The following is a 72089-nucleotide window of genomic DNA, read 5'->3' on the forward strand; positions in this document are numbered from 1 at the left end:
TTCATCCTAGATCAATGACCTGTTGGACTCAAAGAAGCCACCCCCAAAAAAATTGTATAAAAAGATTTATTGAAATTTATCAATGACAAACAGACATAAAACTCAAAGTTTGGCTCTTCTGAGGGGGAGGAAAACCGGTGCAGATGTTCTTTTATACAGATGAAACACGGGCTAAGGAATCACACGTCACTTCAAAAGCAATCCAGAAGAGGGACAGGAAAGCAAACCTGTACATTCGCTAGGAATTTGCAGTCATTTCAGATTTCCACTAGGTAAGAAAATACAATTTTGCGTTAGTTTTTCCGTGCTCGGGTGTATGAAAAAAAAACCCAGCCGACATGCAGCAGCGTCTCCTGTGCTTAGGTTTGTAAAAATGGTCTAAGCACAGAAGGACACGTAGAAGAATTCTCTTGTCATTTTGTAAAACAAAGCGTTCTAATATTTTACAGAACAAGATAGGACAGTTTTGTTTTTAATCGTTGAAAGAGGGGGTTGAAGTTTGAGGGTTTGCGTCTTCTCTTTTAATTAGAATTACCAGATCCATTTTACTCCTAACAAACAACTCAGAAGCCTGCTGTTCTCAGCTCTCTGGCTCATCACAAGAGTGACATCAGTCTTCTTCGGACAGCGAAGCCCACCACCATCTGTGAAGAGGGAAAGGGGACGGGGGACGGGGAAGATCCCCCGACCAGTGCCAAAATACGCCTTTAGGTTGCTATTTACAAACCAGGGCGCTGGCTGCCTCTAGCAGGTCCAAGAAATGCGGAAATCACGGGAACCAGAACAAGAGGTAAGATGCGGCTGGTGCTCAGCCCCTCCTGGGCTCTGAGAAACCAAACTGAGGCCAGCCATGGCCTTCCAACCAACTCAAGAGAGAGACTCGGGAAATACCAGGAAACGTCAGAGATCTCCAAACCGTCCTCTTCGAGGGTAAGGAACAAACGTTCACTTGTGTGTACTCAGCTATCGCAAATTTATCAGGGACAAAACAGACACAAAGAAAAAGTAGGGGAAAAAAATAAAGAGTGGCAGTAAAAATAGTATTTTATTCCACCCCCTCCCCCCTCCCTCCCCCCACAACCCCCAGTACACTTTTCCCCTCTCGTTCCCACAGCAACGTTACAATCAGAAAAAAATAAGTTTCGGGGAGCGGGATTTGGGGGGGTACGGGTAAAAACAGTCAAATCACAATAGGAATTTTTCAAAATAGGTTATTCCACTTAGTCATCGTCTTCTCCCTCATCTTCAGGTTCTCGTTTTCGCTTCTGACCCCTTTCTTCTTCTGGAAGAGTAAGGAAAAGGCATTCAGATTAAACATGGATCTCGCCTCCTATTCAACCCCCCCCCCCCCGCTGGGAAAGCAGGGGACCGTACGTCTAGGACGCTTTACCAACCCTGGCAAACCGAGGCCAGGTCCTCAGGACCCAGGCCATCTACTGTCAACTGAGGGGGCCAGCCTGCTACCCGCGGAGAGTAAAAACGCTGCCGTACCACCAAGCTCCTCTTCATCTTCCTCATCGTCTACTTCCCCGTCGTTATAACCCTCCTCATCCTCCTAGGAGAGAAGATGGACACCGGACATTAGGAACGCCCCGACCGTGGGACACGCGGAGGATGCCACTTGCCCTGACACCGAGCACAGAAAGGTGGGGGCCGCCCCCAGCCCCTCAGCGCTCCCACGGACCTGCTTCGCTCCGGTGAACCTAAAGCAGAGGTTGTTTTGTATCAAGGACCCCCTTTAAGAATCTGTAGAAAGTTTTGAACCCCTTCCCTAGAAAATACCCACATTACACACAATATCTGCAAACAATGTCGGCAGAGGGGGGTGAATTCTACCCCCCCGTTAAGAATTCCTGACCTGAAGTCCCTATAACTCAGGCAGCTCCGCAGTGTGCCCTCCTAGGGGAACAAGTTTCCCAGCCGACTCTCCATCGTGTGAAGTAGGCCGAGCTTTCATCTGTCCTCACTCTAGTTTTGGCTTCAAGAGAAGACCCCAGTCCAGACCCCCGTCTGTGGGTGAGTGCAGCCCCTTCACCGTCTTGCAAACTTGGGTCACTTGGAGGGAGGAAAAATACAATTCTCACCCCCTGCCCAGGACATCACTCCCAGCTCCGTGAGATTCAGCAAGGGGTGTGAATTCACCCTCAACACAGGACCACGCTTCATGCTGCTCCTGTAGATCCAGGCTAGTTGAATCTCTGCAGGAACACTGTTCCTAAAGCACCAGGCAGCCCATTGTTTAATAAGAACTCGGCAATAGACTTCTTTTTGTCAAGGGAAATATCCTTTTATAATGTCACCAAATAGTTCCTTAATCAGTCTGTTTGTTAAGAGTGTGTGTATGTGTGTGTGTGTGTGTGTGTGTGTGTGTGTGTGTGCGTGCGCTCTCCTTTACTGGAAGCTGGAAATTTGCAGATAGTCAATGAGATTACCAACAACAACAACAACAACAACAAAACAACCCCAAACCGAAAACAATCTCTACATGTTGGCGGCTCCTGACAGGAAGAGCAAGATGAAAAATCCATTAGCCAACATGACTTATTGCCCTGTCCTAGGGGGGCCTATTTTGCTAGGTCTCTATTTTTAAAATATACAATATTCTTCAGAGGTGAGCCTAGCAGCCTACACCTGGGGAGAAGAGACACCCAGCAGCACAACTTGACGGGAACCAAGACTATCTCACCAGCTTTCTCACTAACCCCGACCTGCCTCTCCCCAGCTTGTGGGGGGCTGGCTGGGAGATCCCGCCTGAGCAGGTCTGTGTGGCAGACAGGTATCTGTGACCTTGATGGAGACAGACAGGAAACTTGGGGGAGAAGGCAGGCACCTTGTCCATGCTGTCATCATTTTAAACCTCTCTTGGTCTAAGTTTTGCAATCAGCAAGAGTTGATTTAGAAATCTGAAAAGCTAGGGAAAATGACTCTGCTATAGAAAGACTCAGAACATCCAAACACAAAACCCAGCACACAGAGCCAGGACCTTGGAGAAGGGTGTGAAAGCCTAAAATAGTAAGTGGTCAAACAAACACTCCCTGTCCTTAAACATTTTACTTACAAATTATTTTATCCTCTTAAGCCAGTGAGTTGATCCCTATTTACAACCCAGCTGTAAAATGACACCTATTGTACAGATGAAGAAATAGGCTCAAAAGGCCAAGGAACTTGTCCAGGGACACACAGCTAGCAAGTGGTAGAAGCTGGGATCCACCCCGTCACAGACACATCCCAGACCTTGTTAAAAAATGATGCCAGCCAGTGTGTTGGATAATGGCACTATCCGCTGTGTACAGGGGACACCTGTCACCCTCTGATGTGGAATCCAGACGTGTCTTATCCTATTACCCACCAGTTCAAGGCAGTCTTTGATTTTTCCCTAGCACACTGTAAGTGCTCACTGAATATCTGAATTAACATACTAATGCAAAAAGGTAGAAAAAGGGGATGTGGATTCTACAAGAACTAAATTTTCATGTGGAAACAAGTGCCAGGCTTGCCCCAGCAGATGAATCCCCTCCCTCTTTCTTTTCCAGGGCCAGCTGCAAGGCTTGCCTCTCCCAAACCAACCCAGTAACAGGCCCTGAAGTGGATTCAATTCCCAATCAGGGCTCCCGGCTGCCGAGGCGGATCACTGAGGCAGTTAGCGGGACTGACTCAGAGGCAGCAGAGCAAGTAAGGGGGGCTCCGAGAGACAGTTCCCTGCCCAGCCCAACCTCTTACCTCTTCCTCTCCACTCACATCCTCCTCTTCACCTTCCTCCTCCTCCTCCTCGTCCTCCTCATCTTCCACTACCTGAGCATCTTCATCGTACTCTTCCTCTGTGCAGTGGGAATGGGGACAAGAACAAACTGGTGGTGAGCTGGCCCTTCCCTCCCACAGCACAGGCCCAGGGCCTGGCACCAGAGGTGCGGTCCTGTGTGGGGCCCACGACTCTCCCACGCCCATCCAGGCCCACAGCCTGGATGCTCTAATGTGACTGAACGCATCCTAAAGTAACCCAAAAGATAAGCATCTTAAAAATGATCCCAAAGGTAAGCCCTCCTCCCAAGTATGAAAACAAAAGACCTCTCGTGGAGGCTGAGATGGGAGAGAAAATGCCAGATTAGAGAACCAAGTTACAGGGCCTGGGACAGCTGAGAAGTCAATTCATTCACAAAGAGCATCTAGCCAAACTCACTGCTCTAAAGGTGAGTTGTTCAAGGTCACACCTGGAGTTAGCTGCAGATCTGGGCCTAGAAGCCTGGTCTCAGGGCTCCAGTCCTGGGACCTTTCTGTCCCATCAGAAGATGGAACAAACTAAGGCAAACAGGGTGTCTGAATCCCTTGTAAAATACTCCCACCTAACAAGGGAAAAGCACTCTTAACGTCTGAATTATTCAGGCAAGGTCTCAACCCTCAACTTTACTCTGGCCACAAAGACCTGCAGGGAAGCCGCACTGAGCTGGCAGCGTGGGAAGGAAATACGAGGCTCTCCTTCCTTTTCCTTCTTTCCTTCCTGTGGTCCCTGACTCCTCACCGCACCACCAGGGAGCCCAACATGCTGCCTGCAGCCTCCTCTGCTTCCTGGGCCCCTGGGGCTCCTGAGTCCTCACCCCCCCAGGTCCTACCATGTGGTCCTGTGGGCGGCAGTCACCTGGGGGCCCCACGACCTCTCCAGCCGTGACCTCATCTCCAATACCAGACCCTAGATGGAGATAGGGGACCCTCAGGCCACACCCCACCTTCCTCCATCCGCTCATCCCCTCCCTGGAAGAGTATCTGAGTCCAGCACCACACTATAGAGAGACACTGTAGGATCTCATTTTCAGGGGGACTTTGGAAAAGGTTAAAAAATTGAAGGAAGACTCAGATGGTTTTTAAGAAGTTATTATGCAGTTGGAGAACCTCAGGATGTTTCTCTGGGGCTCAGGCCCTGTTATTTTAGGGGTGTCAATCAATGAGACAGACCAGGGACAACAGTAAACAGAGCAGACAGCCCACTCCCCTCCACAGCTCTAGAAAGAGGTTGATAGCCCTCGGGGGCCGGTGGGGGCCCCCTGACACCCAGCCCGCCCCCCATAAAGCCTGGCCTGGCCTCTCCCTGGCGCCACCCACCATCCTCATCCTCCTCGTCATCCTCCAGGCCCTCCACGTAGCCCTCGGCGTCCGAGTCGGGGGCCTCCTTGTCGTCCCGATCGTAGCCATCGAGATACGTGAGCTGAGGAAGGAGCTTGAACACGTTTTCTCGGTAGTCGTTCAGGTTGGTCACCTCGCAATTGAAAAGGTCTAAGCTCTTGAGGTTTTCTAACTTTTTCTGCAAGCAAACAACAAAGTTGACAGTGAGTGGCGTGGGAGGCGGGGTGGGGAGACAGATGGGGGTGACATGAGACGGTGTGCAGAGCTCCAGGCTCACAGGTGAGGAGCGCACTCTGGTTTGGCTCTGTTCGGCCGCGTCAGCCCTGGCTGGGGGGCCTCGTGTTCATTCACGTGGAAGATGGGAAGTTGGACTTGAGGATCTTCGAAGCCTCATCCGATGCCAACACTTTTATTCTGCAATTACAGCTCTTGCCGTAACAGTGACGCACCTGAAATTAACCCGGGGCTCTCTTGGTGCGTGAGCCAAGAGCTTTGCTGCCTGCCCCTGTGACTAAGGAGCCAGAGAGGAACTGAAAAGGCCTCAGGAAGTAACAAACTACCTCCTTCTATGAATAATAATAATAATGGCAATTAATATAGCACTTTATGGATTAACTCAATTTATCCTCATGACCCCGATAGGGCGGAAATAATTATTAGTTCATTTCACAGACAAGGAAGTAGAGGGCAGAGAATTGGGATTTGATCAGGCAGCCCAACTTCAGACCTGTGCTCTTACTCTTTGCCTGTCAAAAAGGACAAGAGAAAAACCAATGAAGCATCCAGATTTTGTCCACAATTTGCTTTATCAAAGCTTTATATATCGATGGGTTCTAGGCCCATATTATACCCACTTGGTGGCTGGAATCTGAGGCCCAGGAAGCAAAAGGGTCATACATCTAGCAAGAAACAGCTGCCTCCTGACTTCCTACCTCACGTGTCTCCAAGGCGCAGGTACCCCGCCCCGGGCCAAGTCCCTGTTCCAGTGGGGCCAGGCGTAACTGGTGATTAAAGCTACTGTCCCTCAGGGTCAATGTCAGGAACGAGGCTGCTCTCTTGAGATTTCGTGACTGAGACCCGGTCATTCTCAGCAGAGGGTCAAGGGCAGGGAAGGAGTCCGAGCTGCGGACCGGGTGGGTGAGGCCAGCATCCCCCAACCAAAGGCAGTTTCCCCACCCTCAGAAGTGAGTAAAACACATTAATCACACTGATAATCAGGGAAGAAGCTACAAAACCATGTGTGGTCTGGGCAAGGGAATAGGGTGTGTGTGTGTGTGTCTGATCTATAATGGTACGCATATCACAACCAAAACACACATATACAGAACTTCAAAGATTTTTTCCTTTTATAATGAAATTATGAAATCAAGGCTTCCAGGTAGATCAAAATAGTTTTGCTTTCCCCAAGGAAATTGGTGGAAGACCTGAAAGAAAGTTCTATGGGAAGCATAGTCTAGTAGTTGACCCCATGCCACAGATGAGCAGGTAAAGTCTGAGTTGGGAGGAGAAATGCCAGCTTCCCGTTCTGCCACGCTGGCCCATCAACCTGCCCTTCAAGCATCCACGAAGGGCAAGGAATGCTTTTTGGACAAGAACACAAACTGAGAGATGCCCCAACTGCCACTCTATATACCCAGAAAAGGGGAATGTGGCAAACTTGGCCAAATATCCTCATGGCCTTTCCCTGATTCTAAGGTGCATGGCTTATGAAGTAATTCTTATGTATATATTTACAGTAAGTGTTAATGCGGTAGTTATTTCTACATTTCAAAAAAGCTATCATTAATCAGTGATACATCTTACAGTTGACTTCCCTGAAGTCAAGGGAATACAGTCATTCAGATCTGGGTAATGTAGAAACTGTTATTCTAACCATGACCTGCCCCTTTCTGGCTAGTGAATTGTGAAGTTTGGGGTGTGCTCAGCTCTATGTGGACCAGCAGAGGAGGAAATGCGGCCCAGATCTCTGAGTCCCTGGTCACCATCACACCCAGGACTGGTGACCAGGGTCCCTCTTCTCTACGCCCCACAGAGGAAGGCCTGCATGGGGTTCCCATGCCACACAGCTCTCTGTCATCCCAGGGGGCCTGTGTCAGGACCGACCCACCTCCCATGGTTCAGAGGTGCTAGCCTCTGGCCAGTGACCCAAGGAGAAAGCAGGTGACCACCTCCAGGGTCAGCTTAATTCCTGGATGGCTCCTCTCTCCCCAGTGAAGGGCACAAACCATGCTCTAAGCCTAAAGAAATGACAGCTCAGGTTTCCAAAGCTGAGCAGAAACTGTAAGAGGAAAAGCACTAGACCAGAAATTGAGACCTGGGTCCTACAGCATCCTTCACCCTGATGCCCATTCTAACTGTGCGACCCTGGTCAAGCTCTTTAACTTCTCTAGGCCTCAGTTTCTCTACGGACGAAGCAGAAGTAGGAGCCCCGACTCTATCTCATGGCACACAATTAGAGTAAAACCAAAAAAGCATGTTATACCAATGCAAAAGTAGTAATCCCTCCCACCCCAGTGGAGAGGGGAGGACCCCAGTGACTCACCAGTGGCTCTATTGTGCTGAGGTCTTTAATTTTGTTGCCACTTAAATTTAGATGCGTGAGGTTCGGACACTTTTCTGCCAATACTTCCAGGCCCCCTGAGATTCTGTTATCGCTTAGTTCAAGCTAAACAGGCAGGGAGAGAAAAAGCAGAAACGGCTTTTAAAATGAAGGCTCAGGGCTCAGGCGGCCGGCTCCCCTTCGACAGGCCAGGAAGGGAGTTGGCTCAGGAACTGGCAGGCGTGCTGGGGCTCGCACCTGGCCTCCCCTTCAGTTATGCTCCCTCAATGTGGAAAAATGACCCCTTCCTCCTCCCCAGCCCGGCCTCCCAAGCACACACGCTCCTCCGCTCTATTTACCTTCTTAAGTTTGTTTAACTTTGGTAAGTTTGCGACTGAGGTGAGGCCTACGTTGATTGTACTCAAGAACTCCAGTTCTTCAAATTCATCTGTGAGGCCTTCGATTTTGCCTTCATTTGACCGACAGTTGTCCAGGACAAGCTCTTTCACCTGGAAAGGGAAGGAGGGCGTGAACCAACTGGGCGAGGAATCGGGGCTGAGGCCGGGGTAGGGGGAGGACAGGAGGCAGGCCAGGAAGCATCGCAGCACCAGCGCCCACCCTGACCTTTCTGCCTTTACCAATGCTGGGGGGATCGAGGGGAGCGCTGCGGTGAGGGGAGCGCTGCGGTGAACGGAGCTGCAGAACCAGGGGGCCCCTCTGGACAGGAGCCTCGGCTGGACCGGAGAAGACAAACCCAATAAGCCCTGCTGCTGTCAGCAAGGTTGGGGGCGGTGTCTCGTTCCAACCCTACCGCCACACCTCAGCCCCCAGCTCTCCACTGTACCAGCCGTTAACACTGTTGGCAACCTCTGGGCCTTGCCATTCCATCAGAGCCCCTCTCCCAGCGCCCACCACGGCCCCAGCCTGACCGTCTTACTGAGGCCAGCCACCTACGACTTCGCCTCCTCAGCCCCCACGGGCCTTTCACCTCCATGTGTCTGTGGACGGGTCCCAGGACGTACCCGTCTGCTTGCATTCGTACCTGCCCCTGCCACCAGTCAGAGCCTGCCCATCCGGCCTAGCATTCACCACTTGGCCCCACTGTAAGGGTCACAGACCAGGGACCCCTCCAACTCTCCATCCTCTAGACCAGTGCTGTCCACCAGAACCAAAAGAACTTCCTGTGATGATGGAAACCCATCTAAGAGAAGAGCCACTAGCCACATGTGGCCGCTGAGGTGAGACTGAGGAACTAAGTTTTAAATTTTATTTAGTATTTTTTTTTTTTTTGGCCACACCACACAGCATGTGGGACCTTAGTTCCCCAACCAGGGGTCAAACCAGTGGAAGCGCAGAGTCTTAACCACTGGACCGCCAGGGAAGTCCCAAATTTTATTTAGTTTTAATCAATGTAAATGTAAAGAGACACATGTAAATTACCATATGGAATATCATGGCTCTAGACTTTGCTCTTCAGGGTCCTGGGAGTAGATGTGGAAGGAGAGAATGGATATCTACAAACCCAGGATGGACCCATATAGAAGTGCTGAGGTTGGCAAGGTCCAAAAGTTAGTCTTTGGAGGCACCTCTGTGGTCCTGCCTGCCCCCCCAACTCCCTGGAGGTGGTTTCGCCCTATTAGAGTTCTTAGATTCCCCTCTCTTCTCTTCTTACTGAAAATTTGGGCCCTAAATCCTCATTTCAAATGAGATAGAAAGAACTGATAAAGAGCTACCGTCTCATTGTGTTGTTAAAAGGCAGACCTGGCTGCAGGTTCCAGCGCAGATGGTAGGGAGACAGGCTGAGGAAGAGTCCTCAGGTCTCAGGCCTGAAATGACCCAGGGGAGTCAGCAAGGGATGCCAGGGTGCCTGGCCCTCCAGACAGATGCCCAGAGTTATCCACGCCTGTCCTGAGCTGATAGGGGACTGCTCCCTGGCCTTCCAGGGCTGGCAGGCACCTTAAAGGTGATCCCTCCTGGCTGCACCTGGTGCTTGACACAGCATCTCCACGTGCCCCCTCCCTGCAGCCTCCAGGAAACATGTACTGACGTCACCTGGATATGATGCCTCCCTGGGACTTCCACCCACAGGTTCGGATTTCTCACCCATGGGTCACTTGGTACAGGCCCGTCTTTCTCCATAGCAGCCCTGCATTGTCATTCCCTGCTGAGAGGCAGGGAGCAGCCTTTCCTCCTCCTAGATAAGCAGACAGGCCTATTCTAAGCAGTCCTTGTCCAGGGCTGCTCCCTGCCTCTCCGTAGGCCCATTTGCCCAGCTTCTTCCTGCAGGGCCCAGGATGACTGTCTGTCTCAGTGGTCCTCTACTCGGGCATCACTGGGCCAACATGGGGGAACAGAGTCCACAGCAGGCTGCTGTGCCCCTCCTCAGTCCACCCTTGCCAGTGGTCAGACCAGGAGAGCTCGGGGCATGTCTGGGCCACAGCACCCTGTAGTTGCCCTGCCTTCTTCTTCCCTGGTGGAGAGAGAGAGCCTGCTCAGTCTAGGACAGCAGCAATTTGCCAGGAGGGGCAAAGCCAGGCGAGGCAGCTCTCACCCAGAGCTAGCAAGCTCTCGGCTCAAGCACCAGCGTCAGGGCCCACCTTTCCCTTGGATCTGGGATGGGGGAAGTTAAGTTCTTTCCCACTCTCTCAGTCCCCAGGGGAGGGGATGTCCAGGTCAAGCCACCTTTCTCAAGGTCACTGCAAGTGTGCCTGGGAATAAATCCCATGAGGCCTTCTGCCCTAGGGCAGGAAATCAGTGTAGAGCCAGGAAACCAGGCCTTAGGGGAGCAGTGGAGGGAGATCAACTTTCCTGGGGGAGGGAGAGTCACCTCCCCTTCGTTTGCAGTTACTGCTGGGGTCACAGAGCCACTGGAGTGGCTCCTCCAGTCACTCCTTTCCTTGGAAGGCCCTGGGAATTCTTTAAGCTCCACCAAAGAAAGACAAATATGAGAAGGGTTTCCAGTCCACCCTCAAAGGTTTCAGACATGTGGTTTTTCTAGATGGGTCAAGGGCTTCTCCTCATACGGCCATCAGCCAAGGAGGAGGCCTCAGTAACAGGGGGAGGCGGCGCTGTGGAGTCAAGGGAATTCGTCCTGGAAGTCGGCCTCTGTCCCGGAGAGGCACAATGCTGCCTGGGAATCCTACAGACAGACCCAAGGTTCCAGCCCCAGCTCCCAGCACCATGCCCAGACCGGTGGCCATTCCTCTCGGGGACAATATGCAAGCCACCACTACTAGTGCTTTTATTAACAACAATCATGGGCTCTTTCCAGAGCCCTTAGCAGGCACACTCTTCACAGGCACTGTCTCATTTAATCCTCACAATCGCTCCACGGGGTGTTCGTGGGGTATTCTCCCATTTTACAGCCACATCTGAACCACAGATCCTAAAGCCCCAGGAATGGGCACAGGAGGGTATTTAATGGACCCCGATGGTCAGTGTTGCCGCAAGATAAGGAGGGTTTCCCTGCTATTCCCAAGTGCAGGGCACAGGCTCTTGCAGACCCCCAAATGATCCTACAAGCTACCCTGATGGCAACTAAACCCCCTTTGGCCCCTCTTCTAACTTGTCCACCAGCCGGGTGGGGGCCACTCCCAGTGGTCCCCACCCTGGTTACATTTCCTCGGTAACCAAAGCACAAAACTTAACCCAGCTCCCGTTCCAATGACACTGCAGTCAGTGGGGGAGGATCTGGAGAGGGGCCCGGGGGCCTGAGACCCCGCTCTTCCCCAAGGAGAAAGAGGCTGCTTCCCATCACTCGGGAGGGAAAGCCTGTGGTGTCTGGAAGGCCAGGTGGCTGCTCCAGGTCTGTGGGGCCTCCGGGATCCCCATGGTTTCTGCATTTCCTTCCTGGCGGGGTTTCAGCACAGTTTGGGGAGAGATCAAAGAGGGGAGGGGTGGGCTGAGGCTTACACCAGAGAGGCCAAACCACATGGGGGAAACCCAGTGCCTCTCTGTGGGGAGATGAATCACATCGGGGATGGCAAGTAAGCAGCCTGTGAAGTGTCTGTAATGCACCAAACAGGAAAAAACAAAAACTCCAGCCCAAGAGCTGCCCTGTGGAAGGTATTCCGTCCACCCCCTGTTCCACCTGCTTCCACACAGGGCCACGCTTTCTTACAGCTCCAGGGCAGGCTAACGTGTTTCAAAACGTCCAACCCACCCCAACCTTCCTTAAACTGACTTTGAAATCCTGCTGCAATTACAGCCCACTTCCTCCCATCTCTGCTCGCTGCTGCTGCCGCTGCAAACCCTTCCATGTGAAGAGAACATCCCTTTTACATCCAGGGTGTATTCTGCTTAAAAAAGAAAAAAAAAAAAGTGAGGCCCATTCTCCCCGCCAAACCATGGGTGTGAGCTAAGTGCAAAGTTAAAATTAAACTGAAAATTTGTACTTTGGGTTTAGACTCTCTCCCAACTCCACTGGCCGTTTAAAAATATCCGAATGCGGTTACTCTCTCCAGAACCCAAAACTGGAATTACTCTGCTTGTATTGGGAACTTTTCAATCACCCCAAAAACCCTCCACAGGATCCTTTGCTTCATTCCTCCAGTGTTAACACCCAAGAAGTGTCTGCATATTCATACTCAGCGCCCACCTCCCCATCCCCCCCGGAGATATTAGTGGGAAGGCACTGAAGGTTCCCAAGAAATCAGACTGCGCGGCTCCGGCATTTCCTGAAAAACTTGTCTCCAGAGCAAGGACGCAGCAGTCATTTCTCACCAAGGGGAGCTGAACCGTCCGTGATAAACACGAACACGTTATTACTCTAAGGAACAACCCGTTGCTTGTTTCAAAACTGTGAAGTCTTGTCTTTACAGATCTCTCACATTTGACCATTCCTCTCTACTGCCGGCACTGCAGTCCTGGTCACGGTCATCTAAGTCACTCTAAGTCTGCTTCTGCTTCCAAATGGGGTCCATGTAACAGTGGGAATGCTGGACTACTGGGAATAGGCCCCCACCCAGAGGCCAAGGCCTGGCTGGCTGAATGACTCTGCCTCGAAGAAAGGGGAGGAGGATATCTGTTTAACCTATAAAGTGCAAACTCTGGCCTAGAAAACATTCCTGGCTTCCCGCCGCCTCTGGGAAAAAATTCAAGGTCCTAAACTGACCCAAGGAGGCCCTCCACTCTCCATCTCTCCCCACTCCCTCCAACCTCATCGCCCCCTGCCCACCTCTCACACTCGCCTGCAGATCTAGTTAAGCCCGCCTCCCCAGGAAGCCTTCTGCACCCAGCTCTGAGCATCCCGGGGCACCGAGGGCAGCTGCCGCATGAATCATTTAATCGTGTATTAAGCATCCGATCCTCCTAGAGGTCAGGAACTGTCCTTCTCCGTAATCAGCCTAGCAGGGAGCGGACACCAGAGCAACTGCTTAACAAATGTTCCTGTTTATCGTGCCAGCCACAGCACTAGGCGCTGGGGCATACAGAGGGAGACAAAGCATCGTGACACGGTGCAACCAGTCCGATACATGTTGAACAAGCCCTCCCTTATTATAAACAATAACAACAACGTGTTCTCGTGTGTTTTGTGTCCCCCCAGGTAAGCATAAGCCCCAAGAGGAGGTAGGTCAATGGTGCACCCTCCTCTTGACCCGACCCAGTGGTCTGCACTCAGGTCTCTTGCCCGTAAGAAACCCCTCTCTCCACCCAGCAAGCTCCTGTGACACTGTCCATCTGAGCAGCTGAGGGGACACGGAGGTGACGGAGAGCCACAGCTGGGGTCCCTGACAGCAAGAGGTGTGGTGGCGGGCTAGGAGGAGACAGACCCTGGTAAACAACTATAGTCCACTGTGTGCCAGGTAGCAGGCCCGAGGCTGGGAACAGGGTGCGTGCTTCACATGGCTCCACCCTGAGAGGATGGGCACACTAAGGACAGGCAGGAGGGACCCAGAAAGACCAAGAAAGGGGATGCACTACAGCAAAGCCAGGGCTGGCCAGATAATTTGCAGGGCCCAGTGCAAAATGAAAATGGGAGACCCCTTACTCAAAAGTTGTTAAGAATTCCCAGACAGTGACAGGAGCGCATTAAACCCAAGAGCAGGGAGGGACCTTCTAAGCCTGGAGCCTGTGTGACCACACAGGTCACATGCCCATGAAGTTGGCCCTGATTTAAATGGACAGCTTGGGCCTAAAGCAGAGCCCTCTGAAGGCCAGAAGCAGAGAGAAGGAAGCTCGAGAGGGCACTGCTCTTTATTTTTCCAGCACTTCCTGAGGCAATGTGGAGAGGTGGACAGAAGGCAGGCTCTGGAGTCGGACGCACCTGGCTCAAGTTCAAATTCCCCACTGCAAGCTCATCATCTCACCTCTCCTGAGCTTGCTTCCTCCAATGACAATAGTGCCCACCACTTAGGGTTGGATTAGATGAAATAATGCACTTAGAGCATCCCCAGCTTGGAAAAAGTCACCTGCCGATTCCTCAATCCACGGCCTGTGGATTGAGTCAAGGCACAAGAATGGGAATCAAGGCAGGTCCACAGCTCTGACTCACCCCTGCTGCCCGCAGGGCTTCTTCATGGAACAGAAGCCTCTCCACGCTCTGGAGAGCTAAGATGGTGTGCCCAGAAGACACCCCCTGCTGGATTTTATACCTACACCTTGTTTTGTTTAGTTTTTCCCACTGAACTCGAAGCCTGATCTTCTTTTCTTTCACCAAACAAGAATGTAATAAATATTTGTAGCTTTGGTTTCAACCTTGTCAGTCCCTGACCAATTTAGTTTTCAGGTCCCAGCCTTCCAACAGAAGACTTAAATCAGATTGACCCCGTGTTTTTTTGGTGCTCATGGGTTTTAAATAGGTCAGCTTTTAAATGGGCCATCCCCTGTTGCAGATCCCATTTCTAGCTCGAAGACCAACTGCTTGAGACACCGAGGCTGAGGGGAAATGGGCTTCTTCTCAGAGGTGCTCGATAGGAGTGATAGACACTTGTGGTTCTGTCCCTAAAATCTCTAGTGCTGCTTAACAGTCAGTGTGGCAAAACCTGCAAAAATCAGTCGGGTTCCACGAGGGAAAAGTCAGGCTCTGGGGGAAAAGCTGGACATTTAGAAAGCTTTTCTAGAAAGGCCTTCAGGATCATCTAGGTCAGTGGCTTTCTGACCACAACCCACAGTAAAAAATACATTAACACCTTGGCTCAGCACACATATGTTTTTGTGTGTGTATAGGCATACACACTGAAACAAAACTTACACTGTTACAATTACTCTTTTCTATTACGTTAAACAATAATTTTTTAAAAAAATGTGACCCACAGTTTGCAAAATGCTGGTCTAGTTTAGCTCTCTTTTTCTAGAGGAAGAAGCAAGGTCCAGAGTTGGCCAAGAGCCCAGGAACCCCAAGCTGGGTGATTCTCCCACCACACCACACACCACGCCGCTGATCTGAAATCACAGTCCCCAGTGGAAGACCGGGGAATCAACCACGTAGCTTTCGTGTTTCTGCTAACAGAAGGCTGTTCTGCAGCCTCAGTGGTAGCTAAGACTCAGGTCTCCATATCTCTTAAAGATCTTTTAAAATCTTAACTAAGGGGCAGGGTCCCACCTTACTTTAAAACAAACAAACAAAAAATCTAAGAAAAAAGCATCTGGGTCTCTGGATTTTGTTTGTTTCCTACAATAGAGCTCTGAAGGCACGGGTGGGAGCACATGGCGCGGGAAGTCGGTGACGCCATCCTTATTATTTTAGGGAACCATGGAAGGCAGGCCGAGGCTCGCTGCGGCGGTAATTAAGCTGTCGGCAGGGCCTGGGTAATAGGCTAAGCGCCGGCTGGGGGAGGGCCCGCATTAACATAAACCCTGTGACTGGCTCCCTCGCGGCCTGGAACCGGCTTCCTACCTCCTGCCCCAAGCATGGGGAGGACTTAGTTTCTGCCTCGCCAAAGACAGAGGAGCTGGTGCCACTGCAGATGCTTCTCCGGCCAGAAGAACAGACTCAGGGCAGTAACCCCAGGACTGGCGCAATTGGTATAGGACCTGGGCTTTGGGCTTATCAGATGGACCTGTTTAGCTAGTGAAGCCTGGCAGAGCTGGAAAGCAAATGTTATGCCTTTGCTTTCCTCCCCTTGAACCTCACTCCTCCCTTCCAGACAGTCTAGATTCTACTCCACTTCAAGGACTTGTCAGTTCCATCTCCTGCAGGAAGCCTTCCCTGATTGCTCAGCCCTGTCCTAGCCCTGCCTGACTTAACAGCAGGTGAACAATTCCCAGAGCCGGAGAAAATAGGCCCGGAAGGCTGTCTGCGGTCTGTGGGAAAGGAAATGGGGAGGAGTCAAGCTGGGTCTGACTTTACCGTGTGTGTGTGGTGGGGGTGACAGTGCAGTAGGGACAGGGAGAGATGAGGGTTTTGGAACTGGTGAATGACATGATCAAGCAAAAATCTAGCAGGCTGCATCTTCTAAGTGGCTGTCCCTTGCTACCTTCAGCGGGTACTGGAAGGTGTGAGAAGCAGGAGTTGGAAGCAGAGCCCAGTGAAGGCGTAGTCCCAGCAGGCAGTGTTTGAATGGTGACCAGAAGGAAGAGGGACAAGAAGCACGGAGGTTTGGTGCAAAGGATGCTCGTCAGGCAGTCTGATGACCTGGACTCTGGGCCCACTTTGCCACTAACTTGCGATGTGCCCCGGGGGGAGTCACATCCACACCCTCTGGGCTTCTACAGTCCCCGAATCCACACACTGGACAGACAGACACGAGATTCCTTCTAGTTTCAAAATTCTGTGGGTCCACCCACTTTTAGTCCTCCCCACATCCAAACTCAATCATTGTTCCCCAAAAGGAGGTGGGAGATTTTATGGGCCAGAGGAGCCCAGGATTCATCGTGTTGAGGGATGCCAAAAAGTAAATCTGGGCCGCCGGGCAATTATCCCGGATAATTACTGAAATGCGAAAATCAACCATGTAGTCTCTTAAAACACACTGGGATCATAAAAACAGCCCCCAGGGCTCAAGGTTTTGGGTTCCAAATGTGGGAGTCTGGCATCGCCCCATCTGATGCCTGCCACCTTACAGGACAGCTTGGAGCAGGTATCTCAACACATGGGGTCCTACTGCCTGCTGTGCAATCCTGTGGTTCATAAAAACACCACACCATCCATGATGATCCAAGAGCCACAGCACTGGCCCCATGCAACAGAAGAGCCCTGAGGAGAGTGAAGAGGAAGGCCCAGAGAGCAGAGGGGGTACACCCTGGGCAACCTTCCCAAAATGCTGTTTTGATCATGTCACGTCATGGCCCATCACTCCTTGTCCAAAAGCCTGTAATGGCCACGGGATTCTAGTGCCAAATCCAGGGGAGAATTCCCAGCCCCCCGACCATCAATGTCCCCTGACTAAAACCCTGTGCCTCTTTTCAAGTTTGTCCCTGCCTCACCCCTCTGCCAGCCTCCCTGATTGGCAGCAAACACAATGACACCACCTGGCATTTCTTCCTCACGTTACAGTTTACGAAGTGCTTCCCCAGGCATCACCTCATCGAATCCACAGACAACTGGATCCCACCCCCTGGAAACCGTCCCTGTCCACCTACCAGGGCCCTCAGAGAACCGTGGCTTGGTCACAGGATGCCTGCCAGTCTTTCGTCCTGTGGTCTCCCCTCCAAACACAGCCTTGCTATGGTCTGAGGTCTTGGTGTCCCTTGCTGGTGCCCTGCCCAGAGGGGCTAGCTAAGTGGTCAAACTGGACCAGGTCACTCAAGAGGAAAGGATGGAGTGGGGGAGGGCAATGGCTCTGACCCCTTACTCACTTTTGGAAGCAAAGCACTCCACTAACTCCACTCTTGGGCAAATCAACAAAACGATACAAAAATGGCTTCCTGGGCCCCCTGTCCCAGCTGCCCTGATATGGCTGATTTGGGTCCCTGAAATCAATTTCAGGGATTTGAGCCCAGCTGGGCTGGGACCACTTGTGGAAATCCCACCAGAGTCCTCGAGTCAGCAGGGTCTGAAAAGAGGACACAGCCCAGGGTCTCTGCCGTGGGTCTGGTGTGGATGGTGACAGCTACCCACTCACCAGGGACCAAGTGGAAGAATGGTCTGCAAAACAGAAGTTAATTCATTTCCTCAGCTTCACCACACAGAGATCCATAGGCCAGCAGTTCATAGCCCCTACCCAGCCCAGGCGAACAGCACAGCCCATCTAAGAAGACACCATGCCTTCAGACTCGGGCTGAGACACTTCCCACAGCCCTTGTATGGGCCCCTGCCAAATTTCCAGTCGGCTTTAGAAAAGCGCTTCAGAGAACTAAAGAATCCCTCATCGCACCTCTAGGGAACCACTGGATCCAGTCCAGCTCCTCAGGCAACTAACAAAGCCAGATGGAAACCAACACCGTGACTCACCCAAGGTCACACAGTTAGCCCTTTATGGAACCAAACCTTGGGCCATTTCTTAATCCTCTTAACTTAGGGCCCACACCCCAAAGTCACAGGCCTCTCCATGGTGAACTCCTTGAAGCAAGAGGAAATGGAGTAGGAGAAAGAAAACAGCTGTTAGGAAAAGAGCCCCAGGCCTGAACCCAACCCTCCCCCCCACACCCCTGCCTGCCTCTCCTCTCCATGCATGCCTGGAGGGCTGGCAGGGCAGAAGAGGCCAGGGAGGGCTAAGTGGCCTCAGAGAAGAAACCCTCGACCTTGGCCTCCTTCCCTGCCACCTCTACCAAAATGACAGCCACATTGGCAATGACAGAAGCCGAGCAAACACCGTGGCACTGAAGCCCTCGTGTCCAACCACCAATCGGAAACCGCTGATTTGGGCAGAAAAGGGAACCAATCATGCAAAAGAACCTAAAGCTGGGGACTGAAAGTTTTTTCTATCCAAGACCGCAAAACAAATTAGCCAAGGGTCACACATAAGAAGGAATTTAATCTCTTTCTCCCTTAGAGAAATGTGACATGTGCAGCTTGCCTTAGTCTGGAAATTAAGTGCTTATGGTAAAAGTATTGGTGATGGAAGTGCAGGAAATCCTAAGGAGTAATGTTAGTTCCATATGCTACTAGCTAGAAGGGGGAAAACAGGAGGCAATGGAATGAGAGCAAGGAAGGAAGGGGAGGCGAGGGGCTGCTGGAAGGAGGGGAGAGGGGTGGAACATGGAGGGCGGGGGGGGGGACAGATGGACACTGGGAAAAGGACACAGGCAGTCAAAAAGAGGGCAGAAAGGAGAAAATTAAAGGCTCTGTGGGTTTTTCTTTACTTCCATAGTTCCACCCTCTTCACCTAGATCTTGGTGATAGAACTTTACCTATGTTTACTGTTTTTTAAAATATAGTACAGGTTGAATTCATTGCTGTTCACAGATTTACAGCTGCTTTAATCTTAAAATGCTAAAAAAGAAGACAAAACAAAAACCTTCATGATTCTTGAAGAGTCAGGGAGGGGCTAGACAAATAGAGACGATGTAAAAAAAAGAGCCTAGAGATTTTAGTCTTCATCAGAAGCTCATAAAGGAGGTCCCCGCCAAGGTGGCCAACACAGACAAGGCCGTCCCAGAACACTGCTGTGACGGGACCAAACCAGAAACTCCAACACCTGAAGCAGAACAAACTTGAAGAAGGTGACAAGGGTGGGAAGGCTTCTGAAAACAGTGCCACTAGAAGAACAATGGAAGGAACTAGTAATGTTTAGGCCAGAGGCGGTGGAGACTCATGATAGCTCTCTCTCTCTCCAACTATTTGAAGGAGAGTCGTATGCAAATAGAAGTACATTTATTCTGTGTTCTCCGGCAGCTCAAGGGCTAAGATCAGTGTGCAGGAATTACAAATAGGTAGTTTTCGGCCCAACGTAAAACATAAGAGGGTGTTTAAATCTTTACAGCTGTCCCACGAAAGAATGGGCCGTTCTAAGAAAATCAGTGATCCCGCTGTCCCAGTAAGCATACACATTGGAGACTGCTCAGTGACTGTCTGCAAAGAACCGTACACATAAACAGCACTGAACAATTATTAAATGAATTAATAATATTGTATGATGAAGTCCTGCATAAGAGATGAGCCTCGGGTCTTTTCACCTCTTAAAATGCTATGATTGATTCTTTCCTCTTTAAAGAAGCATTATGTGTTTAGGCCACAGGCCCGATGTACTCATTCAACAATATCAACAGAGTATCTGTCAGATGCTGGGCACCTGTGCTAGGCAGTGACCAAGCAGCAGAGACCAAAACTGGCTGCCTAGCCCACGGGTTTACAATCTAGTGGAGGAGTGAGATAATAAGCCAATAAGTGTATATGTCTATATACAACATATATAAATGCTACAAAGGGAAAAAGGGGAAAGAACAGAGATCATGACGAGAGAGGAATTTACAAAGCGTACCACGGAAGGCCGATCCAAGCTGAGCTTTCAGTGGGGACTTGAAGCCAAGTGAAGAGGGCAGAGGGAACAGCCAGGGCAAAGACCCTGAGCAGGGAGCATGCTTGGTCCTTCTGGGGAACAGCTAGGATGACAGGTGGTGGTAAAGGAATTTGTGGAAGGGAAGGAAAGGAAGTGGTGGAGTGAGAAAGGGGTGGGGAGAAGGCGCTGTCTGTCAAATGCACTCGTGCACACCCATGGGACATTCTGCACCTAACTGGTGGCAGGGTGATGGGTTTCACAAGCAGTGGAAGTCAGAATTGTTTGGACCACAGCAAAGGGGGTAAGACCCAAGACCTGACCATAAGCCTGAGATTTCTCTTGCCTTTCCTTAGAGGAAAAAAGGAGCTTTACTCAGGACAGTGCTCACCCAATGTTTCCCAGTAGAAACGGGCCTTGGCTACACCCCTGGGGAATATCCTATGGCAGAAGGTTTTGCTTATGAGTGTTTGGGTGCATGAGAAGTAGTCAGAAAATGTGGTTTGGTTCCAGGCTTTACCACTTAGGAACTGTGTGGCTTTGGGCAAGACTTCACTGAGACTTAATTTCCTCATCTGTAAAATGGAGAGAAGAATCCCTACCAATCCCACAAATCTCTGTGGGACCAGACGAGGTAAACCGTGCTGTCCTGGACAGTACAGGGAGGAATTTTACGAGCAAGTTTCGTACCCAAAACTTGGCACCCCAGAGAGCAGAGCGGAGGTGTTATGTAGCTGATTCCCCCATACTGCCTTGCACTTAGCTCACAATAAATGTTTGCTGAACTGAAAAGCATTAAAAATAACCTGGGAAAACATGCTGCCATTTTTCCTTCTTCCTATTAAACTGGAGCACTTTGCCAGAATGCTCCAGAACAGTCTCTCTTCTCTGTAATCCTTCATTTAGGGGAAGAACCAACTGAGTCACATCAGGGCAGGGTGTTCAGAGGATAAAGTCCCACGAATGGGGACAGGAACTAGGCCCGACCCCTCTGCAGAAGGCTCCTGGCTCTCTGCATCACCCCAGTCTTTCTCCAACAGCCTGAGCTGATCCAAGTCCAGGCCACCAACGGAAGAAGGGACCGCAGACCATCCTAGGGTCAGCAGCTCCTGGAAAAGCCCATGAAAGCCAGAGATACACAATATATACACCATGCCATCCACATGAAGCCTTGATCTAATCCAATCACCTCTCCCCTACAGATGCGGAGACTGAAGCCCAGATACATAGACTAGCTAGTCCAAAGCCACTTCCGTTATTTTCTTCTTTTTAATTTTTTGAATAAGTAACACAATCATTCTCAACATATACAGTTAATTCTCCTTCTCGTCCTGTCCAGTAACTATTCCACCCATTAAAAATCCTTCCACAGTTTGTTTATACATACACAAGCAAATTCAGAATCTTATTTTTCAGGCTTCCCTGGTGGCGCAGTGGTTAAGAATCCGCCTGCCAATGCAGGGCACATGGGTTCGAGCCCTGGTCCGGGAAGATCCCACATGCCGCGGAGCAACTAAGGCCGTGCGCCACAACTACTGAGCCTGTGCTCTAGAGCCCGCGAGCCACAACTACTGAAGCCCACATGCCTTAGAGCCCCTGCTCTGCAACAAGAGAAGCCACCGCAATGAGAAGCCTGCGCACTGCAAGGAAGAGTAGCCCCCGCACAGCAACAAAGACCCAACACACAGCCCCCAAAAAAAAAAAAGAAGAATCTTATTTTTCTCTTTTATACCAAATTAACATATTATATATTGATCTTTGCCTTGCCTTTTTTCATGAAGTTTGTGTAATATACAGTACGCAAAAACCGTCCTTGTTTCTTACTTGCATTGTGTTCCATTGTGTGGATGTGCCATCATTTTTCTTAACCAGTCCCTTATTTGATGAGTATTTGGGTTACTTCCAATCTTTTGCTATAATGTTGCAATATAGATAAGCTGGCACATATGTCATTTTGCATTCACCCAGCTTATTAATAATCAAAGAGCTGGAATCAGACCCCACTTCTGACCTGCAGGGCAGCAGTCATAGAGACTGGGAGTTCTAGAATCTAATGGGCTCACCACTGTACCTGTGTGAACAAGTTACCTCGTCTCCATCCGTTCAATACTACTACTTAGAACCTACCAAATGCTAGGCACTGCACCAGGCTCCAACGATAAAGGTATCCTTGCCTTCTGCCCCCAAGGTGTTCAGTCTGGGATAGACAAGCAGAAGGGACTGCTACAGCACAAGGGCAAGTTCAGTGTGCCTTGAAGGCCACCTGACCTCTGTGGGCTTGTTTCCCTGTCTGGTAACAGGGTGGCCAGACCTGGACTGTAGGGGGCGTTCTAAAGGATCAAAACGTAATGCTTGCTAAGTACCTAACACGAAGCAAGGCTTGGAGCAGGTGCTCAACAAGGGATAAGCCTAACTCCTGTCCCAGAAGGGGTCTTACTGATGGCAAGGGCAGCAAGGTGTTCTAGGCAAAACACATGGCACTCACTGCCATGCCCGTTCACAACACTTTCCTTACAGAAGGTTGGAATGCACTATTAGTTTTTGAGGCAGCACCCAAGCCCCCAATTATGTCTTAGCCCACTTTTATTGGAGAATGATTTGGCCTTCTCCCACCTTCCAAACCCTCTTTCGTACTTTGAGGTATCCTGGGTATATTTCTCATTTGTGTGCACAAGCCCTAATGTTTGAAGTACATCAGAGCTGTCAGTGGAAACCCAGACACATATTTATTAAGACCCTGGCACACAAAGGCAAGGATAGGCACATGGAAAGTTGATTTTGTTAGGATTTCCCTGACAGTGTAAAATAATCATTTAAAGGAAAAAAAAATCTAAAGGAGAAAAATCACTGAACCTCACATTTGTTTTGTTTACTTTTAAATGTGTTCTATTTCACAATAATACACTTTTAAAAATCTGAAATTCTGGCATCATCTGTTTTGCTTTCCTGGGGGAACAAATGCAGCAGAGAAAAGAAAGAAATGGAAGTCAGGAGTGTAGAGTATTTCCATATTAGCAGCAGCCCCAAAAGTGGCTGAGAGGAGGCAAGAGGTCAAAGTTAAGACGCAAGGTTCCATGAATTGCTCTGAAGCCAATGACCTGGCTTTGCACCCAGCTCAGCTCCTCAGTACTATGTGACCTTGAGCTAGTTCACTAGCTTTCTGAGCCCCACTTCCCTCATCTGCTAAAGTGGGAATAATCCCATTCATTTTGTAGTGTTTCTGTATAGATTAAATAAGAACAAATGAGTACCTATGTGCCAGACACCACAACAGTTAAAAACAAACAAAACACACACAAAAGATACTACTTTCTCTCAATACTGAGCAAAAAGATGAAAATCTAGTGCCTTTCCTTTAGCAGCTCAAAGCAGAACAGGAGGCATCAAATTACCCAGCCCCCATAATACTGGGAAGCCAGGCTCCTAGCAGGCTGATTAATGAAGTCTTACTTCACCAGAAGCTCCTTTCATATTCATGCAAGACGCCTGCTTCTAGATGAAAACTATCAGCCAATTAAGGCTCATCCCGGTCCTTGGGAGAGGGTGGGTCATGGCTGGATTTGTGATCTGACTTAACTGTGGGTTTCTCTCCCTAAAATAAGCTCCGGGGCCTCTGAGTTCTGTCTTACTATCCTTCATCAGAGGCTCTGGCAGGGTCTCCCTTGCCCACTCAAAGGCACTTGGCCCCCCAAACCAGGTGGGGAGGGCCTGAAAGATCCAGATGGAATCCGAAGAGTACCAGTAGGGGTCCTTCAGGAAACCGCTATTTCAGAAGGATGGATAGAAATCCCACCGTGAAAGGAAGCGAGAGCCCGTGGTTACCCAAACCGGGCCGCATCTCTGCCGAGACAGGAGCCTAAGCAGCTCCCGGTGGTGAGCCCGTGCCTGGCGGGCTGACTGGCAGTTACAGATGCGTTCCTGCTCCCCACCCCCCAACACACCAGCCACAAATGAGAAAATAAATCTACCATTGTTAACGAATGCAATTTGGAAGTACCAATCTTTCAAAGTGCGAGCCTCAAGAGGATGATAAAAGACATTATGGGATGAAAAGGCAGAGGGTCAGCTGGCCTGGGGAAAGGCATAAGGTTGAGAGCAGAGAGTACTGGCCGGTTATAGTTTGTCACTCTTTTGTGTCATGTCATTAGCTCATGAATTCTCATCGTAACCTCGCTGGGCCTCAGCTTGCTCCTCAGCAAGATGATTCGTAGGTACTTCCAAATCAGACATCCTAAGTTGCTGGCTCAGGGGGGCCAGAAGTCCAGTGTAGGTTACTTGAGCCTCTGCTCAAATGCCACTGTGTCAGAGAAGCCTTCCTGGATCATCTATCCCCTTTAACACAGCTTTATCTGTCTTCATGGGACCTATCACACCAGCAGTCATGCCTTTGCTTGACTTATTGATGGTCTCCCTCAACGGAATGGAAGCCCCACATGGGCAGCCCAGATAATGTCCTTGGTCCTGTTCACTGCTGTATCCGGAATGTTCAGGAAAGAACCTGGCACAGGGCGGGCATTCAATCAATACTGGAAACGAATGACCCTCCACAGTATTTTCTATCTTCAGAAATCACCCTCACAACTCTGGCTAACATCAGGCACCAGCCGGCCAGCGCTGCTCATCATCAGGGACGTCTATGGCCGTAATAAGCCTCCTGGGGCTGGCAAGCCATGCGCCCAATACAAGTCTGGTTTCCAGCACAGTGGGCACCTCAAACTGGGATTCAGACCTCGCTGGAGTCTAAGCCCACAGGTCAAGTTCGGAGGTGCTTTTTCACTCTCACATCTGACCCTCTTGGGTGACCACTCCTGACAATGACCACACTGGCCACGGGATCTGAGGGAAGATTCCTGAGTGTCTACAGACGCCAACTGTCTGCCCTGAACCAAGTTCCCCTCGCTTTTAAGAAGCCAGCATTCCATTTCTCCTCCCAGATTGGCTGCTCTACCTCACCCCACACAGCAGCCCCCGGAGGGCCCTACCCTAGATGTCTCCCCAGACTCCCAGACCACACCTCAACGTACAGACACACCAGCTCTCTTAACCGAGACTCACAAAGGCATGACTGCAACAGAGCCGCAAACGAGATGGGGGCTCAGAGGAGAACCACTCATTATGGCAGCAGGCCAACCTCTGCAGAGGCTTCTTCAGGCCTCCCAGACAGCTGGGGAGCTTTACTCAAGTCCACGCCTGCCCACTCTCCCTGGGCTGCACCGGGGTACACCCGAATCTCCAGGGGTAAAGGGAGACGTGCAGCATTGCAAGGAACGCCCCGAGTGACTGCAATGGCCTGTTCCTGGCCCTCCATATGGAACAGGCCCCTGTGCCAGAACAGACAGATCCTTCCCACTGGCAGCCAGGCGGGAGGCTGGAGGCCACATGACATCATCACAGCGCCTTCCTGATGCACCCAGCTACAGGGGAGCTGTGCTGGGCTCTGCAAACCGTCAGCGCTGCCCTCCGGCAGGGGGGAATAAAGGGACCCTGACTAATCCAAGGAGAGAGGGGCCACCATGCACACCCTAAGGAGGTGATCCCAGAATCAGTAGAGAGAACACTGCTGCATGACCTAGAAATCCTGGGGACGTCTACATCTCGACATCACCTGGGATGGACATAATTTGCTCCCCCTTCCTCCAGTGAGTCAAGGAAGACTTTCTGGAGGAGACCTCTCAGGAGCCGTTTGGATGAAAGATAAAGGCCTGAGCAGGGCAGACCCAGAATTCTGTAGCCAGCAGGGGAGCTGAGAGGCAGGAGGGGCTGCTGGCACAGAGCATGCCAGGTAGAGAGCCTCGAACCCCTACCCCACAATAGGAAGGGAGGCCCTGGGGCAGGGGATGTCTGCAGCTTGGCTGATGTAGCTCCAGCCCCACCTCAACAAGAAACTGGGGGCTCTGTCCCTTGCTTGGGACCCCTCCTGCCCTCGCCCACCTGCTTGAGCAGCTCCAAGTGAGGCCTCCTTCTGAGGCAGGCAAAGACAGCTCTCCCAAGAAGTATTCCCACCACACACAAGCTCAGACACCAAGCAAGGGCCTTCTTTAGCCGGGCTGGCTCCCCCTCATTCCAACAGCTCAATCAAGCCCAGGCTGGTTAGAATCTACTAATCTTCAGGGGCTGTCCACAACACACACCTGGCATGAACCTTATTTCTTTCAGTCCTGACAACAGCCCCTGGGAAGCAGGTGTTAGCATTAGTCACCATTTTACAGATGAGGCAACTGAGGCTTAAAAACGTAACCTACTAGATATCCTCAAGCCACAGGGCTCAGCAGTCCCTGGCACAGCCCAGTACATCTGACTGCTTGGCCCTTTGGTCCCCTCCTTTTCACAAGATGCCCACTTGCCTCAGTCCCCTGGAGATCAAGGATGGGCCAAGTCCAGCCTTGCTCAATAAATCCCACTTAGCACTCGGCAGCCTCATGAGATACAAGTAAATGAAAACTCACAAGTGTGATGAGCAGGAATCTGGGCACGTGTGAAATGTGTGTGGCCATGGCGGGTGGGGATACAGTGAGCAGGCCAAGGACCGGGTCCCAGCACCTCAGCAGCTTAAATCCTGCATCCTTTCCAATCTCCTGTTTTCCTTGCTCCATTTTCCTCTCTCTTACATCCGCTTAGCTTACTTCTTCCTACCCACTGTGAAGTTCTGCACCCCGCCTCAATGTGGCGGCTTCCAACCTTGCTTTAGAGAACCCCTTTAGAGCATTCTAAAAATACACAGACTGGGCACCACCCTCGGAGACTGACTCGGGAGTTGGGTAGAGCCTGGGAATTTCTCAAAATGCTCCCCTGGTGGTTCTGATACACAGCTGGGGTTGAAATCTGCCTTACCAACCACACACCTTTCCTCCTGCCTATGTGCTGTGTTTTTATACACACACACACACACACACGCCTCCCCAGCTCCACCACAGACACGGGCAGTACGTACCAGCTTTCTGTAACCCGCTCTCCCATGTTCATATCCCTTGCCCCCCAGCCCAGGACATAAGTAACTAGATTCAATGAACTCTACCTGCTACACGGATATTTACGCAGCGTTCCTAAAGCCCCGTGCATCATCCTGGAGGCTGCGCACACAGCCCATGTCAGTGAATGTGGGCTCCCCTCACCCTCCCCTCCACAGCCACACCGTTTGGGCCCGTTGGTGAGGCCAAAAGCTCAGGGGAAAGCTGGTTACATTACGTGGGATGGGGCTCTCCTCGGGATGCATGCCCCTCTAGAAATCTACAATTAATCCCTTAAAATTTACTATAAGGGCTGTGCTCCCCCCCAGCCCCCACTCACTCAGGACTCTCACTCACTCACGCCTTCTGCAAGAGGCAGCAGAATCCACCGATCCAGACCTTCTGGGCACTTCTGACTGCAGAGTCCTGGCACAACCTTGCTGATGGTGCCCCACAAAAACACACAGGAACACCAGCAGGCTTCTCTCCTCCAGGTTTCCCTCTGGCCCGCACAGATCCTGCCTTTGACTTATTTCCAGCCTGACGGATAAGCAGGAGAAAGCCTCCTCCCCCCGCTGCAATGACCAGCTGAAGTCTATGGCTGATGGAATCCTCTCATCTCAGGTGCTTCTGGGCCATTCCAAGCATCTTCAGAAGCAGCCCAGGAGTTGGCTTCACTGGACCCCAAGGGACGACCTGAGGGAAACTGGGAGGGTCTGTGCACACAGCCTGACCAGGCAGCACCCAGCTGACGTGGGGCAATGGACGCTTGATTTGCTAGGGAGCTCAGGCAGACCACTGGATCTTCCCTGCTTATCAAAGAAGGGCTAAGAATGCTCTCCACTCCTACCCATCAACACCAGGGCGGGGAAGATCTTAATAAGGAAAGGGCACTTAATAAGGCACAGGCATTTCTTGTATGCCGTGAACTTTCGTAACCAAATTAAAAATAAAATAAGCAACTGACTGGCTCAATATTAAAAAAACAACCCAATCAAAAAAATGGGCATAAGACCTAAAGAGACATTTCTCCAAAGAAGACATATAGATGGCCAAGAAGCACATGAAAAGCTGCTCAACATCACTAATTATTAGAGAAATGCAAATCAAAACTACAATGAGGTATCACCTCACACCAGTTAGAATGGGCATCATCAGAAAATCTACAAACAACAAATGCTGGAGAGGGTGTAGAGAAAAGGGAACCCTCTTGCACTGTTGGTGGGAATGTAAACTGACACAGCCACTATGGAGAACATTATGGAGGTTCCTTAAAAAACTAAAAACAGAATTACCATATGACCCAGCAATCCCACTATTGGGCATATACCCAGAGAAAACCATAATTCAAAAAGACACATGCACCCCAATGTTCACTGCAGCACTATTTACAATAGCCAGGTCACGGAAGCAACCTAAATGCCCATCGACAGACGAATGGATAAAGAAGAGGTGGTACATATATACAATGGAATATTACTCAGCCATAAAAAGGAATGAAATTGGGTCATTTGTTGAGACGTGGATGGATCTAGAGACTGTCATACAGAGTGAGGTCAGAAAGAGAAAAACAAATATCCTATATTAACGCATATATGTGGAACCTAGAAAAATGGTACAGACGAGCCAGTTTGCAGGGCAGAAATAGAGACACAGATGTAGAGAACAAATGTATGGACACCAATGGGGGGAAGTGGTGGCAGGGGTGGTGGTGGTGGGAGACTGGGATTCACATGTATACACTAATATGTATAAAATAGATAACTAATAAGGACTTGCTGTATAAAAAAATAAGTAAAATAAAATTAAAAAAAAAAAAGCAAATGACTGGAGGAGTGGTCTCCTAAGTGGATCAACCCCAGACAATCCATGGGGCTGCCGGAAGAAAACCCTCGGACTTTTAATATTTTTTAACTTAACCTCTTAAATTTTAATTGTTTGGTGTAGTTTTACAATGTACATATTTATAGGCAGTGTATGTGAATAATTCCTAACTAAAGGGAGACATACCGGGGCCAGGGCTCAGGTTCAAATTTTTTACCGACACGGGATATGAAACCCAGAAAAACGTGAAGACCACTAGGCTGAGAAAGTGTGAATCAGCCACCCAGAGGCAGGAGCTCACACTGACCCTGGGAAAGCTGAGGACACCAAACCACAGTTGTGTTTCGGATGCTTTGTTTCAGTGGCTTCGTGCTTGGCTCACCAGACCGTGGGTGATGAAAATGACAAGAACGTGCAAGGACCATGGCTCCTTCACTCAACCAATACTTCTACAATGCCTGGCACGTGCCAAGTGCACTGCTGAGCCCAAACAGGCCCCATCAATCATGCAGCCTATCGGCTACATGGGGACAGAGATGCCATTTCAAACACACGCAGGAATGTCTAATTACAAACTGAAGCTCTTTGAAGGAAATTTCTATAAGAGTTTTAGAACAAAAGAAGACCTAGAGCTGAGGAGGGATGGAGGATGAAGGAGATCGTAAAGATGATTAGATGCGAGGGAAGTAATGGTGGCAGTTCCAGAGTGGAGTAGATTTGAGAGCGTAAACGGTAGTGAGTGAGGCCAGCGCAGTGGGAAAGGGGGGTGAGGAAAAAGAAGAGAGTAAGAGGCAGACCATGCAGGACCCTTGTTGGTCTTATTAAGGCTTTTGGGCTTTATCCTAAGGACAATGGTGTATTTTAAGTACAGGGTGACACGATTACACTTGCATTTTGGTAAGATCATTCTGAGAAGTTTGAAGCATGGCTTCAAGGGGGCTTTGTGCAGGGGAAATCGGCTGGATGATATTTTGAACTGACAGGATTTGTGATGGAAAGATCACATGTGTACATGTGGGGAGGATGGAGGAGGTTGCAGAGGCCATGGGTTCCCATTGGACATGCTGAATGTGGGGCGCTCTGGGGACACTCAGGGGGAGACACTAGGCGCGTCCTGAGCTCCAGTCAAGAAGTCAGGCCGGAGATGTTAACAGTAAACGTCAGACCCCAGGCACCACAAAGTACCTGCATCTGTCAGTGAGGAAGAACAAGATTTTGTGGGGAGGGAATACAGAACAAGAGAGAGCTCAGGGCCTGGGCTTGACTGAGTCTGATACTTCATGGCTGCAGAGAGGAGGGCCAAAGAACCGCAGAAACTGAGGAATGGCCACAGTCGTAGGAGAAATACCGGAGAAAGGGGGAGGTAATGGGGAACGTATCTCATGAAGGTCAAGGGTGGGAAAACAGTACTGCTGCTGAGGAGTCATGTAAAAGAAGACAGTGACGGCTGCTGGGATCTGGGGAGCTGTTTAGGAAGCTGAGGAGGCTGAGGTGTGAGAGAAGTGAGGGAAGGGAGAAGGTGGTTAAAGACAACTCAGGAAGTTTGAATGTAAAAGGGGAGAGACGGCCAGTTGCTAGAGTGAGATAGGAGATCAAGGGATGTTTCCTGTCTGCTTTAAGATGGGAGAAACACCCCAAGCTTGAGAAGGATCCAAAGGAGAGTAGCTAGGTGCCCAGGAGGAAAAAGGTAACTGAAAGGCAGGCGCAGGTAAGACCCAAAGGACAGCTGAGCAGGGCACAGGTTTGGTCTAGGAATTTCTTAGGAAACCAGGAAGTTTCCATTTTCTCTGTGAGGGGAAGGTCGTTGGCTGGGAGGGAGGGGGTGGAGGGTTGGTGGGCAGTTTGAGGAGTAGAGTCTGAATTACTCGCTTTAGGTGGTGACCAGGTGTTGCCCAGGAAAAGGGAGAGTCATGTTATTACCCTCAGCAGAAACTACCTACTTAGAATCCAGTGCTGGGGCTATTCCATGATGTTTAGATGCTAGAGCTACACTCAGGTGGAGAAACAACACATTTACTGTTGAATTGCTTGTGGGGAAAAACAACTGGCAAGTTTGAATCTCTAGCTTCTAACCTCCTTCCCCACTGAAACAAATGTTACTTTTTGATATAACGTGTCTGTTGATAATGTAAACTTTTTTTTTTAAGTGAATGCCAACTGTGGTGTTCTAACGGAACAGACCGTAATAACAATGACATCTAACGTTTATCGAGCCCTTACTTTGTGCCAGACTGTGTGGTAGGCACTATTACATTGTCATTTTACAAAGACAAAAAGGGGGGGGGGGCGGTGAGGGTAGAGAGAAGGGGGTGGGGGAACATGCTTGGCGGAGGGCTGCTGGCACAACCAGGAGACTTGGAAGGCATCCATCCGGGCAGGAATTTAGGATAATGATTCCATAATGCCGTGAGAAGGTCTGGGTTGGGAAAGGGCTAAGGAGAGCAGCTTGAGAACATAGGACCCAAGATGAGAAGGTTTCAAAGCAGGAGGAATCACTACTGACCCTCGGTGGAGAGATTTCACAAAGCTGCAAATGGCATTCCCGCATTCCTCCAAATCAAACCACAAAACATTTGAGTGTGAAGGAACGAACCTTAATATTCATCTTTTAATGTCTTTTAAACATTAACAAGTAATGAAATCAATTTATGGGTCAAAGCCAGCATTTTTTTAAATGAATATAAAAGTGTTTTATTCACAGTAAGGGAGCGTATTGTCAGTTTTTCAGATAACCTGTGTATGTATCAATATATACACACTGGGTAATGGTGTAAAACATATTTCTTAGTATAGGAACAAAAAGTTTGAAAGTCACTGATCTCACTCAACACTCCCATTTTAGAGTGGAGAAAACAGAGGCCCAAAGAGGCCAAACAACTGTCCAAGTTAGTTAATAGCAAGGCTGAGAAGAGCACCCAAGTCTCTAATAGTTCTCTGTTAATTTCCTCACCAAACCGGAATCTCCAAACGCAAATCCCTCTGGGAAAGACAGCCCAGACTTTAATCCACATTAGAGTAAGTGATAGTGGGGTAAGTAAACTCATCTTCTAGATTTGCCACCTGGAGCAAGTTTTGGTAAAAGAAGGCAACAGATGTGTGCACCAGGGCATCTGTGAAGCTGAAACAAAATAAATTTGAGTGAAAACACAGGGGTTTCAGGGTGTGGCCCAGGAGGCACTCGATGGGGCCCAGTGCCAGTGAACAAAGACATCTTATCTTGTTTTACAGGCTTCGTGTTAACAAATGTCATCAGGACAACTGGTTCTATGCAGGGAGGCTGCTTCCATGTCTGGGAAGGGGGCCCAGGCCAACGGGGGCTTTGTTCATCTAGCTTCAACCCATTTTATTAAATGAGAAGTTCGGAATAACAGATGCCTTCACAAGTCTCCATCCCTGCCAGACTCCATCTCTTTAATGAAAACATCATTGCTGGGTATTTATCATTTGTCATATAATTATATTTCAAAGTAATATAAGATTCAGACTCAGGTCACTATTTCTCTCCTTTGCTTGTGGGAGGAAGGCAGTGGTGATGGGGGACTGGGGGAGGGTACCTCCTAGGAGACTAGAGCACTAGCTAGAATAGGGGGTGGATAGGTCAAAACGTGTGTGTTGCAGGGGAGGGCATGGTAGCGAACATCTGTAAGGGAATAGCCCCTCTGGACAACAGAGTAATGAGCCTCCTCTTCACCAAGTCATAATTCAGGCTCAACAACGGGGCCAAGCTCATTTGACCAGGGCTCATGACCACTCAGCAACAAGCTCTCTGCTCCTTTCCTAAGTGATACACCAGAGTAGAGGGCAGGCACCGTGGTAACGAGACATCTGATGAGCATCCTACACAATCTCCATAAAAGATCCCCAACAGCCCTGAGGTTTATTTCAATGTGGTAAAATTAATATAAAATGAAGCTCTGGATGACCAGCCCCCAAAGCTCAATCAAGGTGCCTGTATTACCTTGAGAGGCTGGTGGTGCAGCAGCGGCCCAGAGAGGGAACTGGGTCTGCAGTTTGCTGTCCTTAAAGTACAGGCCACAGTTACGGGGACTGGGATTCACCCTCTTGGATTTATCGCCTCCTCCCGTGGCCTGGCCAATTTTCTATCCATTCCTTCCGCTCATTAGCTCAGGCACAAGAGGCTAGAGAGGTAGAAAGAAGGGCTCTGGAACTCAAAGCCACTTTGCTGCTAGTACGTTCCCCAGGCAACATGCCCGGTGGAAGAGCAGCAGGCCCAAACTAGAGATTCTAGGATTATCTGTGCTTTTCAGTGATCTGTGCTCTTAAGTTCTGATGTCAGCCACCAGGTACACAGCTGCTGCACCTTCCAGGCCTCAAAGCTCCAACCGTTGCAGTTCAAAGCTCCTTTTCTCTAGCTCTGAGAAGACATCTAAAACTTAAGGGTAACCATTTAACTATAAGGTATGCAAAAACCTTTTGAAATATCCTGAATATGCAAGATGAAGAATTTCGGTTGGTTACACAGAATAACTTCTGGATAGAAGGGATGCTCAATTTTACACCAGCAACAAGTACGATTTCTCTTCTTATGGATGTTCATGGATTGAGGCTGATTTCCACCAGACATCAACTAGATAAAAGGCACATGTAAAAGGACTTGGAAAGACCCCTAAGGCACCACCCAGAAGAAAGGCTTCTTACACGCTTAATAAAAAATTTAATAATCAAAAAAATTAAAAAACTGAGATCCCAAGGTCCTTCCCCACAATCTATTAAACTAGGGATTACTAAACTTTTTCTGTAAGGGGCCAGATAGTAAACCTTACCTAAAGGTAAAACTGACAATACTACATAGGCACTTTTATAATGAAAGAAAACAAATTTCCACAATTCTTTTATTGATAAAATTCAAAACATATAATGAGCACAATTTTTTTCCTAATAAAGGTCCAAGGAGACAAGTATAATTCTTTGCAGGGGGGAAAGGGAGACAACATTTCACTTAACTGGGATTCAGTGTTCCACATCATCAAACTGATTGCAATGTTTACATGTACAAATTATTCTTAGCTCGTGATACAAACACAAGCAGTTCACCCAAAATTTGGCAATGCCTGTGCTAAACCAATGTCCAGGGGTGGAGCCAGGAATCTGCATTCTACATGCACCCGGATGATTCTGGTGATGGGCCACGTTTGGGACCCAACAGACTATACAATTTTCCAAGTCCTTACTGTCTAACTAAGGACCTCCGGTTTTACAGTGGGAGCAGAACCCAACTCTGCTGCTTACCAGCTGTTTGACCTACTCTCCCAGCCTGGATGATTCACCCTCACAACAGAGGATGTCACCCTGCTTGGCCTATCCTTAAGGAGTTGTTGGAGGATTCAGTGAGATGATCCATGAAGTGTTATTAGTAAATTAGATCCTGGAAACCAAGGACATGCCAATTCTGTTCAGCTTTTTGTCTGATCATAAAAGTGGGAAATGCATTACATGCACGATCCCACACACACCACTGCCTGAGTGGCTCCTGCTTATCTTCTCATTCCTCAAAATGTGTCCCCCAACACCTAAAAGGCCAGATTCTAACCAGATGTGATGTGCTAACCCAAACTAGGGAAGTGTATGTATGGCCTCCTCAAAACCGACAAGCCAGAGAGCCTCTGATCCTGACCACCCACCTCAGTATCTTCAACCAGGAGGCTGTCCAGTCTTCTAACTCTCTCATAAGGTGGCAATATTTCAAAGCCAAGGAAGAAGCAGCTCTTCCCCACAGTCTCTTACAAGTAAGGGTACTTCAGGGGAGGCAGTATAGGGGTTGAGTATGCAGATTGGCTGTGATAACATCTTTATGCCTCGATTTCCTGTGTTAATATAAGGATTATAATAGTACCTGCCTCCTAGTGCTGCTGTGGGGACTAAATTAACTGATACGTGTAATCCACTTAAAACTGTACCAGGCATAGCATGGGTGCTATACAAGCATCAGCTATTATTATTGTTGTTCTCTAAACCCTAGAGACGCCTAAAGTTGTGCTGCATCACACCCCCCCATCCCTCTGAGAATAACACTATCACATACTGAGCACCTGAGGGCCAGATCAAGCCAGTTTTGTCACTGACTCATTAAATAGGATTATTCCCATTTTACAGGTGAGGAAACCAAGGATCAAAGAGGTAGGTTAAGTTAACCGGCTTGAGATCACAGGGGCAGGTTAACTTATCTTACCTCTGTGACACGAGGAATTTACACTTAGGCCTGCGTGGTTCTACTACCCAGCTCCCCCGTGAAGCCCTCAGGCTCAAAACTACCATCATCAGCAGCAATCCAGTACCAAAACATAACTGACCATGTCCATACAGAACTCATGCTCAATTTTCTGCCTCTGGATCCCTGGTAGGCTTGCATAAACTGGAGTTAATATCAGGCTACTTGAACCCAATTAGGCAGTAAGTCAGTCTGGAAAACATGATGTGACGTATTCCAAAGGTCAAAGTTAAACCTGGCTTCCTGGGCAGCCTTGGCCGGGCACTGCCATGAAAGCTAAGTCTCCATGCAGACGTCTACCAGAGTTTAACCAGTGAGGTGCTTAACCAGCATGGATATCAGCTTTTAAAAAGTCTCAGAGAGATGCCGGCGACGCGATGCCTTGCCTGGTTCACAGTCAACAGCCAGAGAAAGGCAGTTAGAAAAAATAAGACATCATTTACTTTTTAAAAAGCAACCCTTATTCCCTAATCTTTTCGGTTTAGGGTTACCTTTACTACTGTAGCTGCCTTCCCCTGGGCAAAAATAAAAGGGGGAGGGGCAGAGGAAAAGTAAGGGGGCCTCCCCTAGCAGCCAGCAGGGCGCTGCAACACCCACCTGAAACACCGAGCGCGACCTACCTTCCCGGAGAGCCCAGCCCCGGAGGGCGTTTCCCCAACGCATCAACTCGTCCCTCCCGGCTAAGCGGCTGCTGTCCTCGGCTTCAGTCAGGGCCGCTAGAGTCGCGTGCGCCCCCCCCCCAAAAGAAACCTCATGTTTAATTTCTTCCCCCACCCTCCTATCAGTTCCGCATAAAGAGCAAACACCAGGGCGATCCGTTCGTCTTTAGGGCCACATTGAACTACGTCTAAAACGCCTGCAGGAGGAAGGACGAAATACTGGCGAGAAGAGGGGCGGGGGAGGCAGGGAGCGCGCTGGGGGTGGGGGGAGCACTCGCCAGGAGGATCGTCGCCCTCCCGGAGCAACGGCCGCCGCAACGCTCCAGCAGAGCCTCAGGCCGCTGGCAAGGGGCGGGGACCCCCATCGGGGCCCAGAGCACAACTGGGGGTCCCCGGAGCCCGCTCCCTCTGCTGCCTCCACGTCCGGGGCCGTCGGGGCGATGGCGCAAGTCTGCGCCCCCCCCCACCCAGGGACAACAGCCACGGTGACAAAATGGCAGCCCGGCGCCCGGCAGTCGTGCCACAGGCGAGCAGGGCCCCGGCGGCCGCCCCTGCCCCCCAGTAACGCCTCGGCGCCCTTCGGGCTCGGCCTCCGGCGGGCCTGGCCGTTACAAAAACAATAATAATAAATAAAACACCTCGAGCTCCAAACCAGCTCGGGAAGCCAAAAGGCCCGCCCGGAGGCCAGCCCGGCGCGCCCGCACCCCGACCCGCGCGCGCGAGGCCCGGCCGCCGGGTCGCCCGGCCGCCGGCCCGCGCCCCGCGCCCCGCGCCGCATGGAGCCCGGCGCCCGCATTAGGAGCCCCGCGCTCGGCGCCGGCCGCGCCATGGGGGAGGGGAGGGGAGGGGCGGGCCGCGCGAGACCCGGGAAACATGGCTGCTTGTCCTATTTCGGCGTCGCGGCGTGGCCACCAGCCCCCGGATCAGAGTTGGGAGAGGCTCCGAAGGTGGGTGTGTGGGGGCCCTGGGGGGAGCACGGCAGGGAGGGGTGCAGGGGGCGCTCTCCGGGAGCTATCTGTCTTAAGAACGTTTAAAAAACCGAGTTTCTCCTCCCTCACCCCTTTTGTCCCTCATTAGCTAGCTTTCTCCCCCTCCTCCGCAAACGGACAGAAAGTGCCCCCTCCACCCCCACCCGCGCCCCACCCCGCCTCAAGGTAGGGGGCAGGCGTGTGGGCCGGGAGACTCGAAGGCGAGGGGGCGTAAGCGTGAGAAATCGCTCCCAGTTCGGCGCGGTGCGCTCCCCTCCCCCAGCACACACTCGGGAAGTTTAAAGAGCCGGTTCGACCCGCTTTCGATCTCGCTCCCAGTTGGCCAGCAGCGGCGATAGGGTTGGCCGGGCGAACCATGCCTCCTCACCCTCCCGCCGCGACCCCGGCCCCCTACTTGGCGCCCTTCCCCCTCCGCACGGGGGGCTTCCGGAAAGTACGCGGGAAGCCCGCGGCTCCGGCCCCCTCCCCCAACACCACACCCAGCCCCCCAATCCTCTGGCTCGGGGTCCAAGCTGGGATGAAACCGGCCAGAGAAAGGCAAACCGCCGGCAAATTGTTCGCGGAAACTCCAGCGTCCTCCGGCGGGCAACCCCTCCCCTCCCTCCGCCACCCCCTCCCCGCCCTGCGCGCCATAAGGCATTGCACGTCTACAGTCCACAGCTGCGTTATGATGGGGGGGGGCACAAAAAGGATCTTGTTTTCAAAAGTCTCACTCAGGTTTGGGGGAGGAAGTAGAGAAAAGAGGAAGCAAGGCCTGCCTGCGCCAGGGATTCGGGTTTTAACGGGCTGGAGGGGCGACAGGTCAGCGCATAGTGCTACCCCAAACTCCCAACTCTGTGGAACCCTGGCCACCGGGGCTGGGGTGAGGGGTCCTCCCGCCCGCGCTCCGCTGGTCCCCGGAGGGGCCACGAGAGGAGTCAGCCAGCGTCTCCGCCCCAGACCCGGGGTCTCCTCCGCTGAGCCTCCAACTCACATAAAACAGTGTTTGAAAGCGAGAGGGAGACAAATAAAAACGGGCGTTCGAGTAACCCACCCTCACCTTTCCCCTCCTCGGGGGTAGGCTTTTGCCCGAGCCTCCCAGTTCCCATCCGTGTAAGTTTCCTCCGGCCGTACTCCCGCTACTGCCCAATCAATAACGGCGAGGGGAAGGCAAACTCCCATCCCGGAGCTGCGTGTCTGCTAAGCCCGCATAAATCTGGACCCAGCCAATACCCACCACAGGCACCAGCTCTGGGCAGCTCGCGTCCTGACAAAGTTTCCCGGGCCCATTTATTAACTGGGCGCCGAATGGCTGCCAAGGAGCCCACCCTAGAGAAAGACGGGCCGGGGGTCGGGGCCGGGGGTCGCCAGGGCTCAAAGGCTAGCATCTTAGGGAGGCCGGAAGGAGCAGGGGCGAGGGGGGACCGGGACGTAGCCTTTGGGTAACTTGCAGTAGCGATCGCGCGAGGTGGGAAGGCGCGGGGATTATCTGTGCCTTTGCACGTTCGAAAATCCCTCCCCCCGTCTTCCAATTTATCCTCCCTTCGGAAGGAAAGGAAGAAACATCAGCATCTGGCCCGAAGGTGGGGTGGAAAGAGTGAGGGAGAAAGAGGAGGAGAGGAAGGGAGGCAGAGAAAGGGAGGGAGGGAGAGAAAGGGCGCGTTCACGAACACTACAAAGTTACAAATATGGCTCCCCCGTCTCTCGCCTCATCACTGCAAAGAAATGAAGACGCACTTTAAACTCGAGCCATTCCCAACTCCACTGCAGCCCCCTCCCCACGCGCTCTCCCCAGGGGCCTCGGCCCACATTTATCAGAAACTAAACCGGACTCGCGAAGCCCAAAACTTATTGTGTGTGTGCGAGCGAGCGAGCGAGAGAGAAAGGGAGGGGGAAGGCGCGGGAGGGGGGCGGAAGGGGGGATTCATTTATAAAATATAAAACCCCCTTTTTTTGTTGTTAAATCCAGGAGGCAGCCCCTCTCCTCCTCCTCTCTTGTTAATCTTTCCCTCAGACGGAGTCACGGGAGCAGCGAGCTCAGAGGGTTATTTTGCCTCATTCTCTCCGACCCAAACGCGTGCGCCCGCTGGCCCCCGATGGGTGCACACTCTCGCACCCACACTCGCACACGCGGGAGCACACGCACAGGTAGTCACACACCAAGGGCAGCGGCGGCGGCAGCCGGAACATGCTCGGATGGCACTGCAACCCCCCAACCTTGCAATTCATTTGCAGTCCGACCCCCAAACCTACATCTCCCGGGCGCCCCCCTCAAAAAAAAGTGCCTCCCCCCAACGCACACACACACACACACACACACACACACACACACAGTAGGAGAATGGACCGACAGAGATATTTTTGGCAAATGCTCACATCAGAGGGCGTCCTGTTCCGCAGCTCTAAATGAATCCGTTTGTCCATGTCCATCTCTCGCGCTCTCTCTCTGCAGAGGCTCCCGCGCCGGCGGAATTCAATCAATAAACCCCGAACCCACGGCCGCGCGTTTTAGGACTTTGAAGGCTCAACCAGCTCCGCTCGGTTCTCGAGCCCCCAGCACCCGCGGCGCACACTAACCTGATCACCGTGGAGGCGGGATTGGCAGCCCGGAAGAGTGGCAGCAGCCTTAGCCAATCGCCGCCGAGGGTCTCCGGGCAACAGCGAATGGTGGCGGAGGCGGGGGGGAAGGGACCAATGGGCGGGCTGCGCAGCCAGCCAGGGAGGCTCAGCCATTTGGTTGTGGTGCCGGAGACGGACCCCTTTAGATTTCGGGGCGGCTGAGGAGCGCGGCGGCAGCTCGGCGGCTGAGCGAGGGGGGTGGGCGGAATGTAGGGGGAAGGGAAGGCGACTGTGCCTGGAGGGCCGAGCCGCCCGGCCTCGCCAGCCCGCCGCCGCCTCAGCGTTTGGCCGGGGGCGGGGCCGCAGGTGCGTTATACGAAAGGGAGGGGCGCGGCCGGAGGGGCCGGGGGTCGGGGTCCTCGCCGGGCCATGGGCTTCGTGGGGTTGCCCCGGGCCTGACCGCGCCGCACGACCGGGTTGTGGAAAGAGGCAGACGGCGAGAGGTCTGGGGGCCGCGGACTGCCGGGCGGGCGGGTGGATGAAAGGCCTGGAAAGAGGGGAGGGGTCAAGGGTGCGGTGGGGGGAGGGGCTGGTCATTTTCTGGGTCCAGCGGGCAGAGCTAGTGGAGCGTGGCTGCTGCCCCCCATCTCCTCTGCGGGTTCCCACCCCCGGGCTGCGGCTCACAGCCCGCGCGCCCTTTCGCCTCCCGCCTCGTCGTAGTCCAGCCGTGGCCATCGCAGCCCCTTGAATACATAAGTAAATAAAAAGCAAGATGCGTCCACTTCTGGATGACTTACCTTGCGGTCTCGACTCTCCCCAGGGAGAGGCATTTCAGTTTGCATGTCAGCTTGGAAGGAGTGATCACCAAGAGGCACCCGGGGTTTTGTTTAATCAATAAATGAGTGAAGACCATGGACTAAGAATTCATGCTGAATATATTGAATATTTTAAAAAATGGAAAGGGAAGGTGCTAGTAACTCCTGGCTTTCTGGACCGAACATAATTTATGGGCTTTATAGACCTTGTGAAAGAAAACGGCGCACAGTTTATTTTAATTGTCCACCTGAGTCATTTGGTTCAATCTGGGCTGCCAAAGAGGCTCTATTTGGAGCACTTTCTCCAAGTTTTACGGTTTGCTTGCTTTCGGTTTTTTGAATCACATTAGTTGTAAGAGACATTAAAGCCTTAATTCCTACTTGGTTAACAACTTCTTATGGCCAGTTCTAGGACAGTGTTGTGTACTACGTTGGCTGCCTATGTCTGTTAACAAATCATGGGGATTGTTGTCAACAGGACAGATACATCTCCACACAACTGTTTTTCGATTCTTTTATTTCTACACGTCTACACTCTTCCTCATGCACTCCAAGGTAGTTCTTTTGCATACATTGTGTTTATTTTTCAGGGACATGGGTTCAAGGGAGAGATTAAACCAATATGTATGTTGCAAGTTTGAAATATTGTTACATAACACCAATACAGTTTCATTCTTGAGCATACAAAGTTTAGGAGGAAATAAAAAGTGACAGAATGTAAATAAAAGGCACATACAGAATGCTTACACTGGGGAAGAAAACTGTAGTAACTTTAATTTTGTAACCCGACGGATTGCAAATGTGAAATCCTGCAACTAAGCATTTTACTCAGTAAATTCTTCTTTCAGATAAAATATTAAGTGGAATTGGAAAAGTGATCATGTATGCTCTTGAGTAGCTGTGAAATGCAAAATAAAAATGGAAAGCCATTGTTTTATCTCATCTGCGTAAAAATAGTATGGGGTAATTTATTTGACTTGTTGCCTTAGCTGACATCAGTCTTCCTCAGTTTTGTTAATCTTATTGAGGTCAATTTGTGTAGCTGGAATTTATTCTTTTTAAAATTGGCTTAGTTATAAAACATACAGGGACCCCAAATTTCCTCTCTTTACCAGAGTCAGCTGTTATTTCTGGATATGGTATTTAAGGTTGTTTCAAAACAGAGCTCTTCATCAAACACATTTAGCCAATATGATGTCTAGAATCTATATAGCACAGGAGACCTGAAGTTTATGTCCTCTCTGGTGGTAAATGCTCATCTTCAATTTAAAATTTTAACCACAACTAAGTCCACGCCGCTAGCAATGGGATATGGCACGGTACCTTTCCGAAGAAGTAATCCTTTAAAAGCCAACCCAATCAACTGCAGAGATAGCCCCCATCCAGCTCTGCTAAAGGGAAGCAAATAGCTCATTTTATCGTACAAAGACTGCAGAGGATGACTTGGAAGCCCAAACCCCCCGTTAAAAAATGTACAGGAACAAATTAGAATGGAAAAAGTCATGACTTCATTACTACTCAAAATATTAAACTTAACGGTTGTTTTTAGATAACAGCTTTTGTACTGGTTTTAGAAAATCGAAAGAAGGCTTCACTGGATGTCAATCATTACGGAAGCTGAAATATCCAAAAAGTGTATTTAGCCAATTGAATACTTAACTTCCCATCTTTCCAACATACTTTGAAAGAAGAGATTTTTCTCTCACTTTCACAAATAGATTTCTTTGTAGTTTATTTCTCAGAAAATTTTAGTGATTTTGATTTTTGTTATTATCAAAAGGAAATAGGAATATAGTTCAGCCAAAGCTGAGCCATTTGCCCCAGGCTACTTAACCAAACATCCAAACAAACAACAACAACAAACACTGCCCTTACAGTCCCTATTTTACAGAGTTGTTTCTTAAATTGCACTTCGTTGCATATTATAGGAAATAAGTGCCCTTGAATGGCTCTGAATATCAGACATATAGTAAGAAAAGAAGCCCCATATCAAGGAATATGGGCTGAATTTTGATGTGGAGTGGGAAGAGGATGAGTTCCTAACTCCTGAGTGATTCTACAACGGGAGTTAGGTTATGAAAGATGTAGTCTGTAACTTGCAGAACTGGATTTGATTCACACTGAGAAGAATAAATGAGATACAGTTCAAAGGTTTGAGCCCCTAGGGAGAAAGATGGCCTTCAAGTAAGGAGAGATATTTTCCTGCCTTACAGAATATTTTCCTTCAAGAACCAATGCAAACAAATGAGCAGCCCATCTTATTCTTTAAGAGGTACGAGCAATGGGTGTCCTTAGCCTCTTGATACATTTTGGAAAACACTGTTTTATAAATAACCCACATTGATGTTGCTGCCATTTTAACTCATTTGCCCTTGTTTGGTCTCTAAAGATGGAGACCCTCTGGTTAGCATCCTTTTATGAGTCAAGTTGATGTATTCACAAGTTCAACTTTTTGTTCTTCAGCTTGAATCACATACACTGGAACCTGGCCATAGTACTTTTTCACCTACATCATGGTTCTGCTGCCTGGACCCCAAAAGACAATGATATGGAAAGACTCCAGCTTAATTATGTTCTCTTTTGTCTTTCTATATAAATAGCTTTTAGAAATGTAGATTATTCTTTTTTTCCTCTTGTTTTTTAAAAATGTAGATTGTTCTTTTGAAATTCATGGTAACAAATGTGAAGACTACTGCATTTTGATTTGAATAGCAAAGGCATGTTGAGGTCCAGGATTTAAAAAGTTAAACCATTCTTAATTCTTTTGCTTAATAAAGCATTGGATGATTTTATCTTTCAAATTATTGAATAGTTACCTTATCAATGCATTGGTCATGGAGAAAAAGCACTGTCATTATGAAATATATAATGAAAATAGTCATTATATGTGATTTTTAAAATTAATAGTAAAAATCATAAAAGCAGCTTAAAGATAGCTTATAGATAGAAAAATACCTATCATCTATCTACACACTTGTTAGAAACTCACTAGAAATTTTGTGAGTCTGTTTCTTAGATATATTTATTAAGGGTAATTTGGGGGTAGCAATAAGAGGAAAGTTTGTATACCACTCACCAGGAAGAAAACCATAGCTATAATCTCTTATTTTTAGTATTAATTATGGCTATAAAGGAAAAAAAAATAGATGCCTTAAAGACAAATAATGGGTTGAGGAGCCATAGAATAAGACTGACTGAGGACAACCTAGGTTGAAAAAATAGAAATGCAATTAATTTAGAATCTACTAATTCATTTTAATCTATCTGGGGTTGAAGTTTACCTCTATGAAGAAAAGAGTACTAAAGTCTATTAAGATGGAAGAGGTAGAGAATAGATTTTCTAAGAGCTTTTAATATATTTACTATCTGCAACTAGTGTTTATAAGTTTAAGCATGCCTGGTAAAACTGTCCTCTCAGACTGCCTACTTTGTAATGGCAGTTATTATTTGTACATATAAGTAATTATTTAAAAATGTATATTCTACAATTCTTCTTAGAGATGAATTTAGTGCATTCTGAGAAATTAGTAATTTAAAAATTATTTCTAGTGGAAATATTAGGTCCTCAGGAGAGTCTACCTATAACCTGAACTTCCTCTGAAAATTCTGAATTCTAGCAACTTGAATATAAAAATTACACCCAATGCACTTGACCAAGTGAGTCATGTGAGGACTCTTACCCAGCAAAGGAACACTCTCCTCTGAAATCATTTTGTGCGCCTTATTGTGTAGGAGAATTATATCATTTCTATGTATGTTTATTCAAAGGCAACTTGAGTAAGGGTGACAAATACTTTTCACTAGGCTGGACCAACTCATTATGTCTATATTCACGTTCATGTGCAGAAGCAAAGCTATAGATGAGGCAGAATAGCAGGTAAATAGCAAGCACATTGATCACAATGTGGTAGCACTTTTTATAATAGCTAAAGAAAGAAACAAAGAATATATTCATATACCCAGGAAAAAAGTCTAGGAGAGTATGCACCAGAAAATGTTAAAAAAATTTTTTTTACAAAGGTTCTCTGTGGGTGATGAGGTTACACTGTTTTTTGTTTTTGTCTATATTTTCTAAGTTTTTCAGTTGATAAATAATTTTTGCAATAAGAAAAAGTTATTTTAATGGAAAATACAGGTGTAACAGATTTGGGGGATGTTTGTGCTAGTAGGAGTTCTTAGTTGCAGACAATGGAAACTTTCCCTGACTGATACAAGCAGTAGGCAATTTCTTATAAGGCTGTTACAAACCAAAGAACAAGGTACAGGAAAAGAGCAGAAAGTGGGAAGCTGGGCAGCCTGGAGCAGCCAAGATGGTACTCCAGGTATAGTCTACAGAAGACCCCCATACCTTGGAAGTCATCTCTAGGCTGTGGACTCTGCACCCCTCCATTGCTGGGAATGATCGATCTTTCAGGAGCCTTCATTTTTGTGTCACTCCCTCAAGCTTCAGAGCCCTTGGCAGGAATATTTGCAGATGCCCCAGCTGTCAGGGGAAAAGATTATCTGAGCCCTTTAGCTCCTACAGTGGGGTGTGTGACCCTGCCTCCCATCTATTTTAGGATTCTGCCCAAAGAGTATTCTGATGCTAGGTGACCAAAAGCAAAATCCACTAAAGTGTTCTGATTAAACCATACTCTGAAGGTTTCCTAATGATCCAAATTAGCCTTGTCTGAGCTCCTCCCCTGCTCACTGCTATTTACGAGGAAAAGTCTTGCTATAGCCTGAATGTTTGTGTACCTCCCCCTACAGTTCATATGTTGAAATCCTAATCCTCAAAGTGTTGAGTTTAGGAGGCGGGGCCTTCTCCTTCAGGAGGTGACTAAATCTTTAGCCCTCATGATTGAGATTTGTGCCCTTATTAAAGAGGCCCCACAGAGCTCCCTAGCCTTTCTGCCATGTGAGGACACAGCGAGAAGTCTACAACCTGGAAGACAGCCTTCACCCAACCATGCCGGCACCTGACCTCGGACTCCCAGCCTCCAGAACTGTGAGAAATAAATGTTTCTTTTAATTTGTAAACCACCCAACCTGTGGTATTTTGTTGTAGGAACCCAAACATACTAAGACAAGACTGCATCACCTATCTAGGATCAACCTAAAACAGAGCTAATATCCGAACTCTTTGATTTCCTTTCAAATGCTTCCCTCTCCAGACCCTAGGCCAGAAGAAACAATGTACTATTGTTGATGTCAATGAAATACTCAACAAATCCGAGCTGGTAATAACTTTGACTTTGAGAAGAAGGATGCCCAGTAGCGATAATTGATTTTACCTTACAAGGAATTTAGTCCTAAGGGTTATGCTAAAGATGAGAATAACCTACAAGTCATTTGTCATGAATAAATGCAAAGATCTCTGGATATCTTGTGGTATAAGATCTTGAGTAGTGATATATTACTGCTGATGGGTTTCTATCTGCTGCTGTGAGCGTATTTTCAGGCTCAGGTGCAGAACTAAGCTGAGGGGTATGAGATTTGTACTAAAAATTTATTGGAAGTAGGCAAGTGGTCAGTGGTCATAGACTAAGTAAGGGTTCACAATAGGATGCAGTCACTTTAAGGACAATTCTGAAGAAAAAATGCTGATGGTGAAAGAAATGCAAAAACCACAAACACATCAAAGAGGTTCATATTCCTGGGAACAAAAAGGAAGGTCGGAAAGGATCTGCTTATAGAAAACACATTAATCTTGGGACGCTGTCCTTTTGCCTCTTGCCCCCCATTATTTCAGGTCACTTAGCTTAGATTGCTTTTCAGCTGGAAAAAGCAAATGATACCCTTGCAAGGACTCTGCACAACATTATAGGAATTCAGCTGTTTTATTTTTACAACTATTAAAGCATGGTTTAACTGTTACATGAATAGCAGTTCCTTATAAATGGCAGTAACTTCTCTCCAGAGATGCAGTGCTCAAGATTCTGTTCATTGACATACAAAATGCTCTTCATGATCAAGTGTCTTACTTATTAGAATTTAACTCTTTCTCAGACGATTTAATACAAACCGTGGCAGACAGCTGATTATTCGACAAAATCCATTTCCTCTTCTTCCCAGACACAAAGCTTGACTATGCTTTCCAGCTGCCCTTGTCATTAAATTGGGCCATATGACTGAGTTCTAGCCAGGGGAGTGTGAGTAGAAGTAATGTTTGCCACTTGGAGGGCTGAAATCTTGAATTCATGCTGACTGAGATGGAAGTGACAGAGTGACCTTAGGTGCAATGTGTTGTTCATGAAGGTGGAACCCCCATCTGCCTGGGTCTCTATGGAGAGCTGTTCTACCAACCTGTTCACTTGCTCATCAAGAGACAGAGTGTGACCAAGATAGAAACTTTTAGATACTGTACCGTTACATGTTTGTTTATTTGTTACTGCAGCCTAGGCTAACCAATACACTAATAAAACTTTTTTCAGTCTTAGTTTTTGATTCATTTATGATTTTGTAGATCAATTGTAAATTTTAAATATTTATCATTGTATTTGCAATATATCTTTGAATTAGAGGTTCTAAAGCACCATTAAACAGAAATAAAAGAGTTATACTGTTGACTCTTGAACAGCGTGGGTTTGAACTGTGCGGGTCCACTAATATGTGGATTTAAAAAAATAAATACAGTAGAATACAATACCACGTTGGTTGAATCAATGGATGCAGACTGAAAGTTACAGAGGGCTGACTCTGGGCCTTGAGCATCCACAGATTTTGGTATCCACAGTGGGTCCTGGAACCAATCCCCCATTGATACCGAGGGACGATTGTATTAAGTAACAAGTACTTAATGAAAAGATCATTGTAAGGGAGTCTATATAAATGACATGCAAATATATCTTTTCCCCCCAAATTTAGTGCTTGGCTCATAGTAGGTATAAAATAAATATCTTTTCTCAACAATAAATTAACCTCCCTCCCAAGCTCCAGACTGATTTCAGTTGCCCAAGGGACATTTTTCAACAGTTTCCTACAGGAACATCCGCAGAACATTTCCACAACTAAAATGATCTTCCCTGTCAACCTCTGCCTACTCTGCCTCTACCAAAATACCATCATGCTCCCCACTCTCCTGTTTTTATCAAGGGCACCCTTCGAATTGTCCTCTGTTGACTCACATAGCCAAATGGTTGCTTCATCTTCTAAGTTTTATTTCCCAAATATCTTTCCTCCTTTAGCACACTTTCTCCACTCTATCCAAGAGTACTCAACCAGCTCTAATTGACCCTATGTAACAGTAGCTCCCAGGCTTCTAGTTTTCTGGCCAATAAGATTGCAAAAAAAAAAAAAGTGTTTTAGGGACCAACATATGATTGCAAACTTTTAATTTGGCCAAATAACGTTATTTTAAAAAAATTTTTTATGGCTGAATAACATTCATATAAAAATATATATCACATTTATATATATCCTATATATATCACATTTTATTTATCCATTCATCCATTGACAATTAGTTTGTTTCTATGTCTTGTCTATTGTAAATAATGCTGCAATGAACATGGGCATTTATCATATATTTTCTATAGACTATTTTTAAAATAGTAAGGTAGAGAGGGCTCATTTCAGAAAATAGGAAAGCCTTTTACCTTAAATAAATTAAATTTTATGCAAATCATGACATTCTCCAAGATTTTCTACTCAGATAGTTAGAAACTCTTCGGTGGACCAGCATTGGTCCTGAGGTCCTGATATCCTCTCATAGCTAGATGAATGTTTCTGAGCTCCAGTCACAGTGTTCCTTTGATCAACAGTAGCCTCTTTGGTTCCAGGTGGCCTACCCCCCAACAAACTGGCATTTAATCTCCCAAAAAGAAGACCCCACACTACCTTCCCATTATTATCTCTAATTTCCAGACAAATCAGACCATCTGCTATTCCCTTCTTTTCTATCTTTGATGTGATTCTCCCAGCTTATATACCCTTTCCTTTTTATCCTCATCAGTCAAAATTCTACCCAAAATTTAAGATCAATTTTGATGGCACTGCATCACGAAACCTTTTATGATCCACCTAAACAAATAAGCTCTTTCCTCTCCTTGAACTTTCATAACACTGTAAAGGGTATCAAGGGATCACTTACTTCCATGTACTATGTTTATTTACCCCTCCCACAATAAATTCTTTTTTTTTTTCACAATAAATTCTTGAAGGTAAGAATAATGTTTGACACATTTTTGTTACCCCTGCATTATATATACATATATATAAAATGTATACGTGTGTGTGTGTGTGTATATATATATATATATACACATACACTAAATAAATGCTTTGAGAATAGTGGGCACTCTACTTTTAAAAGTTCTTTTGTCCAGCAATCCCACTCCTGGGCATATATCCAGAGAAAACCATAATTTGAAAAGATACATATGCACTCCAATGTTCATTGCGGCACTATTTACAATAGCCAAGACATGGAAGCAGCCTAAATGTCCACCAACAGATGAATGGATAAAGAAGATGTGGTACATATATACAATGGAATAGTACTCAGCCATAAAAAAGAATGAAATAATGCCATTTGCAGCAACATGAATGGACCTAGAGATTATCATACTAAGTGAAGTAAGTCAGACAGAGAAAGACAAATATCATATGATATCACTTATATGTGGAATCTTAAAAAAATGATACAAATGAACTTATTTACAAAACAGAAACAGACTCACAGACACAGAAAACATAGTTACCATTGGGGAAATGGGGGGAAAAAAAGTTCCTTTGAAACATTTAAATAACTTTGATCTTCAATGTCACATAAATAGCAATAGGGTATTGGGGAAACAGGGATTGCTAAGTAACTTCTTTATTCTTTCTAACATGAGGGAAACAAAAATAAATTCATGTTTCTATGACCATAACACAGAAGCTTGTCTACTATAAAAATTTTATTTTTGACTCCTACTCAGGAATTGTCTTTTATTTTAGGCTCCTACCCAGGAATTGAATCGTCTTAAAAGACAACTTGTTGGAGAGATGGGAATTACAGAGCTCCCTAACTCTAATCTAATTTTGTGTTTATGCCAGTTTTAGTGAAGGTACACAATATTTATTCCTTTGGGTTTTACATTCATCATAAAGCAAGACAACAAAGCTCAAAGATCTGAAACCATAAAATTTCTAGAAGAAAACATAGGGGGTAAATTCCTTGACATTGGTCTTGGCAGTGAGTTTTGAATATGATACCAAAAGCGAAGGCAACAAAATTAAAAGTAAACAGGTGAGACTACATCAAATTAAAAAGCTTCTGCACAGCAAAGGAAACTATCAACAAAAGGAAAAAGCAAACTACAGAATGGGAGAAAATATCTGCAAATCGTGTATCTGATAAGAGGTGGTTAATATTCAAAATGTATAAACAACAACTCCATAACAACAACAACAACAACAACAAAAAGAATCCAATTTAAAAATGGATAGAGGAACTGAACAGACATTTTTCCCAAAGAAGACATACAAATGGCCAACAGGTACCTGAAAAGGTGCTCAACATCACTAATCGTCAGGGAAATGCAAATCAAAACCTCAATGACCTATCACTTCACACCTGTTAGAATGTCTTTTATCAGAAATACAAGCGATAACAGGTGTTGTCAAGGATTTGGAGAAGAGGGAACCCTTGTGCACTGCTGGTGGGGATGTACATTGGTGTACCCACTATGGAAAACATATGGAGTTTCCTTAAAAGATTAAAAATAGAACTATCATTTGATCCAGCAATTCCACTTCTGGGTATACAGCTGAAGGAAAAAAAAATCACTATCTAGAGAAGATATCTGCACCTTCATGTTCATTGCAGCATTATTTACAATAGCCAAGATATGGAAACAACCTAAGTATGCACTGATGGATGAATGAATAAAGAAAATGTGAGATATAAAAAAAGAAGGAAATTCTGCCATTTGCAACAACATGGATTGACCTTGAGGGCATTATCCTAAATGAGAAGTCAGAGAAATACAAATACCGTATGATCTCACTTATATGTGGAATCTTAAAAAACTGAACTCACAGGTACAGAGAACAGATTGATGTTGCCATAGGTGGGGGATGTGGGGAGGGGAAAATGGGTAAAGGTAGTTAAAAGGTACAAACTTCCAGTTATAAGATAAATAAGTTCTGGGGATGTAATGTACAGCATGGTGACTAAAGTTGATAATACTGTATTGTACATTTGAAAGTTGCTAAGTGAGTAGGTCTTAAAAGTTCTCATAACAGGAAAAAAAATAACTATTTGTGGTGATGGATGTTAGCTAACCTTATTGTGGTAATCATTTTGCAATATATACATATATCAAAGCGTCATGTTCTATACCTAAAACTAAGGAAATCTGAGCACTTATACTACTGTGTCCTATCTTTGAGCTAAGAAATCTAACTTTTTGTCTGTAATGCTCTATAAATATGAAAATCAATATGCAAATGCTTTAGTTTCACTCCAATTATATGAATAGAAAATTTAGCAAAGATTAGAATGAGTATATTTTATTAAGCTCTTAATTGTTTTAAGGGAGGCATGAAAATAAAGGACAGAACCCTATAAAAACATAGGACTTTCAATTTGGAATTTAAATTTGAGTGGGAGCATTTGGTAAGAGGATCTTTATGCTTAGCCTTGCTCTACAGCTAGAGATGAGAAAAACATAATGGTTGCTTAAATTCATTCCTTTTAAAAAATGAATCTCTTGATTTCCAGCTCTGGTTGTGATTGAGTACCTGACATTGGACTCACCTTCCTGCTGTAAACAACAATAAAAGCTAGATAAATTGTGTAAAACAATGATCAAAGGCACTGGACAGCAACCAAGGCAGAAAAGGGAAGCACATGAGGTCAGCTTCATGTTTATCCCAGTATAGGGATATACAGCCCAAGCAGAGAATAGGAGTGTCTCTGGGCAGAGGAAACAGAGATCAAAGTTCAGACCTGCTAACCCAGCTGGGTTTGAAGGGCAAGGTGCCTTAGAGAAGGGAGCTGCAGAGAAGAAGCCCTCCAAAACTGCATAAAAATTTCCCTCAGGTACTTGGTCCACTGTTGAGATGTGAATGAGCAGGGCAAGACTCCAGGAGACCTAGCAGAGGACAATTTCTGGGAAACTGAGCGCTGAACAGAGATTTCAGAGGTTTCACAATATGGGGAGACATGAGAGGTTAGGCCCAGCCTAATGGAGAATGTATAAACCTTCACAAATACTTACGCATTAATTGAGACCCCACATCCTAGGGTTAAGGACCATGAACTAGCAGGGTTACCAATAGGAGTAAGGACTAGATTTAAATAGACACTTGTTGCCAGAACAAGATTCAAACTCAGAGCCTCTTCACTGTATTAACCACTGCACCAGTGGATACACACACACACACACACACACACACACACACACACACACACACACACACACACAACCAACCACTGGACATGCAGAGGAAAAAGAAAAAACAACCAAATCATCATGAGAGAAAGTAGTAAAAGAAGCAGACCCAGAGATGATTCATATATTAGAGTTATCACTTAAAAATGTCAAAATAACTATACTTAGTATGTTAAAGAAATTGGAGGAAAATGGAGACAAAATGGATAAAAAGAGTGCTTCAGTAGAGAATTTAAATCTAGAATAGGAATCAAATGGGCATTCTAGAAATGCAAGTTGAAATATCTGCAATTAAGAACTAGTTGAATGGTTACAGTATGAGTCTAGATTCAAAGATAGTCATATAAAGTATTTACACTGAACACAGAAGGAAAAAATACTGAAAAAGAACAAAGTATGAGACAGATTTGGGTCACAGGCTAAAGGTTTAACATACATGTAATTGGAGTCCCAAAAGGAGAGAAGAGAGAGACAGGACATATGTGATATTTGAAGATTGATGCCTGAGAATTTTCCTAATCTAAGGAATGATAAATGACACACATTCAAAAAGCTTCACAAACACCGAGCAGGATAATAAAAGAAAACCACACTTAAGGACACCATAATCAAACTTCTGAAAAGTTAAGTTAAAAAGAAAATCTTTAAAGTGGCCAGAAAAAAAGCCACACTATCTCCTGAGGAAACTATTATAAAAATAGTAGTTGATATCTTAACAAAAATCTATGGATGCTGAAAGACAATGAAATAACATCTTTAAACTGCTAAAAGGTAAAACAAACAAACAACAAAAAACACAAAAAACCCTGTCAAACTAGAATTCCATACCAAAAAGAAAAGGAAAAAATAAATCTTCAAATATGAGAGTTAAACAAAGTTCTCAGATAAATAAAAGCTGCAAAATTGTATCCCTAGCAGGCTTACATGACTAAATAAATAAATCTTAAAAGTATTTATTCAGATTAAAGGGAAATGATCCTACCTCAGCATACTCAGTACATGTAAAAGACTATTGACTATTGACAGTAATAACAAATACTTGTGGGGTTTATAACACAGGTAGGGAATAAAATACATAAAATCAATAAAAATATGTGTGTGGGGATAAATGGAGATAAACTGTAGTAAGATTCTTGCATTATTTGTGACAATGATAGGTACATTGTAATGAGAATACACTTTTTAAATTCTAGGATTAAGTGCTGAAAGATTGACGGTAAAAGGGAAACAAAAAAGATAAAATGGAATATTTAAATACCTGATTAATAAAAAGAAGGCATGAAGGGAGGAAGAAAAGAACAGATGGGAAAAATAGAAAACAAATAGCAAGATAGTAGACTTAACCCCAACTTAATTATGTCATAATAGAGCAAGTGTAAGTGTAAAGAACAAAACACCCAATAAAAACATAGGTTGGTAGAAGATGTTTTAAAAAAGACCCAATTATATGCTGCTTACACAAGACATGCCAAAATACACCAAAGTATGAAAACACAAATAAGTTTCGTGTGAAAAGACAAATCAAATATGTCATTTAAACAACTAACCAAAGAAAGTAAGTATGATTACATTAATATAATCATATATAATCAAATAATCAGAGAAAGCAAACTTTAAGCCAAGAAGCTATTACTTGAAATAAAGAAATTCCATACTGATAAGAGTTAATTCAACAAGAAGCAACAACAGTGCACCTAAGAATATAGCTATAAAATGCATAAAGCAGCAATTGACAGAGTAAAAGGATAGACAAATCCACGATCATATTTGGAGAATTCAACACAGAACGATCAGAAAAGTTAAAAATGGAATATCTAAGCAATACTATCAGCCAATTTTACCTAATTAGTATTTATAGAATACTATACCACAAAAGTACAGAATACACATTCTTTTCAAGTACAAGTAACACTTATCAAATAAAACATACTTCAGTCCATAAAGCAAGCTTCAACAAATTTCAAAGGCTTAAAATCATGCAGTGTATTATTTCTGACCACAATAGAATTAAATTAGTACACACGAACAGAACTGTAACTTAAAAAACGCCAAGTATTTAGAAATTAAGGGAAAAACTTCAAAAATAAACTTTGGATCAAAGCAGTCATTACAATGGAAATTATAAAGTAATCTGAGCATTAGCTTAGATTATAATGGAAATGCAACCTATCAAAATTAGTGAGATGCAGTTAAAACAATATGTTAAAATAAATTTATAGATTGAAATATATATATTAGAAAAGAAGAACAGTTGTAAATCAATGACCTAAGCTCCCAATGCAAGATGTTAGAAAAAGAACTTTTAAAAAATCCAAAGCAGGCAGAAAGAAGGAAATAATAAAAATAAGGGCAGAAATCAAAATAGAATATACACCTATATAGAGTATATCCGTATAGCCAAAATTTGTTTTCTAGGGAAAAAAAAGAAAAACCCTAGCAAGACTGAATAAGAAAATAGAGAACACACACATACACACAACAGTATCAAGAAAGAGATGATATTATGAATAACTTTATGCCAACAAATATGAATATTTAGATGAATGGACAAATTCCTTGAAAAACACAATTTACCAAAATATAATCAAGAAGAAATAGAAAATCTGAATAGTCCTATATCTATTAAATAAATTGATAGCAGGACTTCTTTGGTGGTCCAGTGGCTAAGACTCCATGCTCCCAATGCAGGGGACCCGGGTTCAATCCTTGGTCAGGGAGCTAGATCCCACACACTGCAACTAAGAGTTCTCATGCTGCAACTAAAGATCCCGTGTGCCGCAGCTAAGACCCAATGCAGGCAAATAAATAAATAAATATTAAAAAAAATAAATTGATAGCAAACCTTTCCATGAAGTAAACTCCAAGCACAGATGGCTTCACTGGTGAAATCTATCACATATTTAGTGAAGAAAAGATGCTAACTTACATAAATTCTTTCAGTAAATAGAGGATGAGAATATTTCCTAATGCATTTATGAGTTCAGCATAACCTGGATATAAAACTTTATAAGGCTATTACAAAAAAGGTAATCACAGCAAAACAATATCTTTCATGAACATAGGTACATATTCTTAAATAAAATTTAGCAAATGAGAACTATTCCAGGGTAGCAAGGGCAGTTTAATGTGAGAAAATCAGTCAATGAAATTTGTCACAATAATAAGGTGTAGATAAAAACCCATGTCATACTCTCAGTAGATTCAGAAAAAGCATTCAGTAAAAGGGAGCATCAGTTCACAACTAAAATATCTTGAACTGGGATGGCAGGGAGCTTCTTTTTTTAAAAAAAGATATTCGCCATGTATTTCTTCTTTAGGTTTTTCTTTTTCAATTTATTTACTTATTTTTATATTTATTTTTGGCTGTGTTGGGTCTTCGTTTCTGTGCGAGGGCTTTCTCTAGTTGCGGCAAGTGGGGGCCACTCTTCATCATGGTGCGCGGGCCTCTCACTATCGCGGCCTCTCTTGTTGCGGAGCACAGGCTCCAGACGTGCAGGCTCAGTAGTTGTGGCTCACGGGCCTAGTTGCTCTGCGGCATGTGGGATCTTCCCAGACCAGGGCTCGAACCCGTGTCTCCTGCATTGGCAGGCAGATTCTCAACCACTGCGCCACCAGGGAAGCCCCAGGGAGCTTCTTCAACCTGATAAAGGGCATCTAAGAAAATCCTAGAGCTAACACGGTACGATTATGGTGAAATGTTGAAAAATATTGCCTTAAGGTCAGAAAAAGGCAGGCATTTTCACTGTTATCACTTCTGTTTGACATTGTATTGGAAGTCCTAGCCAATGTGACAAAACAAGAGAAAGACATAGGTATACAGATTGTAAAAGGTTGAAGTAAAACTGTCTTTACTACAGACAATATGATAGTTTACGTTAAAAACTCTTTTTAAATCTGTGAAAAAAATACTAAAACTGAAGTGTGAATTTAAGAACTTTATATGATTATTCTTAGTTGTATGTTTTTCTCTTTTATCACTTTAAGTATATCATGCCACTCCCTTCTGCCTGCAGAGTTTCTGCTGAAAAATCAGCTGATAGCCTTATGGGAGTTCTGTTGTATGTTATTTGTTGCTTTTCCCTTGTTGCTTTTAATACTCTCTTTATCTTTAATTTTTGTCATTTTGATTACGTGTCATGGTGTATTCCTCTGTGGGTAAACCGTGAATGCGACTCTCTGTGCTTCCTGGACTAGGTCGACTGTTTCCCAGATTAGGGAAGTTTTCAGCTATTATCTCTTAAAATATTTTCTCAGGCCCTTTCTCTCTCTTTTCTCCTTCTGGGACCCCTATAATGCAAATATTAGTGTGCTTGATGTTGTCCCAAAGGTCTCTTAAACTGTCCTCATTTCATTTCATTCTTTTTTCTTTTATCTGTTTGGCGGCAGTGGTTTCCACTGCTCTGTCTTCCAGCTCACTGATCCGTTCTTCTGCCTCATTTAGTCTACTATCAATTCCTTCTAGTATATTTTTCATTTCAGTTATTGTATTCTTTAATTACATTTGGTTGTTCTTAATATTTTCTAATTTTTTGTTAAAAACTTCTAATTTCTTGTTCTGTGCATCCATTCTTCTCCTGAATTCTTTGATCATCTTTATGATCATTACTCTGAACTCTTTCTCAGGTAGATTGCCTATCACCGCATCACTTAGTTCTTCTTCTGGGGTTTTATCTTGTCCCTTCATGTAAAACATATTCTTCTGTTGTGTCATTTTGTCTAAATTGCTACTGATATTTTTATGTATATGGCAGGTTATGTTTTTTCACCTTGGAGAAGGGGTCCTCTGTAGGAGATGTCCTATGCATCCCAGCAGTGCACTCCTCTCTTGTCACCCAAGGGCCAGGGGCCAGCTGGTCCCAGGGTAATGATTGGCCTATGTTAGCAGATTTGGTCTGCAGGCTGCAGGACTGTAGTTTTCTTGCTTCTGGTGTCTGCCATCTGGTGGGTGAAGCTGGTCTAGAGGCTTGTGCAGACTTCCTGGTGGGAGGGGCTGGTGCCTGTCCCCTGGTGAGTAGAGCTGGATCTTGGTGCTCTGATGGGTAAGGCCCTGACTAGAGGTGTGTCTAGAGGTGCCTGTTGGCTCAGGAAGTCTTTAGGCAGCCTGTCTACTGATGGATGGGGCTGTGTCCCTGCCCAGTTTGTTGTTTGACCTGAGGAATCCCAGCACTGAAGCCTACAGTCTGTTGGGTGGGGCCAGGGCTTGCTGCCAAACTGTCAGCCTCCAGAAGAGCTCACACAGATGAATACTCCCCAGTATGTCCGTCACCAGTGTCTATGTTCCCAGGTGGGCCACACCCATCCCCTGCCTCCCTAGGAGGCCCTCCAAGACCAACAGGTGGGTCTGGCCCAGGCTCCTATCAAATGACTGCTGTTTCCCTTGGTCCCCGTGCACATGAGATTTTGTGTGTGCCCTTTAAGAGTGAAGTCTCTAAACAAACGTATGGACACCAAGGGGGGGAAAGTGGGGGTGGGGGTGGTGGTGGGATGAATTGGGAGATTGGGATTGACGTATATACACTAATATGTATAAAATAGATAACTAATAAGAACGTGCTATATAAAAAAATTATTTTTAAAAGAGTGAAGTCTCTATTTCTCCCTATTTTCTGGAGCTCCTGCAGTCAAGCCCCACTAGCCTTCACAGCCAAGTGGTCTGGGGGCTCCTCCAATCACTTCCAGACCCCTGGGCTGGAGGGTCTGACATGGGGCTCAGAACTCATACTCCTGTGGGAGAATCTCTGTAATATAATTATTCTCCAGTTTGTGGGTTGCCTACCCAGGGGGTATGGGATTTGATTACATTGCAAGTCCGCCCCTCCTACCCATCTCCTTGTGGTTCCATCTTTATGACATTAGTTGTAGAGGATCTTTTCTGGTAGGTTTCAGTCTTTTGCAGTGATGGTTGTTCTGCAAACTGTTTTGATTTTGGTGTGCTTGTGGGAGGAGGTGAGCTTAGGTTCCTTCTACTCCATGACTTTGGACGCTTCTCCCCTCCAGGTTTTTCTTAATGCAATTCCTTCACCTCGTATTGTGTAGGTCAGGGGTCCTGGGCAAGCTAAGCTGGGCTCTACTCAGGGTAAATGAAGTTATGGACCAGCTGGACTCTTATCTGGAGGTACTGGAGGAGAATACACTTTCAAGCTTATTCAGGTGTCGGCAGAATTCAGTTCCTTGCAGGTGTAGGATGGAGGTCCTCATTTCCTTGCTGGCCATCAGCCAGGGACTGCTGTTTGCTCTTAGAAGCTGCCCACATTCCTTCTCATGTGGCTCCTGCCGTCTTCAAACAAGCAAAAGCACGTCCATGCCTTCTCATGCTTGGAATCCTCTGACTTCCTCTTCTGCCTACAACCAAGAATACTCTACCCAGCAAGGCTCTCATTCAGATTTGATGGAGAAAGGAAAAGCTTTACAGTCAAGCAAAATCTAAAAGAATTCAGAACCACCAAACCAGCTTTACAACAAATGCTACAGGAAATGCTCTAGGAAAAAAAGAAAAGGCCACAACTAGAAACAAGAAAATTACAAAATGGAAAAGCTCACTGGTAAAGGCAAACATACAATAAAGGTAGAAAATCATCCATGCACAAAGCTAGTAGGGAGGTTAAAAGACAAAAGTAGTAAAATCATTTGTATCCACAATAAGCAATTAAGGGATGCACAAAACAGTTAGATGTAAAATATAATAGGAAAAACAGTAATTGTGAGGGGAGGAGAGTACAAATGCAGGGTATCTAAAATGCATTTGAAATTAAGAGATCAGCAACTTAAGCACATAAAAATTTAGACTCCTAAACAAATGCCTCATGGTAACTGCAAAACAAAAATCTATAATAGATATACACACAAAAAAGAAAAAGGAATCCAAACATAACACTAAAGATAGTCATCAAATCACAAGAGAACAAAAGAAGGGGGAAAAAAAGAACTACAAAAACAAATTTAAAAAATTAATAAAATGGCAATAAGAACATATATATTGATTATTACCTGAAATGTAAATGGATTAAATTTTCCAACCAAAAGACACAGACTGGCTGAATGGACATAAAAACAAGACCGAAATATTTGCTGCCTACAAGAGACTCACTTCAGATCTAGAGACACATACAGACTGAAAGCGAGACAATGGAAAAACGTATTCCATGCAGATGGAAATTAAAAGAAAGCTGTGTAGCAATACTCATCAGACAAAATAGACTTTAAAATAAAGACTGTTACAAGGGACAAAGAAGGGCAGTACATAATGATCAAAAGATCAATCCAAAAAGAAGATATAACAATTGTAAATATATATGCACCCAACATAGGAGCACTCCAATGTATAAGGCAAATGTTAACAGATGTGTAAGGTGAAATTGACAGTAACACAATAATAGTGGGGGACATTAACACCCCACTTACATCAATGGACATATCATCCAGACAGAAAATCAATATGGAAACCCAGGCCTTAAGTGACACATTAGACCAGATGGACTTAATTGACATGTATAGAGCATTCCATCCCAAAGCAGCAGAATATACATTTTTTTCAAGTGCACATGGAACATTCTCCTAGATATATCACATGCTGGGTCACAAAGCAAGCCTCAGTAAATTTAAGAAAACTGATATCACATTAAGCATCCTTTCTGATCACAACACTCTGAGGCTTCAAATCAACTACAATGAAAAAACTGCAAAAACTACGAAAACGTGGAGGCTAAACAATACGCTACTAAACAACCAATGGATCACTGAAGAATCAAAGAGGAAATAAAAAAAAAAATACCTAGAGGCAAATGAAAATAAAAACACAATGATCCAAAACCTTTGGGATGCAGCAGAAGCAATTCTAAGAGGGAAGTTTATAGTGATACAAGCTTACTCTAAGAAATTAGAAAAATCTCAAATAAACAACCTAACCTTACAACTAAAGCAAATAGATAAAGAAGAAACAAAACCCAAAGTTAGTAGAAGGAAACGAATCATAAAGATTAGAGCAGAAATAAATGAAATAGATGCTAAAAAAAAAAAAAAAGAAAGAGAAGAAAAGATCAATGAAACTAAAAGCTAGTTCTTTGAAAAAATAAGCAAAATCGATAAACCTTTAGCCAGATTCATCAAGAAAAAAAGGGATAGGGCCAAAAACAATAAAATCGGAAATGAAAAGGAGAAGGTACAATCAACACCACAGAAATACAAAGGATCATAAGAGTCTACTACAAACAAATATCTGCCAACAAAATGGACATTCTAGAAGAAATGGACAAATTCTTAGAGAGGTACAATCTCCCAAGAAAGAAGCAAGAAGAAATAGAAAATATGAACAGAACAATTACCAGTACTGAAATTATATCAGTAATTTAAAAACTTCCAACAAGCAAAAGTCCAGGACCAGATGGCTTCACAGGTGAATTCTACCATACATATAGAGAAGAGTTAACACCTATCCTTCTGAAACTATTCCAAAAAATTGCAGCACAAGGAACACTTTCAAACTCATTCTATGAGGTCACTGTTACCCTGATACCAAAACCAGACAAAGATATCACAAAAAAAGAAAATTACAGACCAATATCACTGATGAACATAGATGCAAAAATCCTCAACCAAATACTAGCAAACTGACTCCCACAATACATTAAAATGATCATACACCATGATAAAATGGGATTTATCCCAGGGATGCAAGGAGTTTTCAATATCCACAAATCAATCAATCTGATACACCACATTAACAAATTGAAGAATAAAAACCATATGATCATTTCAATAGATGCAGAAAAAGCTTTGATGAAACATCCATCCGTGATAAAAACTATTCAGAAAGTGGGCAGAGAGGGAACATACCTGAACATAATAAAGGCCATATATGACAGACCCACAGCTAACATCATACTTAGTGGTGAAAAGCTGAAAGCATTTCCTCTAAGATTAGGAACAAGAGAAGGATGCCCACTCTCACCCCTTTTATTCAACATAGTTTTGGAAGCCCTAGCCACAGCAATCAGAGAAGAAAAATAAATAAAATAAATAAATAAATTGCTTGCATTTCCGGCATTGGAAAAGAAGAAGTAAAATTGTCACTGTTTGCAGATGACATGATGCTATATGTAGAAAATCCTAAACATGCTACCAGAAAACTACTAGAGCTCATCAATGAATTCTGTAAAGTTGCTTGATATAAAATTAATATACAGAAATCTGTTGCATTTCTATACACTAACAACAAATATCAGAAAGAGAAATGAAGGAAACAATCCCATTTACAATCACATCAAAAAAAATAAAATACCTAGGAATAAACTTACCTAAGGTGGCAAAGAACTGTACTCCGAAAACTATAAGACACTGATGAAAGAAACTGAAGACAACGCATACAGATGGAAAGATATATCATGTTCTTGGATTGGAAGAATCAACATGGTGAAAATGACTATACTACCCCAAACATTCTACAGAGTCAATGCAATCACTATCAAACTACCAATGGTATTTTTCACAGAACTAGAACAAAAAAGTTTTAAATTTGTATGGATACACAGAGGACCCCAAATAGCCAAAACAATCTTGAGAAAGGAGAACAGAGCTGGAGGAATCACATTCCCTGACTTCAGACTATACCAGAAAGCTACAGTAATCAAAACAGTATGGTACTGGCACAAAAACAGAAATATAGATCAATGGAACAATATAGAGAGCGCAGAAATAAACTCACACACCTATGGTCAATTAATCTGTGAAAAAGGAGGCAAGAATATACAATGGAGAAAAGACAGTCTCTTCAATAAGTCGTGCTGGGAAAACTGGACAGCTACATGCAAAAGAATGAAACTAGAACACTCCCTAACACCATACACAAAAATAAACTCTAAATGGATTAAAGACCTAAATGTAAGGTTGGATACTATAAAACTCCTAGAGGAAAACATAGGCAGAACACTCTTTGACATAAATCACAGGAATAGTTTTTTGGATCTGTCTCCTAGAGTAATAGAAATAAAAACAAAAATAAACAAATGGGACTTAATTAAACGTAAAAGCTTTTGCACAAGAAAGGAAACCATCATCAAAACAAAAAGACAACCTATGAACTGGGAGAAAATTTTTGCAAATGATGCTACCAACAAGGGATTAATTTCCAAAAGATACAAACAGCTCACACAGCTTAATATAAAAAAAGCAAACAACCCAATTAAAAAAAAAGGGCAGAAGAACTAAATACACATTTCTCCAAAGAAGACATGCAGATGGCCAGCATGAAAAGAAGCTCAATATTGCTAATTATTAGAGAAGTGCAAATCAAGACTACAATGAGGTATCACCTCACACTGGTCAGAATGGCCATTTTTCAAAAAGTCTACAAATAATATATGCTCGAGGGGAGACCTTCAAGATGGCAGAGGAGTAAGACATGGAGATCACCTTCCTCCCCACAAATACATCAAAAATACATCAACATGTGGAACAACTACAGAACACCTCTGAACACTGGCAGAAGACCTCAGACTTCCCAAAAGGCAAGAAAATCCCCACATACCTGGGTAGGGCAAAAGAAAAAAAGAAAAAACAGAAACAAAAGAATAGGGATGGGACCTGCACTTCTGGGAGGGAGCTGTGAAGGAGGAAAAGTTTCCACACACTAGGGAGCCCCTTCACTGGCGGGAACAGGCAGTGGGCGGGGGGGAAGCTTCAGAGCCACAGAGGAGAGCGCAGCAACAGGAGTGCAGAAGGCTAAGTGGAGAGCTTGCTGCACAGAGGATTGGTGCCGACCAGCACTCACCAACCTGAGATGCTTGTCTGCTCACCTGCTGGGGCGGGTGTGGGCTGGGAGCTGAGGCTTGGGCTTCAGAGTTCAGACCCCATGGAGAGGACTGGGGCTGGCTGTGTGAAGACAGCCTGAAGGGGGCTAATGCACCACAACAAGCCAGGAGGGAGTCAGGGAAAAAGTCTGGACCTGCCGAAGAGGCAACAGACCATTGTTTTGGGGTGCACAAGGAGAGGGGATTCCTTCCCCCTGTGCCCACAGAAGGCAGAGCACCGACTAAGCGATATCCAGAGATGGGTGTGAGCTGCACCTATCAGCTCGGACCCCAGAGAGGGGCAGGAAATGCTAACTCTGCTGCCGCTACCACCAAGAGTCCTCTGTGCAAGCACAGGTTACTACCCACACCCTCCCTGGGAGCCTGTGCAGCACACCACTGACAGGGTCCTGAGATCCAGGGACAACTTCCCCAGGGGGAACACACAACATACCTCAGGCTATCGCAATGTCATGCTGAATTCTGCCACCCAGGCTCGCCCTGCATTCCAATTATGACTACGGTACCCCTCACTCTCCCTGTTCTGAGTGAGCAAGAGAGCCCTAATCAGCTGCTGCTTTAACCCCCTCCTGTCTGGGCAGGGAACAGATGCCTCAGGGTGACCTACACACAGAGGTGGGGCCAAAACCAAGCTGAACCCCAGGAGCTGTGTGAACAAAGAAGAGGAAGGGAAATATCTCCATGCAGCCTCAGGAGCAGCGGATTAAATCCCCACAATCAACTTGATGAACCCTGCATCTATGGAATAACTGAATAGACAAAAAATGTTTCCAAAATTGAGGCAGTGGACTTTGGGAGCAACTATAGACTTGAGGTTTGCCTTCTGTGACTGATGTGTTTCTGATTTGTATGTTTCTCTTAGTTTAGTCTTTAGTACTTGTTATCATTGGTGGATTTGTTTATTGGTTTGGTGGCTCTCTCGCTTTTTAAAATTTATTTATTTATTTTATTTTATTTCCTTTTTTTTCTTCCTTTTCTTCTGAGCCGTGTGGGTGACAGGGTCTTGGTGCTCCGGCCGGGTGTCAGGCCTGAGCCTCTGAGGTGAGAGGGCCAAGTCCAGGAAACTGGACCACCAGAGACTTCTTGGCCCCACGTAATATCAATCAGCGAGAGCTCTCCCAGAGATCTCCATCTCAACACTAAGACCCAGCTCCACCCAATGGCCAGCAAGCTCCAGTGCCAGATGGCCCATGCCAAAAAACTAGCAAGACAGGAACACAACCCCACCCATTAGCAAAGAGGCTGCCTAAAGTCATACTTAGTTCACAGACACCCCAAAACACACCACTAGACGTGGCCCTGTGCACCAGAAAGACAAGATCCAGCCCCACCCACCAGAACACAGGCACCAGTCCCCTCCACCAGGAAGCCTACACCACCCACTGAACCAACCTCACCTACTGGGGGCAGACACCAAAAACAATGGGAACTACGAACCTGCAGCCTGTGAAAAGGAGACCCCCAAACACAGTAAGTTAAACAAAATGAGAAGACAGAAAAATATGCAGCAGATGAAGGAGCAAGGTAAAAACCCACCAGACCAAATAAATGAAGAGGAAATAGGCAGTCTACCTGAAAAAAAATTCAGAATAATGGTAGTAAAGATGATCCAAAATCTTGGAAATAGAATGGAGAAAATATAAGAAACGTTTAACAAGGACCTAGAAGAACTAAAGAGCAAACAAACAGTGATGAACAACACAATAAATGAAATTAAAAATTCTCTAGAAGGAATCAGTAGCAGAATACGTGAGGCAGAAGAACGGATAAGTGACCTGGAAGATAAAATAGTGGAAATAACTACCACAGAGCAGAATAAAGTAAAAAGAATGGAAAGAATTGAGGACAGTCTCAGAGACCTGTGGGACAACATTAAACACACCAACACTCGGATTATAGGGGTCCCAGAAGAAGAAGAGAAAAAGAAAGGGTCTGAGAAAATATTTGAAGAGATTATAGTTGAAAACTTCCCTAACATGGGAAAGGAAATAGTCAATCAAGTTCAAGAAGCACAGAGAGTCCCATACAGGATAAATCCAAGGAGAAACACGCCAAGACACATATAATCAAACTATCAAAAATTAAATACAAGGAAAAAATATTAAAAGCAGCAAGAGAAAAGCAACAAATAATATAAAAGGGAATCCCCATAAGGTTAACAGCTGATCTTTCAGCAGAAACTCTGCAAGCCAGAAGGGAGTGGCAGGACATATTTAAAGTGATGAAAGGGAAAAACCTACAACCAAGATTACTCTACCCAGCAAGGATCTCATTCAGATTCAATGGAGAAATTAAAACCTTTACAGACAATCAAAAGTTAAGAGGATTCAGCACCACCAAACCAGCTTTACAACAAATGCTAAAGGAACTTCTCTAGGCGGGAAACAAAAGAGAAGGAAAAGACCTACAATAACAAACCCAAAAATATTAAAAAATGGTAATAGGAGCGTGGGGCGGGGCCTAGGTGGGGCGACGTTCAAGCGTGTGGTGGGGGCTCTGTTTAGGACCTGCGCGGAAGGGGAGATGCAGCACGTTGAAAGGACGGCTTCTGGGCTGTGGAGTTCCAGAGTTTGGAGATTCTGTCCTTTGGAAAGACAACTCCACATATTGAAAGAGGACTTTTGGGGCCACCAGGACATAAGGCAAGTGCTCTCAGATGACCAATGATTAAAAAGCTGAACAAGGGACTTCTCTGGTGGTGCAGTGGTTAAGAATCTGCCTGCCAATGCAGGGGACATGTGTTCGAGCCCTGGTCCGGGAAGATCCCACGTGCCGCGGAGCAACTAAGCCCATGAGCCACAACTACTGAGCCTGCGCTCTAGAGCCTGTGAGCCATAACTACTGAGCCCGTGTCCCACAACTACTGAAGCCTGCGTGCCTAGAGCCTGTGCTCCACAGCAAGAGAAGCCACCGCAACAAGAAGCCCGCACACTGCAATGAAGAGTAGTCCCCACTTGACGCAACTAGAGAAAAGCCCATGTGCAGCAATGAAGACCCAACACAGCCAAAAATAAATCAAAAATTAAAAAAAAAAAGCTGAACAAGTAGGGGAATATGGTGTTGGAGGCCATGAGGCAATGACCGTTGGATAGTTCTGAGTATCAGATAGCCCTTATTGTGTTACAGTAAATGTTCTCCTCATGTTTCTAGCAAAATCAGTCACATAGGTGTTCTCTGAGATGGAGAACAGAAAAGTCTTCTTGCTGGTAGGTTTTTCTGAAGGGAATCATATTAGCGCCTGGGAAGAGTTTCAGTGCTCTAAACTTCCAGAAACAAGGTGATTGGCTTTTTTATGATTATAGAAGTGATACATGAAATACATGAAGAGTTATATAAAAGCGAAAGTATGACATTATAAAAATATAAAAAACAACCCTCCATGACCCGGAGAGAATATATAATCTATATATACATAGATTTTAAACAATGGGACTATACACTTCAAACAGTTTTGTAAACCTACTGTTTTCATTAACAATATCTCATAACCATCTTTCCATGTCAGGAAATGGAAATGCACATCATCATTTTTAAATCTAAATAGTATTCCATTTGTGGAGGAATCATAGCATATTTAATCAATCTTCTGTTTTTCCCATATTTAAGCAAATATTATAAACAATGCTATAATAAATTTCTTTAACTTAAAAATATGGTACTAGGAACATACATATCGATAACTACCTTAAATGTAAATGGATTAAATGCTCCTACCAAAAGACACGGACTGGCTGAATGGCTACGAAAACAAGACCTGTATATATGCTGTCTACAAGAGACCCACTTTAGACCTAGGGACACATACAGACTGAAAGTGAGGGGATGGAAAAAGATATCCCATGCAAATGGAAATCAAAAGAAAGCTGGAGTAGCAATTCTCATATCAGACAAAATAGACTTTAAAATAAAGACTATTACAAGAGACAAAGAAGGACACTACATAATGATCAAGGAATCAATCCAAGAAGAAGATACAATAATTGTAAATATTTATGCACCCAATATAGGAGCACCTCAATACATAAGGCAAATGCTAACAGCCATAAAAGGGGAAATTGACAGTAACACAATAATACTAGGTGACTTTAACACCCCACTTTCACCAATGGGCAGATCATCCAAAATGAAAATAAATAAGGAAACACAAGCTTTAAATGACACATTAGACCACATGGACTTAATTGATATTTATAGGACATTCCATCCAAAAACAACAGAGTACACTTTCTTCGCAAATGCTCATGGAACATTCTCCAGGATAGATCATATCTTGGGTCACAAATCAAGCCTCAGTAAATTTGAGAAAATTGAAATTGTATCAAGTATCTTTTCCGAGCACAATGCTATGAAACTAGATATCAATTATGGGAAAAGAAACCTGTAAAAATTACAGACACATGGAGGCTAAATAATACGCTACTAAATAACCAAGAGATCACTGAAGAAATCAAAGAGGAAATAAAAAATACCTAAAAACAAATGACAATGAAAACACAATGACCCAAAATCTATGGGATGCAGCAAAAGCAGTTCTAAGAGGGAAGTTTATAGCAATAAAATCCTCCCTCAAGAAACAAGAAAAATCTCAAATAAACAACCTAACCTTATACCTAAAGCAATTAGAGAAAGAAGAAGAACAACAAAAAACTCAAAGTTAGCAGAAGGAAAGAAATCATAAAGATCAGATCAGAAATAAATGAAAAAGAAATGAGGGAAACAATAGTAACAATCAATAAAACTAAAAGCTGTTTCCTTGAGAAGATAAACAAAATTGGTAAACCATTAGCCAGACTCATCCAGAAAAAAAGGGAGAAGACTCAAATCAACAGAATTAGAAATGAAAAAGAAGAAGTAACAACTGACATTGCAGAAATACAAAGGATCATGAGGGATTACTACAAGCAACTCTATGCCAATAAAATGGACAACCTGGAAGAAATGGACAAATTCTTAGAAATGCACAACCTTCCAAGACTGAACCAGGAAGAAACAGAAAATAAGAACAGACCAATCACAAGCACTGAAATTGAAACTGTGATTAAAAATCTTCCAACAAACAAAAGCCCAGGACCAGATGGCTTCACAGGTGAATTCTATCAAATATTTAGAGAAGAGCTAACACCCATCCTTCTCAAACTCTTCCAAAATATAGCAGAGGGAGGAACACTCCCAAACTCATTCTATGAGGCCACCATCACCCCGATACCAAAACCAGACAAAGATGTCTCAACAAAAGAAAACTACAGGCCCATATCACTGATGAACACAGATGCAAAAATCCTCAACAAAATACTAGCAAACAGAATCCAACAGCACATTAAAAGGATCATACACCATGATCAACTGGAGTTTATCCCAGGAATGTAAGGATTCTTCAATATACGCAAATCAATGTGATACACCATATTAACAAACTGAAGGATAAAAACCATATGATCATCTCAATAGATGCAGAAAAAGCTTTCAACCAAATTCAACACCCATTTACCATAAAAACTCTCCAGAAAGTAGGCATAGAGGGAACCTACCTCAACATAATAAAGGCCATATATGACAAACCCACAGCCAACATCGTTCTCAATGGTGAAAAACTGAAAGCATTTCCTCTAAGATCAGGAACAAGACAAGGTTGCCCGCTCTCACCACTATTATTCAACATAGTTTTGGAAGTTTTAGCCACAGCAATCAGAGAAGAAAAAGAAATAAAAGGAATACAAATCAGAAAATAAGAAGTAAAACTGTCACTGTTTGCAGATGACATGATACTATACATAGAGAATCCTAAAGATGCTACCAGAAAACTACTAGAGCTAATCAATGAATTTGGTAAAGTAGCAGGATACAAAATTAATACAGAGAAATTTCTTGCATTCCTATACACTAATGACGAAAAATCCAAAAGAAAAATTAAGGAAACACTCCCATGCACCACTGCAACAAAAAGAATAAAATGCGTAGGAATAAACCTACCTACGGAGACAAAAGGCCTGTATTCAGAAAACTATAAGACACTGATGAAACAAATTAAAGACGATACAAACAGATGGAGAGATATACCATGTTCTTGGATTGGAAGAATCAACATTGTAAAAATTATTATACTACCCAAAGCAATCTACAGATTCTGTGCAATCCCTATCAAACTACCAGTGGCATTTTTCACAGAACTAGAACAAAAAATTTTACAATTTGTATAGACCCCGAACAGCCAAAGCAATCTTGAGAAAGAAAAACAGAGCTGGAAGAATCAGCCTCCCTGACTTCAGACTATACTACAAAGCTACAGTAATCAGGGCAGTATGATACTGGCACAAAAACAGAAATATAGATCAATGGAACTATAGAGATATAGATCAAGGATAGAAAGCCCAGAGATAAACCCACGCACATATGGTCACCTTATCTTTGATAAAGGAGGCAAGAGTATACAGTGGAGAAAAGACAGTCTCTTCAATAAGTGGTGCTGGGAAAACGGGACAGCTATATGTAAAAGAATGAAATTAGAACACTCCCTAACACCATATACAAAAATAAACTCAAAATGGGTTAAAGAGCTAAATGTAAGGCCAGACACTATCAAACTCTTAGAGGAAAACATAGGCAGAACACTCTATGACATAAATCACAGCAAGATCCTTTTTGACCCACCTCCTAGAGAAATGGAAATAAAAACAAAAATAAACACATGGGACCTAATGAAACTTAAAAGCTTTTGCACAGGAAAGGAAACCATAAACAAGATGAAAAAGTAACCCTCAGAATGGGAGAAAATATTTGCAAACGAAGCAACTGACGAAGGATTAATCTCTAAACTATACAAGCAGCTTATGCAGCTCAGTATTAAAAAAACAAACAACCCTGTCCAAAAATGGGTGGAAGACCTAAACAGACATTTCTCCAAAGGAGATATACAGATTGCCAACAAACACATGAAAGGATGCTCAACATCACTAATCATTAGAGAAATGCAAATCAAAACCACAATGAGGTATCACCTCACACCAGTCAGAATGGCCATCATCAAAAAATCTACAAACAATAAATGCTGGAGAGGGTGTGGAGAAAAGGGAACCCTCTTGCACTGTTGGTGGAAATGTAAATTGATACAGCCACTATGGAGAATAGTCTGGAGGTTCCTTAAAAAACTAAAAATAGAACTACCATATGACCCAGCAATCCCACTACTGGGCATATACGCTGAGAAAACCATAATTCAAAAAGAGACATGTACCACAGTGTTCACTGCAGCACTATTTACAATAGGCAGGACATGGAAGCAACCTACATGTCCATCGACAGATGAATGGATAAAGAAGATGTGGCACATACATACAATGGAATATTACTCAGCCATAAAAAGAAATGAAATTGAGTTACTTGTAGTGAGGTGGATGGACCTAGAATGTGTCATACAGAGTGAAGTAAGTCAGAAAGAGAAAAATAAATACCATATGTTAACACATATATATGGAATCTAAAAAAAAAAAAAAGAAAGAAAATGGTCAGAAGAACCTAGGGGCAGGACAGGAATAAAGACGCAGACGTAGAGAATGGACTTGAGGACACGGGGAGGGGGAAGGGTAAACTGGGACAAAGTCAGAGATTAGCACTGGCATATATACACTACGAAATGTAAAATAGATAGCTAGTGGGAAGCAGCTGCATAGCACAGGAAGATCAGCTTGGTGCTTTGTGACCACCTAGAGGGATGGAATAGGGAGGGTGGGAGGGAGATGCAAGAGGGAGGGGATATGGGGATATATGTATACATATAGCTGCTTCACTTTGTTATACAGCAGAAACTAATACATCATTGTAAAGCAATTATACTCCAATAAAGATGTTAAAAAAATATATGCTAGAGAGGGTGTAGAAAAGTGGAACCTTCCTACACTGTTGGTGGGAATGTAAATTGGTATGGCCACTATGGAGACCAGTATGGAGGTTCCTTAGAAAACTAAAAATAGAGTTACCATATGATCCTGCAATCCCACTCCTGGGAATATATCCAGAGAAGATTCTAATTGAAAAAGATACATGCACGCCAGTGTTCATAGCAGCAGTATTTATAATAGCCAAGACGTTGAAGCAACCTAAATGTCCCTCGACTGATGAATGGATAAGGAAGATTTTGCAGAAACATGGATGGACCCAGAGATTATCATATTAAGTGAAGTAAGTCAGTGAAAGACAAATATCATATGATATCACTTACATGGGAAATCTTTAAAAAAAAAAGGATACAAGTGAACTTATTTACAAAACAGAAATAGACTCACAGACATAGAAACAAAAGGGGATAGTGGAGTCGGGGGGAGAGGGGAGCAGGGAGAGATAAACTAGGAGTTTGTGATTAACACATACACATTATAAAACAGGTGAACAACAAGAACCTATTATATAGCACAGGGAACTATACTCAATATCTTGTAATAACCTATAATGGAAAAGAATCTGAAAAAGAATATATATATATATATATGTATAAATGAATCACTTTGCTGTACACTTGAAACTAACACAACATTGTAGACTAACTATATTTCAATATAAAAAAGAACATTGCATGATCCAAGGTTAATATATAAAAATCAGCTGTGTTTGTATATGCTACCAAAAACAATAGAAAAAATGAACTTTAAAAAATAACACAACAATATCATTCAAAAACAAATTATTTGGGAATAAATTTGATGAAAGATCTATAAGACATTTACCCCACAATTATAAATCATGGTGAGAAAATTTAACAAGGTCCTAAATGAATGGTGATATATAATGTTCCTAGAATAGAAAATTTGATACTATTAAGGTGGTAATTTTCCCCAGTTTGAACTACAGATTCAACATTATCCTAATTCCAAGCAGCATTTTTTTGTAGCTAATCAAGAAACTGATTCTAAAGTTTAATGGAAATCCAAAGGACATAGCAAAAACTATCTTGAAATAGAACAAAAGTGGAGGACTTACACCACCTGAATATAAAGCTACAGTAATCAAGTACAATGGGGTTATTAGTACATTGGTACACTGCAGATTAATGAAACAGAACAGAGAGTCCAGACATAAATTCACACATATATGAGAATTGATTTTTGACAAAATAGCTGAGATCATTCATCAGGAAATGAAGATCTTTTTCAACAATAAATGTTGGCACAACTGGATAGCTCTATGGAAAAAAAGTAATCTTGGCCTTTGTCTGACAGCATACACAAAAATTAATTTGAGATGCATCAAAGATCTAAACATAAAATCTAAACCTTTAAAACCTTTAAAAGAAAATACAGGGGAATATCTTCATGAATTTGAGGTGGGCAAATATTTCAGATGACACACAAAAACCACTAGCCATGAAATTTAAAACTCATAAATTGGATTTCATAAAAAGTAAAAGTTTCTGATCATCAATACCATTAAGAAAATAAAAAGACATGCCAAAGAGTGGATGAATACATTCTCAATACACACATTTAAAAAGGACTTGGATCCAGACTTTATGAGCAACTCTTACAAATCAATAAGACAAAGAAAAAACACTTTGTAAATGGGCAAAAACTTCACAGAGACACTTGACAAAAGGTGTACAAATGCCCAATAAGCACTTAAAAGAAGTTCTACATCATTAGTCATCAGAGATATGCAAATTAAAAACATAATGACTACCATGTCATACCCTTTAGAGTAACTAAGATTTAAAGGAATGACAATACTTCCACACCACTTCCTCTTTCCTTTTGTTCCTCCCTTTCATTCCCTTTCCAAATGATTCAGTCCTCAGGCCATTATGTGGAGCAAAGCAAGGTAGGTGCCACACAGTGGAGACTGGAGGAGAGGGAACAGCCACAATGGGTTAGAACAGCGCTCTAGGAGGGTGAGGGGGGCAACCATGTTCAGGGACAGTCCAACGTGGCATATTAGAGCATAAGCAGGGTGAGACAGGTGCTTATAC

At 45.1% G+C, this 72089-nt stretch overlaps 1 protein-coding gene across 1 annotated transcript; it reads right to left on the bottom strand.

Annotated features, from left to right (window-relative positions):
* Window positions 1-1081: 1081 nt before the first annotated feature.
* Window positions 1082-39160, bottom strand: ANP32A (acidic nuclear phosphoprotein 32 family member A). Its single transcript, XM_068554565.1, has 7 exons — window positions 38975-39160; window positions 8014-8163; window positions 7658-7780; window positions 5095-5293; window positions 3721-3818; window positions 1492-1555; window positions 1082-1282 (listed from the first exon to the last, which is right to left on the bottom strand). Exons 1-7 carry the CDS (start codon window positions 39026-39028, stop codon window positions 1221-1223), a joined length of 750 nt encoding a protein of 249 aa, XP_068410666.1. The 5' UTR covers window positions 39029-39160; the 3' UTR covers window positions 1082-1220.
* Window positions 39161-72089: the final 32929 nt, after the last annotated feature.

The sequence above is a fragment of the Eschrichtius robustus genome, chromosome 1 (genome assembly GCF_028021215.1).
Source record: "Eschrichtius robustus isolate mEscRob2 chromosome 1, mEscRob2.pri, whole genome shotgun sequence".
NCBI classification, from domain to species: domain Eukaryota; kingdom Metazoa; phylum Chordata; class Mammalia; order Artiodactyla; family Eschrichtiidae; genus Eschrichtius; species Eschrichtius robustus.

Excerpts from the sequence above, each read along its gene's own strand:
- ANP32A (XM_068554565.1), bottom strand. The coding sequence starts at position 39,028 with ATGGACATGGACAAACGGATTCATTTAGAGCTGCGGAACAGGACGCCC. Across the intron at positions 8,164-38,974 it reads GGAACAGGACGCCCTCTGAT|GTGAAAGAGCTTGTCCTGGA; the intron begins GTGAGCATTTGC and ends TTCCCTTTCCAG. Across the intron at positions 1,556-3,720 it reads ATGTGAGTGGAGAGGAAGAG|GAGGATGAGGAGGGTTATAA; the intron begins GTAAGAGGTTGG and ends CTTCTCTCCTAG.